Source organism: Pelodiscus sinensis, chromosome 17, assembly GCF_052426305.1.
Source record: "Pelodiscus sinensis isolate ZL-2025 chromosome 17, ASM5242630v1, whole genome shotgun sequence".
NCBI classification, from domain to species: domain Eukaryota; kingdom Metazoa; phylum Chordata; order Testudines; family Trionychidae; genus Pelodiscus; species Pelodiscus sinensis.
The window spans coordinates 15573379-15645467 of NC_143068.1; the positions used below are offsets into that span (position 1 = coordinate 15573379).

General features: G+C 43.4%; 2 protein-coding genes and 1 long non-coding RNA gene across 4 annotated transcripts; 2 read left to right on the forward strand and 1 right to left on the reverse strand.

Moving 5' to 3' along the window:
- Positions 1–1627: 1627 nt before the first annotated feature.
- CIMIP1 (ciliary microtubule inner protein 1) lies at positions 1628–20551 on the reverse strand. 2 transcript variants are annotated; one of them, XM_025185768.3, is made up of 4 exons: positions 10947–11111; positions 8238–8319; positions 6057–6155; positions 1628–1888 (listed from the first exon to the last, which is right to left on the reverse strand). In XM_025185768.3, the coding sequence occupies exons 1-4, from the start codon at positions 11006–11008 to the stop codon at positions 1733–1735; spliced, it is 399 nt and encodes a 132-aa protein (XP_025041553.1). In that variant the 5' UTR covers positions 11009–11111; the 3' UTR covers positions 1628–1732. The 2 variants fall into 2 exon arrangements, with proteins under 2 accessions (XP_025041553.1, XP_075757253.2); XM_075901138.2 differs by lacking the exons at positions 8238–8319; positions 10947–11111 and adding an exon at positions 20179–20551.
- LOC112546163 (uncharacterized) lies at positions 11188–14089 on the forward strand. The gene is made up of 4 exons (XR_003089793.3): positions 11188–11241; positions 11837–11913; positions 12713–12823; positions 13761–14089. It is a non-coding gene; the product is annotated as an uncharacterized LOC112546163 (long non-coding RNA).
- Positions 20552–30002: 9451 nt separating the features above from the next.
- On the forward strand, positions 30003–31728 carry LOC149523460 (uncharacterized). The gene is made up of 2 exons (XM_089769663.1): positions 30003–30868; positions 31064–31728. The coding sequence occupies exons 1-2, from the start codon at positions 30319–30321 to the stop codon at positions 31579–31581; spliced, it is 1068 nt and encodes a 355-aa protein (XP_089625789.1). The 5' UTR covers positions 30003–30318; the 3' UTR covers positions 31582–31728.
- The last annotated feature ends 40361 nt before the right edge of the window (positions 31729–72089 follow it).

The window sequence follows — 72089 nt, forward strand, 5'->3', positions numbered from 1 at the left end:
TCAGGGTTATTTATATCTTTAATTACTTGTTTTGCCCTCCTCTGGATTCTTTCCAATTGAGCCACATCTTTCCTAAAGTGTGGTATACAAAACTGGACACAGTACTCCAACTGAGGCCTCAACAGCGTGAGTAGAGCAGGACAAGTGTTTCTTACATTTGACACTGTTGTTAAGACACTGTTGTTAATACACTGTTATTAGAGTTATAATAGCCTTTTTTTTACACCACCACCACATTGTTGGTTTATATTTTATTTGTGACTCACTATTACCGCCATATCCTTTTCAGCAGTCCTACTGTCTAGCCAGTTATTCTTCATTTTATAATGGCCCTGTAATGAACATTCAGCTAGGTGACGTGTGTGGAAGTGTTCACCCAGTAAGAGAGGGCTGTACCCTGCTACAGCATGTTTTCCCTGGGATCACTAAACCATTATATCTGAACAGGGGAAATCATAAGGTTGAGCTACACTGCACCAGTTTAAAGTGTGAACTGCATTGGTGCATGGCTCAGATACAGTGTAGAATTAAGGTTTAGGTGGATCAGGCCCTCTCAGGCATCAAGTGGGACAAAGAAACCTCCTGCAGTTTGCATTCAGGCCTAATTTATGTGCAGTATCAAAGTGCTTTTAATTTTAAACTCATGCATGTTATATTATGCTCAGCTATGCAACTGTGAGACTAATGTGCTTGTTTGATAAATGGGGACACAGGGTGCGCGCTGTCTAAATGTCACATGACAAGCATTTTCAATCAAAGAGTGAGCAACTCTGTAACCCAATGGCTGTCCAGTGACCTATAGGCAAAGCTAATAGGTTTCTTTGATTTTCTTTTCAAACCCACAACATTTTTGAAAAAAATAGTGTGAGGATTTTTTGATTGGTTTTGGTTGAAACATGAGTCATTGTCTTTGCTTATGCAAAATGTACATGTTTTGCGCATTGCTGGATGGCTTTGGAGGTGTTTGAATGTTATACAAATATTTGTATTTAGCCAATTTTGTCTCTTTTGTCAGTTTATTCTACAAACTATTTCTGAATCTCTGACCAGCTCTAGAGGATGTAAATTATTGTAATATAATCACTGAAATTTAAATACTTGAGAATTCATTGTATTATTATATATGGTTAAATGCTCACCATCATACATACGATAACTTTCTGATCATTCATCTAAGTGGTTCTGATACTAAAATAACCTGCTTGCATGCAAATAAATAGTATTTCTATGGATGACTTATACTGATCAGGCAGCTCAACTGGGATCCACTAAATAACACAGATGTGTTCATTATATAAACTACCTGCAAAGCATATACGATGCAATATACAATGTATTTAGTAATGTATAGCTTAGTCACACATATGAATCACCAGCACATTCAGCTTGTCATAGATGAATTGTAATGGAGATTGTTTAAGCAGCACACTTCTAGCTATCTTCCTAGGTTTCTTTTACAGGAAAACTCATTGCAGAATATGAGGTGTTTAAATTGGAGCTGCCTTTGTGGAAAAAACATTCCAAAATGTAAGTATACTGTAGACTTCAGTAACAGATTAACAAGTAACATGCTGAATTTCTCACATACACAACTTATCTAATATATTGCTGAAATTATGCACAAATGTTTATGCTCTAATATCAATTTATGCAAATCTGACATTTGTTCTACTGAAGATTAACTTAGATTAAGAAAAAATGGCTCAATATGCCTATTCATTATTTCTTAATGTCAATCAGAGGGTTCATCGGGCCACTTCAGATCCTTGTGAAAGGCACCTTTGCAGCTTCTGATCTGATAATAACGTTCAAGTTCCAGCCCTGGCACAGATGATCTCCAGCCTATAAATCCTTGAGTTGTTTTAGGGATTGGAGGTGATGGGTAGACCTGAAATAGAAGTAAGTAAATAGAATCCAGTGATTAAGTGCATTTTCTTGTTCATTTCTATTGTATTGCCATGCAACATACTGTTTTGTATTTCAGTGTTGATGGAATAGACAATTTCTTTTCAAGTGGTATTTTAAATGAAAACTGATGAATACTAACAGTACTTCAAAGTTTAAATGAAGTCTCTCTTTAAACTAGTGCCAATTATATACTGCTCCATCTTACATGGTGCTTTCAACTTCTATTAAAATCAATGGAAATTGATGGAACTAAAGACCTCCAGGAGTTGACCAACACCTTACTGGATCTAGACCACAATACAGAAGTCATCATTAAAAATATCTAGAATAGCTGGGAGATTATTCTATAGCAAACTATGTGGGAACATTTTAAATAGCAATTAAAATATTAAGAAGTTCTGGTTAAGCAATTGTTTTTTTGACTAACAGGCCTAAAATTAGTGCAATGCCTACATCAGTGTGGACGGAAGAAAATAAGTTAGTTCAAAGGTAATAAACAAGAGGTAATCAGAAGTTAAAAGGAAAGCATTCCATTTACCAGCCAGTCTTCAATTTTTATCAACATGCATCTGATTTTTAAAGTTCTCTACTATTGAAAGAAAAAAAATTATGAAAAAAAATTAGCTTTAATGTAACTTGGCAGGAAGGGCTTAAGTGTTTAATAGATTTTAGATTATTGCTTCTCATCATTAACTTTGTTTAATGAATTACAGCTTTGTTTGGTTTTCACTGTTAGAAGCAACATTTAATACCACGCTTTAATTGTTTTCCAACTAAAAAATATTAAAATAATCTCTGGGTAGATGATAGTTCTAAATCGGGGAATCAGACATTTTGGTACCAAACTGGATAAAGCATACCAAACAGGCTTTTGCATAAAAAATGACTTCTTCTTTAAAGTCTGTTTCTAGCATAAAAGATAGTTATGTATCGAGTTAATCAATAAGAGGGAGAGAAAACACAAGCCAGAGTTCTCTATTCACTGGCAGCTCTGCTTACTTTGACTGAATCATCCCATTAAGGCACATTAGAAGTGCTCTCTGTTGTACCACTTTAACATCTGGGCACTTACTCAGTAGAGAAATATACAGTGAGAGAACAATGTTTCAGTTTATTCTTTTGTCAGAGTTGTTTTGCTTTATTCCTTGGCCAAGACTGGAAAATGTTTTTTGAAATTTAGGTGGAGCACTTCCTTTGAAGAGATGATTTTGTTTTGCCATAAATGCCACCCACTGAGCAAGATAATGCAGAAAACTATGCTCCACCTCTATTCTGCAGGAAGAAGAAAGGGACAAAAGGGCAAGAGGTTTATATGTCTAACTCAGCCAAAGGAACAGACATGGTATTACTGTGCATTGCCACAGGAGAGAGAAAATGTGATAATTTCAAATCACAGTTTAGAAAATCTTGATCTTGATCTTCATGTAAAAGGATCAAATGCAGCACAGATCCAAAACTAATTCCTGCTGTCCTTGATTGATTCATATGTCAAAGGTTAAGTCTTGGCCTCTGTTTCTGTGCACACAGCACTTGCTAAACAGGCAGATCTTGCAGCTGAGTGATCAGCTGCCAAATTTGACGAACTGCCCAAGATAGGAGCAGATGTAATTACTTATACTCACAAATTAAGGGTAGATCCAGACTGTAGCTAAGAAGTGTAATTCACAGCTCAGGCTATGTCTACACTACTCCGATCTATTGGAAAAAGTATTTCAGAAATTTGGTCCGTCTACACTGGGCCAAATTGCAGAAAAGCCTCCTCTTTCGGAAGAGCCCTTCTTTCTCATGGGAGGGGGAAGACAGGCCTTCCAAAAGAGCGCATCTGCTCTTCAGCAAAAAAAAAAGTGGAAGAGCAGGCATGTTCCCTGGACATGGCAGAGTTTTTCAGGGATACCAGAGGTATCCCAGAAAAACCCTGTAGTGTAGACATAGCCTCAGGTAGCTGCTCATGCTCACGCTCTGCTTGTGCTGGCATGCTAAAAGAAGCAGTGTGGTCCAAGTGGCCTGGCTGGCAGCTCAGGCTGTCTGCCTGCCCAGGTGTAACTGTGGTATGGACTCTGACAGTTCACCCAAGTTGCCATTCATGCTACTACAGCCACAGTTATTTTTAGTGCACTAATTGAAGCAGAGCCGATAAAAGTATGTCTACCTGAGCTGGGATTCACATTCCAGCTGCTGTGCAGACATACCCTAAAAGTGCAGATACCAGTAAGCTTGGCTCTGACTTAAATATTTGAACACTATTTAAGAACGTGAAGCACCAGAAATGGTGGCACTTTTAAAGTTATAATATTTTGCATTAACTTTTTCTCTAATTTTCAGTAATTTTGATTTTTCTAACAGCTTTTTTTTATTATTATTTTTGTAAATCCCTTATTTTTTTCACCACAAGGTGGAGTTTCTAATATTACTTTCTTCCATAAAGTGGTATACATCTTAATGGAGATGTTGTCTCATGGACTAATCTACTGTCTCATTGGCAATCACATAACCCCCAGTTCACCTCCTATTTGTGTGACTATATATCCTTCTCAGCAGCAATTAGCAGTTCCAGTAATTGCTTATTGGAAGAGAAATATTAAGAAATTGTATGTATTATTGGCTGTGTTTAATATGAGCCAGCAGCAGGAAACAAGAACAACCAACACCATATCACAATTCAGCTCTTAGCAGACCACCAGTAATTCATGAATATATTGCTAAAAGGAAAAGGTTACAAAACTAGGCAAAAGGAGGAAGAAGACTTTGCTTCCTACTTACAGGCAGATTCTGTAATAATACTGATAGAGACACAGGTATTCATAGCTATCTGAATATATAGCTATGGAACTGGAGTGCTCACCCAATAAAATGATTATATAAGACCCCGATTTAAAGAAATCTGCCCATGTAATCCATTATTCCAGCACAGATCTGATCAGTTCAGTGGGACAAACTAAGCGCCCTCCCCCCTCCCCACACACACACAGTGGGTCCAGCCTGGTGCATGATGGTCAGCAGAACTTCAGCTCTGCTGGAGCAGCTGCTGTCCATGGCGGGCCTGCCTCCCACGGAGCAGTATGCCACATGTGGGGTACTTCACTTAGCTGAGGTTAACCACGTAAGCATAATGTTTATTTTCAAACATCTGTTTCAGACATCTAAAAGATAATAAGGTGATAAGTAACAATTATTTCAAACCAACCTTCCACTCAGGAAGAAACAATCAGTTTCACGCATATAAAATGGGAAATGACTGCTTAGGAAAGAATACAGCAAAAGAGATCTAGGGGTCATATTTGACCACAAGCTAAATATGAGTCAGCATGGTAACACTATTGCAAAAAAAGCAAACATCATTCTGGGATGTATTAGTAGGATGCTTCTAAGTAGGACATGAGAAATAATTCTTTTGCTCTCCTCTGTGCTGATTAGGCTTCAACTAGAGTATTGTGCCTGTTTTGGGCACCATGCTTCAGGAAGATGTGAATACATTGGAAAAAGTCCAGAGAAGAATAAGAAAAATGATTAAGCCACCAAATGATTAAGACAATCAGCTGAGCCGGCACAGCGTGGCGGCCATTTTTATTTTAATGAAGCCGGGGATATTTAAATCCCCACTTCATTGACTATGTCGGGTAGCCTATTTTACATACCTCTGTTAGCAGAGGCATATAGTCTAGACATACCCTAAGAAGGATTATAATGAATAAAATCCAGAAAATATATTTATTTCAGAAAAGACAAAGGGTTCCTTTTTACAAAGTTGTTGAAGTTGAAAAATGGTGGTTAAAAATGGGTTATGATAAATCTTGAAATCATTGAGAGATGGGAGGCAAGGATGGGGTAGGAGCTTCCATAGTGCTACCGCCTCCCGCTTACCACCTGAGATGATTGATCTGATGCTATGTTACACAGGAGGTTAAAGAGGAGGTTATGCTCTATCATAACAGTTGATTGTTGTACAGTGAAATCTATACTAACAACCACATCCAATGAGCAATTCTCTGTCTTAAGTGAACACTTTAAAGTATCTCTGAGGTTTCCAATACAATTTACTTCGATCTTTAGTTGAAGACCTGTCTCTACTAGGTGATTGAGTTTAGTGCTTGGGTGACTGCTTAAGACAGATTTAACCTATATTGCAGTTTTTAAATCTATTGTCTAACCTTGATGTATTTTTCCACTGGTGTCACAGGTCGGATTTGTAAATGTTCTGGAAGTTCTATCTTCATCTTAGTAGGTTCTTTCTTTTCATCTTTTATCAACTAAAAATAGAATACCAACATTAATCAAAAATAACACTTGGGGCTAAGATATGTGTTGTCATAGCATTTTAAGATCTGATATCTATATTATCCCCCTCACTATGGCATCTGTGTACTGTGTTCTTGGCACCCATACAGTATTATTTTATTATATATCTTCGGAAGCTATTCTAATACACTTGTTAGTTTCAGAAAGGGCTTTTATTCTGAATTTAAGACAGGCTGAATCTTGCTGACCAGTGAGCACCCTCCATTCTCACTTCACTGAATCGAGGAGACTTCAAAAATTGTTTTTTTTTTGTTGCAACAAGCTAAAAATGCATAATAAAAGTGCCAAATACATTTGTAATATACAGTAAATACAGATTGAACCTCTCTAATCCTGCACTCTGGTCTGGCAACATCCGTGGTCTGGAATGATTTTAGTTAGCTGGATGTCCACTTACCATGAGTGTGGCCAAGTTTCCTGTGGTCCTATAAAGTGTTTACAGTGACCAGTCCTGGCTCTCAGTGTTCAGTGCTGTTATTTAGCTCTAATTTACCCGTAAGTGTCTTCTGAGAGCTCAGTAAGCAGTGAAAGTGTTGGTAATGCTGCTAGAAAATATTAACGTCCATGGTTTGGCAAATTCTCTGATTCAACACCAGTCAGGTTCTGAGGGCACCAGACTAGAGAGGTTCAACCTGTAGTAATATATAGCATTAGACATATTGGTTAAAGCTTGTATCATGATTTTCATTTGTAGCTCTGCAAGTGCTGTACAAAGGTGGACAAATATAATTTACCCTGTTTTTAAAGATGGGTTAATGAAGCCTTGAGGACCAGATTTTCAAAGATACGTAGACACCTAAAAAAGTGGATGAGCAATAGGACTTTGGCACCTATCTTTCTTAAGCACTTTTGAAAATCCCTTTAGACATCTATTTGAAAATCTGGCCCAGAGAGAATAAAAGTCTTGTCCAAAGTCACACAAGTCAGTGGTAGAGCCGGGAAAGGAGCCCACATGCCCAACTATCCAATCTGTGCTCTAGCCATTGGACCATAATAAATACACATACAAAGTTGCAGCCCCTTTCTGTTACTGGTCTTTGTATTGTTGCAATTTGTTTTAAGGGCACTTAATAATTCTTTCAGGACATTCAGTACAGGAAATATTATGCAGAAACTAGTCCCACACAGAAGATTGTGTCAGATAACCAATTAAGTGACTTACATTTTACTGAATTTAATCTGCATCCTGCAATGTTTAAATATACAGGCCATGAACCTGTTCCCATTTAAACCAGTGGGAGGTTTTCTGTTGAATTCAGTGGCACCATTAACCCTATTTAAGTAGAAATTATAAAAGCACACTGCAGATTTCCTCACTGAAAATTAAATTACTTAAATCCTTGCCCCCTTCAATTTTAAAAATATTTTATGGACCAACAAAAGGGAAATATTTTCCTGACATTACATCTAGTTTCTGTCACCACCACCACTAGGAGTTATGTGTGTTAAGAGGAACATTAGGATATGTACAACATATGAAGTACAACTTGTATTTTATTCTGAAAAAAATGGAAATATCATCTTAAAGGATCCCTGTTTGTTAGTACTCCTACAAATATGTCTCCAAGGCCACGTCTACACTACAGATAAGATTGAAGCAGCTGCAGTCTATCTTTTGGGGGTCGAATTAGAGGGGCTAGTGAAGACATGCTAATTTGAACTGAGAGGGCACTCCCATCGACGCGGTAGTCCTGCGTCTGTGACAAGAGTGTGCTCCCTTCAACTTCCTGCAGTGTGGATGGTGTCAAAATTCAAGTTAAGCTACTTCAATTTAAGCTACGTAATTAATATAGCTGAAGTTGCTTAATTTGAACATAGCTCCTAGTGTAGACCAGTGGCAAATTATTAGTGCTTATCTACACTGATTTGGTCCATTCATGTATTATGAAAATGAAGATCAAGATTCCTTGGAGAGGTATGTTTTGCATGGCTTTCAATAATAATGATTCTTAGCTGAAACTCATAACTTAATATTCTGGAGGTATACTATTTACGTATGTTTTATACACATGCTATATCAAATTTAGTTTTACCTCCTCAAAAGGTGTTGTTAAAAAACCCCATTTGATGGACCATTTCTTTGCAGCTTCAAGTTCAGATTCAACGTGACATTTCCTGAAGCAGACAGAAATTATACTTGAAAAGACTATCCAAAAGATCATTAATGTTACAGCAGTGGCTGTTAATCCATGAGAAAACAAGGGAAAGAATCTGTCAATGAGAACAGATCTGATTTCCTATTTCTTATGTGTCAATTAAGCAAGTATACCCATCTGAGAGAACAGCAGATAAAAGTTTAATAAACATACAACAACTGTGAATGTTGCTTAGAGTTTAAGCAAAATTGTGGGAAAACTGTTTTCCATTAAGAATTATTCGAGAATTTACAAATGTGTTCATTTATTCAAGTCTCAATGGGGTAGCCGTGTTAGTCTTTATCTGCAAAAACAACTAAGGAGTCCCGTGGCATCTTAAAGACTAACATTTATTTGGGAATAAGCTTTCATGGGTAAAAACCAATCCATGCATCTGAAAAAATAGTTTTTACCCACGAAAACTTATGCTCAAATAAATCTTAGTCCTTAAGGTGCTACAGACTCCTTGTTGTTTTTCATTTATTCAATTCACTGAGGCTACGTCTACACTGCCCTCTCTTGGGCAAAAAATATGCAAATGAGGAGAAGCGTGGAATATGGCCGTGCCTCATTTGCATAATTCACAAGGCTCTGTTTTTGCGCAAGATGCTTCTGCGCAAAAAGGAGCCATCTACATGGCTCCTTTTTACGCAAAAACTCCCTTTTGCACAAGAGCCGTTCTTCCACTTATTTTCAGGAAGAACAGCTCTTGCACAAGAGGAGATTTTTTGACCAAAAACAGAGCCTAATTAATTATGCAAATGAGGTGCAGGGATATTCCAAACTTGCTACATTTGCATATTTTTTTGTGCAGGAGAGGGCAGTGTAGATGTAACCTGAGTGATTGTTGAGGACCTTTAAAAATGACCAAACACCTTGAAGAAACAAAAAGGTCTTAATTAGAAAGGAATGAGTTATTGTATAACTCTGTTCATAATTACATGTACACTTGTTGTTCATTCATCTATTTTTCTGACCATAAGAAAGGACTTTGCTTGCTATCTTTCGTAAGCATGATTACTGCCTGCCACTCTCACCAATATACATCATACACAAACATAGGTATACATGAGAAAAATGAGTGTAGCAAAAATCATACCAAAGACTGCAGAATGCTGCAGGTATTGATGAATAAAACACATAAGCAGCTCACCTCCCATTCATGTCTCATCTGCTTAGCTTTTCTATCAGCTGCATACTTAGTAGGGTTTTTTAAAATTAAAATAGGTATTTAATTTCATAGAGATATCAAAGATTTTCAGGAATTTTACACAGTATAACACTTATCAGGCAAAATCTGTCATATATATCCAGAGATGAGGGCAAAAAGGGAGAGAGGGATGGGAATAGTAACAAAAGGCAGTGCTATATGTAATAGATAATATAGATACATCAGAAGTATTTATCAAGAAACCAGAGAGATGGGTGGAGGTCAGTGGAGCCAGTGATGGGAGGAAATGAGAAGTGGGCTAGGAAAGGTCACTGGAATAAGGTCCTGGGGATGGGCACAAGTGGGACAGGCTGTGTAATGTGCTTGAGGCGAGACATGGGCACCAGAACTATGCCTAAAGGATTGAGGTCAGGAGCCATGTGGGATGGGGTGAACCATGTGGTAGAACGGGGTGGGGAACCAAGGGCCCGGGGACTGGATGTGGTCCCCGGCTTGCCTGCATCTGGCCCCTGTGGCTCAGGGCTCTCTCCTAGCATTGGGAGCCCGCGCTGGCACTGCAGTCCCCTCCGTTGCCCCACTAGGCTCTGGTGTGTGAGGGGAATGTGTGGAGTGTCTTTCTCCTCAGTTGGGGGTATGGTTGCCAGATGGTTTCAACAAAAATACCGAAATGCTTGACATTACATCACAATCTACATTACATCTTATTTAGAAAATACCGGACATTTGTATTGTCTCACTTATATTTTCTCAATTTGTTTCCCGAACAGAAAGCTCAAATACTGGACTGTCTGGTTCAAAACCATACACCTGGCAACCCTCGTTGGGGGGCACGTCAGAGAGGGTTTGTTTGTTTTTTTTCTCACTTGTGTGCGGCCCCTGACTGATTTTTCTGTGGGTCAGCAGCCCCTGACCCCAAAAAAGGTTTCCCATCCCTGTGTTAGAGGGATGTGTGAGTTTTGGGAAGGGGTAATGTCTAGCATTTTGGGCAGGAATAGAGACCACAGAGTGAAAGGAGAAGTTTAGGGAATGAGGGTTTGGAGTTGAGTGGACGGGGAGGAGACCTCAGTGGAGGGAGTAGATTGGGGTAGAGACCTGGGCGGGGGGAGTCAGAGCAAGAGGCTGGGAGAGGAGATTCAGGTGGTGACCCTGGCTAGGAGGTGGAGCAAGGGGTTGGGAGAGAAAACTGAGGTTGGGAAGCCACAGTGAGAGGCAGGGGCGGATATAGGGCAGGGTGAGCGGGGCGGCCGCCCCGTGCCCCTCGCTTCAAGAAGCCCCGCACATGCGCCGTAGCAAAAGGGGGCCCCGCGAAATTGTGCTGCCCTGGGCCTCGTGAAATTGTCATCTGCCCCTGGTGAGAGGGATGGGGGCAGGGAGGAGATTCAGATGGCGACTGGGAGGGGGGGAGTCAGAGAGAGAGGAAGGGGAGGGGGGTTTACCAGATCTGATCCTGAGCCACAAAGTTAAATTGATGGGTGGGGTTGGTGCTTCTCTGTGCCATGATTTGGCACAGCCACCCATGCACTCTCCCCCCTCGCCTCCACTAGCCCCCTCCCCCAGCTGCTGGGCTAAGCCTTCTGGTGGCGCCGGTACAGCCTGATGCCTGGAACTGAGCCAGCCTGTCCCTGCCCTTTGCCACCTCAGGCGTTGCTAGGAGACAGTGGTGTGTTCAGGCTCCAGGGAGAAGTGAATAAGACCTGGCACCCAGCTCCCAGGCTCCCACTGCCCTTCCTTGTAATGAGCACCCTGCTGCTTGGATCACCCTATTCCCAACAGCCATAATCCACCATACATCTCAGCATCCTCCCTTCCCTGGGATGACCCAACTCTCTCACCCCCAGAATAGCTCCTCAGCACAGTGTCCCGCACCCAGCCACCGGGCAACTGCTCTCCAAGCCCAGAGGCTGCTGATTGAGAATGGGATTTCCAAAACCTCTGGCCCCAGACTACGAGCTGCCAAGAGCTATAAGCCCCACAAAAAGCCACAAGAAGGCACTATACCACTGTAACCCATAGCCCCAAAGCCAGAAAGCCTGCAGTCCCTGCAGAAAATCATCCTAAAACATCATTCCTATTCCAGAAAGCATCGAGAGCCACTCCCCCTTGTATGCCCCCAAAGCATTGGTAGGGTTCAGTGCCTTCCCAAAAGAAGCTTGAACCCCCCCCACACTACTAATCACTGTTAGTCCTAACCCCTCAAGATCCACGTAACCTCCCTAGCCCCCCACAAATCATTTTTAGCTTTTCCTTTTAATTCCCCCAGAATATTGTCTAGCCTGTATTTTAAAGGGAGCAAAAATATATGCACATTTTTATTTTTATTATTTAGATTGCAGTGGGATCTAGGCACCCCTGTCATGGACAAAATCCTGGTTGTGCTAGGCGCTGTGCAAACAGAAGCAAAAGGTGAGCCCTGTCCCAAAGAATTTACAATCCAGCTAATGCAATCTATTGTCCCGGTAGTACAGGAGTAGGAATAACACAGCAGCAGTTCACCAGGGTTACGCCCTGGCTGGCTGTCACTACTATATTTACCTGTACTCCTGCAGCTATGGGCAATTGCAGCTCCTTTTGGCCGTGAATTGCCATTCCTGGCTAATGGGAGCCTCAAGAAGCAGTGCGGACCAGGACATTGTTTCCTGCAACTCCCATTGGCAGGAATGGGGGTGCTGTAATCTCCTGTACCTTCAGAGGCACAGGTAAATATAGTGGCAACAGTCCACCAGGGGCTCACTCTGGCAAATTGGATCGGCCTGTGGGCCACTATTTGGCCACTGCTGCTGTAGTATATATAATTTTCCACTGGCAGGTATACTACTACTATGTACGTCCCCAAAACACGGTGACTTCTGATATAGCTCTGCAAAACAGTGTAATTAAGGAACTTTAGAATTATTACTACTTAATTGTGGTGCTTTCTGAGTGGCAATACAAACAGGTGTCCTTCAGGATCCAGATAGTTTTTAGAAAGCTTTTGGTTGTGTGCGCATCTTGCATGCAACTCTTAGATTTGCTAATTATTTTCATTTAATAAATGGAATTTGATGCACCAATACATTGTCAGGGTATAATCTGGGATGCTGCTCCAAATTTAATGGTCTGATTATTTATTCTGATGATCTTTCTTCTTGTTATTCTTCCCTCCCTCTGCTCCCTAACACTCTTATTGACAGACTTGTAATTTTAAGTGTTTGTTATTTTACAGATGGTGTTTTTCTTCTCAACCTACCCAAGCCCTAAAATGTGCTCGTCTGTAAAGAGTGGCAAAAACAAAAATGAGGGACAGAGCAAAAATAGCAGAAGAAGAATCTTAAAGGTGAGAGCAAATGAAGGGGGGACATAGGACTTTTTTGCTTCTTTCTGATGTGTGAAGAAGTCCAGTAAGAATTTTTTTGATTTTGAAACAATGATTAGAGAATTAGTAGGATTTTGACATCACAATAACAAATCATATGAGAGGGAAAGAGGTTTTATTCAGACAATTTACACCCCTGTTTTTCACTTATTTTGGTAATAACTATTTAATGAAAACACCTGAGACAAGAGCTCATTTCTTTTTAAAGGATTTATTAACATAGGTCCATGAAATAAAGACTAAAACACTTTCAGACCAATTACTCAGTCATCAATGAGTCCTTCACCAAAATCAGGGAAGACCATATTTGATGATAATTTTAAAGAAACTTTAAAAATTAAGTGGCTATGATCACCACCTTTTGGCTTCCTGTAGAAGAAGCAGAAAAAAGCATTTTTTTTCTTTGCAGTTCACCTTTAAAATGTTGGCATAGACTAGTAAGCTAAATTCCTTCGTGTATAAAAAGTTTACTACAGTCCTTCCTTCATGATTTGTTGTACAAAATAATAGACAGTTAAATAGCACCATGATTTTTTTGTGAGACTTGGTTAAAATCTCAACATGCAAATTTTGTATCACAGTTAAGAATTTTACAAGAATATTTTATTTTTTATTCAGTTTGTAATGGAAGTGAAAGACTTGTCACAGATGCTGTTTATTATCTTTGTAGGAATCAAATTGCTAATATATCCAAGGTCCAGAAAGCTAGGTCATCAATATCTGCAATGATGGATCTTGGGTCTTATTTCCTATAATTTTTAACTCACTATCCTCCATTACCTAGATCATTCTTTTTATTTATCTTACTTCTGGTATCTGTAATGGAAATATGTAGGCCTTTTGACAAACACAATGACTTTCCAAAATGTTGTTTTTATATTTGTTTTGTTTCTTGTAGATGTTATTTATCATAGATGGCAATTTTTACTGGAAGGTTTGAGAAAGAAAGGACTCAGCATACTTTATGGCTTATATGTGGGAACTCGAGAAAATATTTACAGCTTGAAAAAAGTTCACTATGTTCCAATATATTAATATTTTTGGCCTTCTATCAATTCCAGTACAGTTTTTCTTCTTGCAGTTGCTTTATAAAACATTTCAACAACAAATAAAGCCAACTGGCTCTTTCCACTTATGTGCTTAAATAGTTCCCCCACTTTTTGGCTGAAAACTCTTTTGTGCAATGAATTGTTAAAACCTAAAGTTGCTTTTTTATGTTATGCAAGATTTTATCCAGTCTGTAAAATGAATACAGGAAAGGTTTCAAACTAAATTTCCCAGTTTACAGGCAACATTTTTGACTGTTAAATTGCAAAGTTTTTTTTCCCTGGGGCAAGAAATCTAATGGCCTTGAATACCAAAAGACTATGAACACTTCCAGTTATCATTTTGGATTCACAAAATAACTTTTATTTGCTTAGCAGAAAAATAAGTACCACTCTGTACATGCAAAATAGCAATTGCTATTGCTGTCCGGGGGGGGGGGGGGGGGGGTCTCCAAAATCATTAAACTAACTAAAATACGGAAGTGTATCTCACTTGCACCAAGGTGCCTGATTCTATACTGTCTAATTATCAATTAGGTCAGCAATTAAATCCGTTGAGTCTCCAATCACACTCAGAAAAGGTTACTCGTTGTCCTATTTAATTAGCTCCTGCTGCTTATTCACATTAAACTCCTGGAACCCTCTTCATGTAGTCTATGCCACAGTATGGAAGAAAAATAATTGTTAATGAAAACAATCAAAATCATAACGTAAATTCTAATGCACAGTAAAGGAAATGCTTTAATAAGGAAACTTCATATTTGAACATTAATACTAAATTATTGCAATATTTTGCCACCATTAAATAATGAATCAAGCTTTTCAAATATGAGAAATCAGTAAAATATGAGTATAAACTTTAGAACTTTTATAATATCCAGATTTAAAAAAAATCCTCTCCTTTACATACATTTTACTGCTAAAGTATATGTGTATTTGTGAACATAATTCTAAAAATCTGGGACTGATTGTCTTCAAGATCTGAAATACATTCATAATTTTTATGCCTAAATTGCTGCAAACACACTGCATTTGATGTTTTGTATTATTATTCATTGGGGAAAAGAATCTGAACTCATACAGAGCAGCTTTCTATAAGATAATCAGTTCACTGAAGTTATATGCCATGGCTAGGGTTCATCTCATATGGATTCTATATAAGTAGTCCATAAGTACTCTTTATGAATGTTTTCACTCCCCTAAGTGAACTGAGATAGATGATTTTATTGTATGCCTTGTTCTGAAGTAGTACAGATATAGGCATAAAGTGTTCTTCCTTTTATTGGACTCTGAAGTATCTATTCTGTAATTTTCAGCTTCAGTTACAATACTGGGCTTCTTATTTATAGCTAAAATTGGGGTCCCAATGCCCGTATTATGCCGTATCATCAACTGAAGAGGTTTTACAACACTTGCTATTCTTGTCAAGAATGTTACTCTGAATGACTTTCATCAGAAGTTAGTAATGCAAAAGAAAAGTTGTTGTTAAAAAAGGAACTTTTGAGGGGCTTTATATTTGCTAGCTCTTAGTCCATCGGTACTTTGACTTATTCAGGGAAAAGTGAAGTAGCAATTATAAAGCTAGATGGTAGGCCCCTGTTAGAGTTGTGTGCTGTGCAAAAATTGCTTTAAAGGGGCAGCTAAGAATCCCTTTACATAGGGGAAGCCTCAAGTGTTTTTAAATTGACGTGGCTGTTTTACTCTCTCCACAAGTGTTGGTGGCATGTTGGGAGTAGAGAGGGGTCTATTGAGGGCAGATGAGTATGGGACCAGAGTTCATAGTTCTCTGGTGGATCTTTTGGCAGAATAGTTGCTATGAAACTGTCCCACCAAATGCAATTTAGAGGAGCTCTTAGGCCATAAGTTACACTGGGGATTGTTTCAGCTCTTGGCAGATCCAGGGTTGGAGCAGCATAAAGGTGGCTTATGGACATCCTCCTCTCTTCAGCATCCCCATTTTTCATGACAAAATTGTATGTGCTTCATAATTTACTGTGCAAACTCAAAAATATATTGTAAACAAAATTCTGAAAATATTTTTCATCTCTATAGCCTAGAACTTCTCAAGGTAGGAAGCATTTGTCACTAAGAAAAAGCTTTGAATTATATGTTTGTCTTTAACTGACTTTTTTTTTTGAAACACACAATAGTATTTCTAGAGCTCTGTTATGCTATAGGAGATAAGTTTCATACAAAGATAGGAATCATGTTTGATAGTTCTCTCTCTCTCTGACGCTATATATCATCAGTCCAAGAGTCAAACATTTAAAATTTTGTGAAGGCCTCCATTATATACTTCAGTGTATATGTGGGCACCTTTAAAGCAGCTTGACTTTTCCAGACCTTGAGCATTTCCAGCTCCCACTGAAGTGTGAGAGAGCCTTGGGTGTTCTGAAAACAGAACACTTATTCTGGTGCCTAACTGTATATTAAAGTGTCTACTTGTAGGCAGTCCTATTTCAGAGTTACCAGTTACCATTGGCAATTCCATGCCTGTGGCTGTGATATCGTTTGGGTTGCTAACAGTGTAGGAGCCTAAAAAAAGAAACTGTACACATAACTTAAGCCTGTGTTGCTAATGTTTTAACATTACAGTTTCAACAGAGGTAGCTTAAATGGTACAACAGTTCTTCGTTATGATTACCATGATTTCTTGGAAGTAGACAAACTCCTATTGACATTATAGACTAGTGGCTCCACCACGGTATAATCTGCTAAAACCTGTCATGTCATACATACATTAATTAAAGCATGGACTATCCATTTTAACAATGGTCCCAATGGTGCTGTTGGAACCATTCAAGTTTTTGGTAACATTTGGAGCTGTCATCATGTTAATGTGACTATAATGATTCCGTTATTTTGAATAATGTAGTCTCCACTTTCTCGGTTACTGACCGTTCTTTTTTTGTCTATAAAATGATAATGACCACAAAAGTCGTGTGCAGGCTATCCTGCTGCTGAAGCTGGAATAAATTGTTAATTGAATTTGTACATTTGTTAACTCAAATTCCATGGATACTTCAGCGAACCATATGAGATTTTGGCTTTTTACCTGCAGAAGGGTATATACATCTATAATCTGGTTGACCCAAAAGAAGATTATTTCTTCCAACAGCATAGGGGATTCTGCATATGTATATAAAAGCATGGCCTTGACTCTTTACCCTGATCCATGAACACATTTCCCAGATCCTGTTTCAAAATCTTTTACTGAGATTTAAAAGAAAACACAACATGGGCAGTCAACTTCCAGCTTGTACTTGGAGAGGATTTTTTTTCAGTGCCTACAGGCAACACTTATAAGAATATTGCTTGTAAGTGCTAGAGTACCTAAGCATAAGAGTATGAATTAAGGATGAAGTGATAAGATTCAACTTTGAATTTTTTTGATTATATGGTTTGAAATCGAACTCTTAATGTTATTTCAAAGTAAAATTTTGTGTCTCATACAGTGCAGGTTTCAAATCAGAAGAGAGTTACTTTTTTTTGAGTGTTAGTCAAGAAGTCTAAGACATTTTAATAGCTTTCATATTCCACTCTTCAAATATATTATTGCAGCACAATAGTTTCTTTGCATGAGAATTGCTTAAATGATTCAAAATGGATTGGAAAATATATTTCAGGTTTTAATTTTATGCACAGAACATTAATGAGCAGTGCCCCTTAGAGATTTGCTGTCAGTTTAACATATTCACAATAACCTCAACACAGATGTTATTCCATCTAAATCCTTTTAGAGGGAAGAAACTGGTAATTTTTCCTTGGAGAATGTCAGAAAATATATTATTGTTGAAATTACATCCTGATCCCAGAATGCTATGTAAGATATCATTGCTAAGAAGAATAAATAGCACGTTGTTTCTGAGTAATATGCATGTGAAACTTTTTTTGAGTCTCCTGTAAGTGTAAAAACAAGTGATCTTTATTATGTTAGTCTCACACAGTTTTGCTTCCTTTGTGGATGATCATAGGCAGTGATGGATTTCAGCATCTAATTGTCTTCTAATGTGAAGAAATGTTTGTTATTAACTTCAGATTTTCCTACATACAAATGACAACTGTAGCATGGTAGTATTATCATCAGCCCTGTCTGTCTAGATATATCTCACTAGGAATACTTTGAACAACTAAATTAGAAATATATGGTAAAAATGTAATACTCTACATTACTAATTTTTGTTGCAAGACATTATAATTTATTTCCTCTGGAACACATGAGCAAACACAATCCAGTCCTGTCCTGAGCTCTGGGATGTATCAGTGCTCACTTTCCACTCACAACATAAGAATGACCATATTCAGTCAGACCAATAGTCCATCCAGACTGATGTTCTGTCTTCTAACAGTGGCTAGGTGGCAGATGCTTCATAGGTAGTGAATAGAACAGGGCAATTCTGAGTCACCCATCACTTTTTATCCAGTCCAAATTTCTGGCAGACAGAGATTTAGGAACACTTGGAGCATGGGATTGCATCCTTGACCATCATGGCCAATAGCCATTGATGGTCTGTGAACTTACCTAATTCTTGTTTTTAATGCAGTCGTACATTTGGTCTTTCACCACTTCCCATGGCAACGAGTTCCACAGGCTGACTCTGTGTTGTGTGAAGAAATACTTCCTTTTGTTTGTTTTAAACCTGCTGTCTCATCATTATTCTCTTCAGGTGACCTCTAATACTTTTTATATGTGAAGGGGCAAATGGCACTTCCTTGTTCACTTTCTGTATTCCATTCATGATTTTATAGACCTCTGTTGTATACCCCCTTAGCAGGAGTGCTGACAGACTTGGTGGGTCCCTGGACAAAGCGGGTGGTGCAGTCCTGCTCTCCTGGAAGGAGTGGGGCTTTGAGTGGAAGGGGTGGGGCAGACAGCCTTCAGCGCTTCACGCAGCACACTGGGTTGTGCTCCTCCCCCTCCCCAGGCAGTCCTCAGAGCCCTTGGGAGTGCACCACAGTATTGGTGGTGGTAGGTAGAACCAAAAGACCCAATCCTATAATTTTGCACCCATCTTTTTATATGTTTTAGTCCATAGATCCTGGCCTGTCCCATTGCTCCAGAGCACTGGGGGTGCACTGCATCCAGAGCTCGAAATTAGCTATGCAATTTGAGCTATGAAAATTGCGTAGCTTATTTTGAGTTTATTTCAAAATAGCTTATTTCAAAATTTGGTGCTGTCTACACAGCACTTATTTCAAAATAAATTGCTATTCTGAAACGTCCCTTACACCTCGTCGAATGAGGTTTACACAGACATTGGAATAGCAAGCCCATTATATTTCAAAATAACAGGCGTGCTCAAAAGATGCAGAATGGCTATTTTGGGATACCTCCAGTATCCTGAAATAGCACTGCAGCTCAGACATAGCCTGTATGACCATGAGTCATCCATTAACAGCAGATACGACTTTGATCTTTTTCTTTCGTCTCTTTCTTGGGTGGGTTTTTTGCAGGGCTCACTTGCATTGTTCTTTGGCCATCAAGGTGCTGCTGGCTTCCAGACAGGCTGGTGTCAGGGACTAATCCCTTTACCCTCTCCTCCCCCCTTCATACTTTCAAATGAAAATACATACACTCACACCTAACTTTAAACAGCGTTTAGGCAGTACAAAGTTTAAAATGGGGTTTCAGTTACATTGTAACTGTCTTGACTCCATATTGTATTAGCAGTTTAAAATGGGGCTTTAGTTAGAAAAAGGGGCAATTTTAATTGTAGTGTATTAAAAAGGAGTTACAATAACAGATTCTTCAAAGGCAATTCTTAACAGGCTACTAACAAATTAATCCAAAGTGGTTAACACTGTTTCATTTATAAAATCCCATTCATAAAAATTGGGCCGCAATTCATCACACTGGTAGATATCATTCATTAAAAGGGCAATTTTATTCTTTAGCCCAACATTGCCCCCCTTTTGACCTTTCAACTTCCATAAGTGGAATGGATCACTTTAGTGTGTAACCACTTTAAGGTAATATATTGAGAGGTGACATCAACCTGAGGTTTTAGTTTGGAATACATTTTCTTTATCCAACAATACATGGTACACATCCACAATGCAGCATAATACCAATACAATTAGCAAAGGGTGGAACGTAATAGATAGTATACCCTTGGATGTGGGGGACCAAATACTGAAAATATTGTACCAATGATATGCAGTGATTTATTTTTCAGAGATAGCAATTCTTAACATGTCCCCATTTGCATGCAGTATTTGAATGACACGTTTCCATATAGCCTCTTTTAGCTGTTGTAAAAACGGACTCACCTTTGTTTCTTTAAGTAAGCGATCAGTCAAATCATGCCAGTTCAAACCCAGGTAAACAGGAAAGTTAACCAAATTGGTAGCTATAGTTCTCTGTATCTTTTTTACATTTGGTAAGTGGTAAATGTGGTTGCTAGTGTACAGCATGCTGGCATTGCATCTAAGTTTGTCCATTGGAGGCTGCCTTGTACTTCCGTCTTCCCATAATACATTTCCCCAGGAAGTAACACATACACATTGATACTGTCTATTTTACATAACTCATGTTATGTTTTCTATTTCATCCCATATATGTGTTTCCAGTGACATATCTATATTGCCTGGTTCTGTGGTGCCAAGCATACAAGGATAAGCGTGCCTACTTCTGAGGGTTCCCTTCAGTAAATCTTTGAGTATCTAATAGTCTCTTCTCTTTTCCAGCCTACTGTCTTATAATCCAAGGTAGCCAAAAAGAGCCCATGGTCAATAATGGGAGTGGACTTACCTTCCATAGCTCTGCCTCCACAGACTGTTGCGGTATGTCTAGACTACATGGCTCCGTCAATGGAGCCATGTAAACTAGTTTACCCGACATAGTCAATGAAGCGGGGATTTAAATAATCTCCTCATTAAAATAAAAATGAGGCATTAGGGAGCGGTTGACAAAGGCTTCCCTTGCTGACTGATCCACGTCTAGACTGCCACGCTCTGCCGGATAAGCTGATTGTCGGCACAGCACGGTGGCCATTTTTATTTTAATGAAGCAGGGATTATTTAAATCCTCGCTTCATTGACTATGTCAGGTAAACTAGTTTACATGGCTCCGCTGACGGGGCCACGTAGTCTAGATAGACATACCCTTGGTGAGCAATTTAAACAACAGTTTCATCTAATAACAAATCAGGCTTAATTATGCTAGAAATGTATTGAATCCATTGTTGACTGTGGAGCCCATAGTGTTTCACCATCTCTAAAATTGCCTTGAAGTAAGGGAGAGGTTAAATCTGTCTTGGACTCTATGGTGGGTTTTGGGCAGGAGCTAAAATAAAAAGGCATGGGGATGAGAGGACAAATTTTACCCTTCTTTGCTAAAAACAGAAGGAGAGCCCCACATATCATCCTTGGCTGTGTGGTGGGAATTCCCTCCTCTGTTTCAAACTACCTACTAGCTTTTTGGAAAGATGAGCAGTTCCTCACAACCCACACTCTCTGTACAGTTGAGAGCAATCAAGATTTCAAATATTGTTGAGCTGTGTCATCTACTTCATCTATGATATACAATCAAGGTCAGCAATACCTTGTGGACAACTGTGTTAAAAGCTTCAGATAGCTCACAAAATATGAGCATTAAGCTGAGGCCTCTATCCATTTCCATAGGAGGTCATCCATTAGTGCTACAAAGGCTGTCTCCATGATGCATCCCAGCCTGAAGCCTGACAGTAAAGCTTCCAGATGTCAGTGGATGTCACACATTGTTGGAACTTGGCTGTCACTACTTTTTGAATGTTCTGAATTATTTTGCCCAGAAATTGGAGGTTGGAGAGGATTTCTGTACAAGATTTTGACCTTCTGAGGACAGGACAGACTATTATGCTTTCCAAGGATATTGGCAGATTCACTTGGAAGGAAATTTTCCATTAGCAATGGGCAAGTTTTCTTTGCTGGCTTTCTCCAGCCAGCAGGGCCTGCTGAGATGTGCCATATGTAGTGGTTACAGTGTTTCTCAGGACTTGTTGTATTTTCATCATGTGTGGACAGAGACAAACTCAATACAAAACAGTAGGGCGATTAACGTCAGTGGGTCAAGTTTTGAGTATGTTGCCTTGAGGAGTTCATCTTGTTGATCTTTTCTGTAAAGTAGGATGAATGTTCTTCACAGTAGTCAAAGCTGGAGTTTTATTATGCAATCTGGAATTATTAGTTGCTCACTAAGTGTATGGCTACACTACATGCTTATTTCGAAATAAGCTATTTTGGAATTAAAACTCCCAAAATAGCTATTTCGAAATCACGCGCTCACACTTCAGATGCCCATCGAAAAAGCACTGAGTTATTTTGAAATAGAGTTTCCGCACTGATGAATCACATTTAAGGCCTCTCCCCCCGAAGCACTTTGGGTAGGGCGTCAATCACTTCCTGAAGCTGCTGCCTGAGGCCAACTGAGGCTTGCGCTTAAAGGGGCCCGCCTGTACAGTTGTGTCTCAGGCTCTCCACCTTTGCCTACCTCCTTGAAGGACAGCAACTCATTTCACTGTGTACTCTGGTTGCCCTTGTAGACTCCACAGCACTCTCAACCATGGAGCTGGACCTGCTGGAAAGCAGTTGCCAGCTCTTAGACTTGCTGCTACACCTCCTTGTGCAGTTACTGCAGGCTGCCCTCATGGTTCTGCAGGAAAAGGACCTGCCACTCCTGGTACCTCCTCTTTTCTTGCCACATGCTCCTCAAGCAGCACAGCCCCTCCCACCCTCTCCATGCACTATTGCTTCTGGCCATGGGACACCAGTTCTGACTGGTGGGACCACATCATCATGGAGTGGTGGGATGACCAGCAGTGGCTCCAGAACTTCTGCATGCACCTGGTGCTGTGTGCTGCAAGCACCTTCCTGGTGCTCTGTGAGTGGTTCACCCCTGCCCTCCGGTGATGGAACACCCACATGAGACTGGCCATCCACTTCCAGAAGCAACTTGCTAGCCCTATCCCTCAGACTCTCCTCATAGATCATGTGCTCCAGTCCCCTAGTCATTTTGGTTGCCCTCCTCTGGACCCTCTCCAGTGCATCCACATACTTTCTATAATGGGGGCCCCAGAACTGGACACAATACTCCAGATGTGGCCTCACCAGAGCTGAATAAAGGGGAATAATCACTTCTCTAAAACTGCTGGCAATGCTCCTTCTAATGCACCCTAATATGCCATTAGCTTTCTTGGCTACAAGAGCACACTGTTGACTCATATCCAGCTTCTCATCCACTGTAATCCCCACGTCCTTTTCTGCAGAACTGCTACTTAGCCATTCAGTCCCCTGCCTGTAACAATGCTTGAGATTCTTCTGTCCCAATTGCAGGACTCTACACTTGTCCTTGTTGAACCTCATAGGATTTCATTTGGCCCAATCCTCTAATCTGTCTAGGTCACTCTGAACCCTTGCTCAGGGTGCAATCCATCCCTTCATCCAGGTCATTAATAAGGTCCCTTCCAGTCCTCTCGAATTCCCTTCCAGTCCTAGTATTCTATGATTCTATGTTGAACAAAACCAGCCCTAGAATCGATCCTTGGGGTACTCCGCTAGAAGCAGACTGATAAACTGACATCAAACCATTAATCACTACCAATTGGGCCCGACAGTCTAGCCAGCTTTCTATCCATCTTACAGTCCGTTTACCCAATCCATACTTTCTTAACTTGCTGGCAAGAATATTGTGGGAGACTGTATCAAAAGCTTTCCTAAAGTCAACGTATATCACATCCATTGACTTTCCCATATCCACAGAGCCAGTTACCTCATCATAGCAACTAATCAGATTGGTTAGGCATGATTTGCCCTTGGTGAATCCATGCTGACTATTCCTGATCACTTTCCCCTCTTCCAGATGCTTCAAAATGGATTCCTTGAGGGTCCCCTCCATGATTTTTCCGGGGACTGAGGTAAGGCTGATTGGTCTGTAGTTCCCTGGATTGTCCTTCTTCCCTTTTTTAAAGATAGGCACTACATTTACCTTTTTTCAATCATCCTGGATCTCTCTCGATCTCCACGAGTTTTCAAAGATAATGGCCAAAGGCTCTGCAATGACATTTGCCAACTCCCTCAGTATCCTTGGATGCGTTAAACCCGGACCCATGGATTTGTGTATGCCTAGCTTTTCTAAATAGTTCCTAACCTGTTCTTTCTCCACCAAGGGCTGCCCGCTTCCTTCCCATACTGCGTTGCCTAGTGCAGTAGTCTGGAAGTTGACCTTGTCTGTGAAGACAGAGGCAAAGAAAGCGTTAAGTACTTCAGCTTTTCCCACATCATGTGTCACTACGTTGCCTCCTTCATTCAGTAAGGGCCCAGCACCTTCTCTGATCACCCTCTTATTGCTAACATGCCTGTAGAGTCCTTTCTTGTTACCCTTCACATCCCTTGCTAGCTGCAACTCCAATTGCGCTTTCGCCTTCCTGATAACTTCCCTGCATTCTTGAGCAATATATTTATACTCCTCCCTAGTCATCTGTCCAAGTTTCCGCTTCTTGTAAGCTTCCTTTTTGTGTTTAAGCTCACCAAGGATTTCCCCAGTAAGCCAATCTGGTCGCCTACCATATTTGCTTTCCTTACAGTGTATCAGGATGTTTTCTTCCTGTGCCTTTAATAAGTCTTCTTTAAAATACTGCTAGCTCTCCTGGACTCCTTTCCCTTCATGTTAGCATCCTCCTTTGGGCCCCCAACCACTAGGCATTGGATTATATCAACCGTCAGGAGTACTCTTCCACTGAAGCCAGTTCACCAACATCAACGTCAGGTGGTCGGGAAATGTGCATGATGCCCACATATTCCGCAACTCCAGTCTCTAGCAGAAGATGCATGCTGGCACTTTTTTCCTGACCGCACCATCAGGATCGTGGACGTGGACATGCTTATGTGCATCACAGAGAACGCAGCCTACCCTCTGTTCCCCTGCCTTATGAAGCCCTATACTAGACACCTTGACCAAAGCAAGGAACATTTCAACAGCAGGGCCTGCATTGTTGTGGAGGATGCCTTCGGCCATCTCAAAAGGAAGTTCTGCTGTCTCCTCACCTGGCTGGACCTCGGCGAGCAGAACGTCCACCAAGTGGTGGTGGCCTGCTGTGTCCTTCACAATATTTGTGAAAATAAGGTCCTGCTGTGAGGACAGGGGACTGGACTCGATGACCTCTCGAGGTCCCTTCCAGTTCTAGTGTTCTATGATTCTATTAGACATTCCTGCAAGGGTGGGGGGGGGGGGCTCACAAGGGCTTTTCAGTAGCTGTGCACAGCTGCCATCTGCAGGCTCATCAGAGGGCTGTGTGCATCCGAGAGGCTCTGAGGGAGAGTTTCTCACAAGGATACTATTGACACTCTCACTTGGGCTTTCCCACTAGGGGCCTGTGCATCGTCCCTCCCTGCCTTTCCTCCCACACTCCTCCCTTCCCCTCTTGTCCCTCTCCCCTGTAGAGACAATAAAACAGACTCTCCCCTGGGCCTCCTCCCCCCACAAGGGGCCTCTGCAGTGCCCCAGTGTGCCTTTCCTACCCCACTCATCCCTTCCCACTTGCCTCCTCCCTTGCTGACAAAATAAACAAGACCTTTTTCTGTTAAAAGAATGAACTGTCTGGTTTTTATTTGGGCAATCTAGAACTGGGGAGGGACTGGGGAAAGAACCTGGGGGTATGTCTACACTACCCCCCTAATTCGAACTAGGGGGGTAATGTATGCATACCGAACTTGCTAATGAAGCCCGGGATTTGAATTTCCCGGGCTTCATTAGCATAAAGCCGGCGCCTCGTTCCACGAGGCATACAGATAGTTCGGAATAGCTTGCTAGTCCGAACTATCTAGCCCGTGCCGCGTGTAGCCGCGCGGCACGGGGTTCGCACTAGCCGGCTTTATGCTAATGAAGCCCGGGAAATTCAAATCCCGGGCTTCATTAGCAAGTTCGGTATGCATACATTACCCCCCTAGTTCGAACTAGGGGGGTAATGTAGACATACCCTGGGAGGGGAGAGGAGGTGGAGGAAGGGGGAGGCTCGGGGATCAGGCTGGGACTGGCACCTGCCTTGGGTGGTCATACTGTCTTATGTACGGGGCCCTCGGCAGCCACTGGGGAGGGGGTTGGGGGAGAAGCCAGAGAGGTGGCGGCAGGAGTGGGTGCAGGGGGACTTGGGAAGAAGTGGGAAGGAGCAGGTGTGTGTGTGGGGGGCTGCTGCACTGCTCAATCATGGCGACCAGTTGGTTGATGGCAGTGCGGTGTGCCATGCATGTGCTACTGCCTATGGGCCTCCTGGGACAGCTCCTGACAGGTAGTGCAGCACAGCACCCAATCAGCAAAGTGCTCCTCCAGGTCCACATCCAACCTAAGGTCCTGCTGCTGCAGAGACCACTGTAGGGAACAGAGGCAGACTCTGTGTTCCCACTCAAGGTCCTTGTGGGGTCCGAGGTACCTGTGGGACTCGCAGGGTGAGGAGGCTGGCAGGGGAGATGTGGCTTGCAGCCCACTCACAGCTGGTCCAGCTGTGAAGAACAAAGAGAAGGTCAGTCATCCCAGGAGACACGGTGGCTGAAGTCTAGCCCTCATCTCTGAGCTGACACCAAAAGGTTTCAGGTCAGACGAAACCTCATTACCCTAGGTAGGGAAGAAGGCATGGGAAGGTGCTGGCCAGGCCAGGAGCCTGTGGGTGGAAGGGGGTGACAGGCCTGGCACTGATGGCATCCAACAAGGAGAAGACGTCCATCTCCGTCTGCTGGAGGAGAAGGGCGGAGGGTGTTGGGGGAGGTATATTTGAGCAGCAGAGCCGCTTGCTTGGGAGGGTGCTACTGGGGTCCCTGCCACATCCTCGCTTCCCAGAAGACTCCCCTAGCAGGGGCTTGGTGTCCTCCACCTCACCATGCTTGCCCAGGAGCAGCTGCTGCCCCAAGAGTGTGGGCATGAGCCTGTGCTGTGGGTGGCACTGCTGTGTGTGTGTCCTTGACCCCAGCCTCCATAGTGGTGGTTTGTGATGGGAAGGTGTCCCACCATGGGGTCAGAGTAAGGCAGGCCTGTGCAGGAACCCTGTGAGCAGGAGCGCAAGGTTCCTGTGTGGCAGCCTCACTGCAGATTTGTGCTCCGGACTGGTGCTCCATATGCACCCAAATGCACAGGCTGCGGTGCGATGCCAAGGCCGAGCAAAGAGCAGGCAACCCCTTGCCGCCCACTGCCTCCCCTGTGTGTGTCTAGGGAAAGTAATGGAGCTCACCTGATGGGCCTTTCCCGGCTTCATCCAATCCGTGGGTGATATCCTGGGTGACATCCTGGGAGGAGGATACCGGCTCTAGGGCCAGGATGAGCTTCTGGCTGGTGGGCATCATGTCCAGGCTGGTCTCCTTGTCTTCCTCCTCCTCGTTTGCCTCTTTGTCCACAGCCACACCATCTGGGAAGCTGATGACAGGTGTCTCCAGTCCAGAGTCCACAGCAAGATGGGGGAACGGGACTGAGCTCCCCTCCCAGGATGCGGTGGAGCTTGTCAAAATAGTGGCAGGAGCGGGGTGCCCTCCCTGAGCGCGAGCTGTACTCCCTGGCCTTGGTGTATGCCTGCTTCAGCTCCTTGACTTTCATGCACACCTGCTCTTGGGTGCACGTGTCACTTCTGGCCCAGACTGCTGGCCATCCAGCAGTAGATGTCAGCATTCCTGCACCTGGTGCAGAGATCCTGGAGGTTTGCCTCCTCTCCCCAGTCCTCAATGAGATCCAGGATCTCTGCACCAGGCCAGGATGGTGCCCTCCTCTTTTGCTCCTGGGCAGGATTTTGGGAGCTGGTTGCACCTATGCTGTGCTGGCAGCCATGGGGGACTCAGATGGTGACAGGGTGCTAGCAGGGCTCGTGTCATGCCACAAACTGTTTACCCTATGTCTGCACCTTTAAGGGCAACAGGGGAAGGGAAACTATAGAGTGTGTACAGAGTGGCCACCAGGGCAGCTGTGAGAAGCCTTGGAGGCCACTTATTTTGAAATAACCACTGCTGCGCTATCTACACACACCCTATTTCGAAATAACTATTTGGAAATAGGCATTATTCATCGTGAAATGAGGGTTACAGATTTCGGAATAAGAAGCCCATTATTTCAAAATTATTTTGAAATAACGGGCTTGCTGTGTAGATGCTACCCTGTTATTTCGAAATTAAGTTAGTGATTTCAAAACAACGCTGCAATGTAGGCATGCCCATTGAGGAATTTATTGCTCCCTGCTAACTGATTGTTGCAGGTGTAATGGTGGAAGAGGAAAAGGCTTTATTTTGCTTCCTTCGCTGTCATGGTTCACTGCTAGCAAAGGGTCTTTGTTGGCGGTGAGTAGATTCAAAATGCATTTTGCTCCATTGCATTCTATGATTTTGTCTGTGTACTTTATTTTATGTAGATCTTTTTTTAATAAATTACTGTGACTTTCATGGTTAGAGCAAGAGAAAAAGATTACTTGCATCTAAATCATTGAATTTACAGAGGCAGATATTTTCAAGAGAAATGGCTGTTCTTTGCTGTTGAGAATGCTAAAAGTAAATTGCTGTTAACGCTTGGATATAAGAATGAAATAGGTGAAAAAAGTGTAAGTACATGCCCAAAGGTGGCTGACATGAAATTGTCCAAATATGAATGTCAGTGTAAATAGAATACATTTTATTTAATACTAACATGGGGTCAGAATCCCACTCAAATGTAAAGATAACTTGTATAATCCTACCACTAAATTTTTTAAGCCTGTGGTAAATTTTTTATGAGTTGAACTTGTAAATGTAATATTTTGACATGTATTTAAATATTTAAAGAAATTTGTTCTAGATACTCAAATATAAAATATTCTTATGCATTTTTAAAGAGCAAAGAGTACAATAATTTTCTGCTGTCATCTGAGGTTGTTTTAAGTGTGCATTAATGACCTCTAGGATATACATCACAAGCTTCATGCTTACTAAATTATAGAGCTTGGGAGCTTTGCCACTATAAGGAAGGCTCTGTCATTTTTTTTGTTTATATGAATTTTTAAGCATGTCATTGGCAAGATTTGTAGATCTGAAAATCAAACAGGAATGACAGATATACTTGCAGTTCATGGAGGCATAGTAAGTATTTCTAATCACATCTGAAAGCACTTGTTTCAGATAAAGACTATCAAAATGTGGTGTTTTTTAGTTGCTTTTCAAAATTATTTGAATTAACTTGGGTAAAATGAAGTATTTTAGATCTCAGACAAACTTCTGATGAAATCGTTAAGTTACAGGCTCCCAAATATCATAACTGAATTGGATGTTTTGGGTTTTTATTAAAACACAGAGATGATAATTTCCAAAGGGGTTGATTGGCTTAATTTTTGGTATCTTTAATTAGGTTTGTGTTTGAGTACATTTTACAGTCTATTGTAAGTCCCTTTCAATGGATATGTTTTTACATTTTTGGTATCCTTAAAGGTCCCCAACAAAGAGAACAGGATACATAATATTCAGAGTCTCTCTGTGTATATTTGCTAATGAACACTGGGAAAGATAAGCAAGGAGTGAAACTATCGCACATTTCCTGCCATTGTGAGCGCTCTTGACTACCAAACAAACAAGCAAACAACCAACCTCCCTCCCAATATTCTTAGAAACAAGTTCCCTAATTAAGTGCTTCCTTACTTAAGGAAAGAGAGAAAGTGGCTTCACTTGGTTGCAAAGCAAAGAAAGCCAAAGTAAAGTAAAATAAAAAATGCAGAGAAGGCGCAAAACTGCACATCAATTAGAATCCTGGTTGCGCCGGGACACGTTAGTTAGTTAGGGATTTGGTTAGAACTAACACGTCCCAGCATGCATTTTCACTTTCAGAACAGCTATTGAGCAGAGTAACATGCGGGCGAGATTATGCTAATGAAGCGCAGGATATGTAAATCCCTGCTTCATTAGCAATTTCGGTCACCTACATTTGCATCCCTAGTTCGAAGTGGGGTGCAAGTGTAGACGTACCCTGAGAAACTAAGTTCAAAACTATCAGCAAAACATGATTCATCTGCACCCTATAGGAATATAGCGAATAGGGAACAAACTGTATAGGGGTATGTCTACACTAGAAAGTTAGTTCGAACTAACGGACGTTAGTTCGAACTAACTTTCCTATGCGCTACACTAGCGCTCCGTTAGTTCGAACTTAATTCGAACTAACGGAGCGCTTAGTTCGAACTAGGTAAACCTCATTTCACGAGGACTAACGCCTAGTTCGAACTAGCTAGTTCGAACTAAGGGCTGTGTAGCCCTTTAGTTCGAACTAGTGGGAGGCTAAGGCTTCCCAGGTTTCCCTGGTGGCCACTCTGGCCAACACCAGGGAAACTCTATTGCCCCCCTCCCGGCCCCGGAGCCCTTAAAGGGCCACGGGCTGGCTACTCACTTTGTGCCAGTTGCAAGGCTGCAAGCACCCGTGCCTGCACAGCCTGCACCTGCCACACTATGAGCCAGCCATCCGAGGGCTCCCAGCCCTCCACTGCTCCCCACGACCAGCCTGGCGGCTCCCGGGAGCCTGCCCGGGGGCGCAAAAGGCGGGCGCCCGCCTGGTCAAGTGCGGAGATCGTGGACCTCATCGAGGTTTGGGGGGAAGCCTCAAATGTCCACGATCTCCGCACTAGCCACCGGAACGCGGCCGTCTATGGACGCATGGCTGCCAGCCTGGCCGCCAGGGGCCACCAGCGCAGCCGGGAGCAGGTGCGCTGCAAGATTAAAGACTTGCGGCAGTCCTACTCCCGGGCCTGCCTGCCAGGGGCTGACCCGGAGGCCTGCCCCCACTTCCATGCCCTGGACCGCATCCTGGGGCCTCATGCCGTCCCTGCCCCCCGGGACGTGATTGACCCCGGGGCAGAGGGACCGCTCCTGGACACCGAGGAGGAGGAAGAGGGCTCTGAGAGCCAGGAGCCTGCCGCCAGCCTTCCCAGGACCCGGGACCCCCGAGGCACCCCACAGAGCCGCTCGCCTGCATCATCAGAGGCCGGGGAGGCGTCCACCTGTGAGTACCCTCGTGTTCCCCTTATGTGTACGGGGGGCTGGGGCGAGAGGGAGCCCCGGGACCGTGCGCCTGGGCCTTGCCCACTACGGAGCAGCAGCTGGGGATCCTGCAGGGGCCCTGGCCTTGCAGAGGGGAGCTGGGTTTCACACACCTGGGCCCCTGGGGTAATTGACCGCTGGTCTTCTTGCACCACAGCTGCAGCACCGGGGACTGCAGGGCGCACCACCCCGCCTGCAGCAGCCGCCCGCGCCCGGGCAAGCAGGACAGCCAGGAACCAGGAGGACTACCAGAGGCGGCATCTCCGGTTCCTGGACCGACAGCTCCGTCTCCAGGACCACTGGGTCCAGGAGGACCTCAGGCTGCGCCAGAGGAGTCTGGAGGCCCTGGAGGAGCAGGGCCGTGCCCTGCGAGGCCACCTCCAGAGCCTGCTAGACCGCTTCCCATTTCCTCCTCCCCCTGCTCCCCCTCTTGCTCCCCCTCTTGCTCCCCCTCTTGCTCCCCCTGCTCCCCCTGCTCCCCCTCTTGCTCCCCCTCTTGCTCCCCCTCTTGCTCCCCCTCTTGCTCCCCCTGCTCCTCCTGCTCCTCCTGCTTCCGCTCCTGCTTCCTCCACACCCCCTGTCCTCTCTGCCCCCCCCTCCACAACCATTCCCCACCGACGCCCCCGGACCCGCAGTGTGGCGAGACGGGAGAGGCACCCAGACTCCCACCCCTGAGCTTTCCTTTCCCTTCCTCCCTTCCCTCCCCTCCCCTTCCAGCTCCCTCGTCCCAGGTTTCCCCCTCCCTTCTCCCACCTTCATTCCTCCCTCCCCCACCCCAGTTCTGTGAAATAAACAGACGTTTTTGTTGGAAAAACAGGTGTCTTTATTTGACAGTAGGTAGGGAGGGGAAAGGGGAAGGGGGGGGTAGGGTGGAAGAAGGCCCCGGTGGGGCATGCAGGGAGAGGTCAGTCCTCCTCCTCCTCCACCTGGAAGCTCTCCCGCAGGGCTTCCCGGATCCGGATGGCCCCCCGCTGGGCTTCCCGGACGGCGGCGGTGCGGGGCTGACCGTAGTGTCCAGCCATGCGGTCAGCCTCAGCCATCCAGGCTGGCAAGAAAGCCTCCCCCTTCCGCTCACACAAATTGTGGAGCACACAACATGCCGCCACCACGGGAGGGATGTTGTGCTCGGCCAGGTCCAGACGGGTGAGGAGGCATCGAAAGCGGGCTTTCAGTCGCCCGAAGGCCCCCTCCACCACGATGCGGGCCCTGCTCAGCCTGTTATTGAAGGCCTGGCGGGAGGGATTGAGGTGTCCCGTGTAGGGCTTCATGAGCCAGGGCTGCAGTGGGTAGGCGGCATCCCCCACCAGGCAGACGGGCATGTCCACGTCCCCGACCCTGATGTGGCGGTCGGGGAAGAAGGTCCCGTCCTGCAGCCGCTGGCACACGGAGGAGTTCCGGTACACCCGGGCGTCGTGTGCTTTGCCGGACCAGCCCACATTTATGTCCGTCAACTGTCCCCGGTGGTCACATACGGCCTGCAGGATGACGGAGAAGTACCCCTTGCGGTTCACGTACCGGGACGCCTGGTGTTCCGGGGCACGGATGGGGATGTGCGTCCCGTCGATGGCCCCCCCGCAGTTGGGGAAGCCGAGGGCGCCGAATCCCCGGATGACGGCATCCGGGTTGGCGAGGCGGACCACCCTGCGGAGCAGCACCCGGTTGATGGCCTTGACCACCTGCGGAGAGAGACACAGCAAAGCGTCAATCAGTGGGGCGCCCGGGTGGCTGGGAGCGTGCGTGCCCTGGCAGTGCCCCGCGCCCCACTCCCGGAAGCAACCCCCCTGGCGGCGTGTAGTACGGCCGGGACAGCCCGACCCCTCCGGTGCGGGGCGCCTTCGCCTCCTCCCGCCCCCCCCTTTGTCCCTGGGGCGGCCCATCCCCTCCTCGCAGCCCCCCTCCCCCCCGGCTCGGTGGCCGACGAGCGCCGTACCTGCATGAGCACTGCTCCGACAGTGGATCTCCCCACGCCGAACTGGTTCCCGACGGATCGGTAGCTGTCCGGCGTGGAGAGCTTCCAGAGGGCGATGGCCACCCGCTTCTGGAGGGGGATGGCGGGCCTCATGCGAGTGTCCCTTCTTTGCAGGGCAGGGGCGAGCCACTCGCAGAGCTCCAGGAAGGTGTCCCTCCTCATCCTAAAGTTCTGGGTCCACTGTCGGTCGTCCCAGTGCTCCAGGACGATGCGGTCCCACCAGTCGCTGCTGGTGTCCAGACGCCAGATGCGGCGGGGCACGCCGGTGCCGGGGCGCTGCCGCGGCTCCTCCACGGCCCCCAGGGCGGCCAGGCGGAGAGGCAGGGGGCTGACGTTCCCCAGGTGGTGCCAGGCAGCCTCGAGCCATTGCTGGCAGGCTTGCAGCAGCAAGTCCAGAACGTGCACCAGAAGGTGCAGGGCGAGCCGTGGCTCCATGTTGCCACCTGCGGCGGCCCCCCCGAAGGGAAGCACCGACACAGACGGGCACAGAGACCGACGCTTTGCTGTCCCTCGGCGAGGTTGGCAAGCAAGCAGGAAAAGCTGAGAACCGGCTGTCCAGGGGGGGTCCCTTTAAGCACGAGCCTCAGATAGCCTCAGACAGCAGCCACACAAAGCAACTGCTGACCTGATGCCCTGCCAGAACCGGTTTCAGCTGCCCTTAAATGCCCCCCTGCGTCCAATCAGTGTGGACGCGCTAGTTCGAACTAGCAAAACGCTAGTTCGAACTAGTTTTTAGTTCTAGATGCGCTAGTTCGAACTAGCTTAGTTCGAATTAACTAATTCGAACTAAGTTAGTTCGAACTAGCGCTGTAGTGTAGACGTACCCAAGGAGAGGAAAGTGAGCCCATTAATAACTGGAAGTGTAAATATTCGTATAGAAGATCAAACAGAAAAGGGCTAAAGGATTCACTAATGTTGACAGTAAGGTTGCTCCATGCTCCTCTTATACATTCCCCTAGTGTATAGATAAAAACTGATACATTGCAACAGGAGGGAATGCTTTGTTGTTTCTGGGATCATTGTGAACAGCATTTTTTATTAATGCTTACAAAAGACTATTGGCCACATTTTTCTCTGCTTATCCCACTGTAAAGTTGAAGTAACTGTAATGATTTCAACAGTTACACAGGGGTCGCTGAGAATAGAATTTTTCCTTAATAACTCAGTGGGATAACCTCCCATGTGTTGAGCTCAGTGGAATTAAATCTAGACTAAGGTAGCTACATGTACATCTCTGCATCTAAGTCAGGACAAAGAAACCCCTTTGCTGTGTTGTTAGCCACTGGTATTCATGAAAATGTTAGGGGCCTGGGATATGAACAGATTTGTGAAACTACTGGGGTTTAATAGTGGAGCTGACCTCTTATAACATAATGAGCGCCTATATCCATACCCTATGCGTTATTGTAATAATCCTGGTACAAAATATATTTTGTGAACTTTCACTTGAAAACCCGTGCCACACACATTATTGTCCTAATAAAATGTGTGTGGCAAGATTGTATGTGAAGTGATAAGTTTCTACTGTACGGTGTTATTAACACATGTTCCAAACTGAGGTTGGCAAATAGGTCTGTCCCAAACAATGGAATGTGGGCTCTGCTTAATTTGTGTTTAAACAGTACACAGAGGCATGATGCAGGAAGGGAAACAAAAGAAGCTCCAACAGGTGAGAGAAAAGCAGCAAAGAAAATCCTCTTTGTCTCTTGAATGACCACTGGAAATGTTTTCCAAAAGAGGGCCTAATCCTACAAAAAGGAGGGACTTACACTCCATGTATCCCCTTCTCTCTCTGTTTCCCTATCAATTCACTGATCCAAAAGAGACAAAGAAAGCAGCCATTGAAGCTCTGAAGTTTAGTCAATGAGACTACTAAAAGCATGGGGTGAGGAGATAACTTTGCTTTGAGTTTAACATAGTTAAGTTAGGGTATGTCTACACTAGCCCCCAAGTTCGATCTAGGGAGGCTAATGAGGGCGACCGAAATTGCAAATGAAGCACGGGATTTAAATCTCCCACGCTTCATTAGCATGTTCCCGGCCGGTCGCCATTTTAGAAATTGACTAGCCCGAAGTAACTGCCCGCGTCTACACGCGGCAGTGAAACAGGATTCCAAATTAAAGCTCTAAATCGAATTAGCTGTTATTCCTCCTGCAATGAGGTTTATCAACTAATTCGATTTAGGGCTTTAATTTGGAATCCCGTTTCACTGCCGCGTGTAGACGCGGGCAGTTACTTTGGGGTAGTCAATTTCTAAAATGGCGACCAGCTAGGAACATGCTAATGAAGCGTGGGAAATTTAAATCCCACGCTTCATTTGTAATTTCAGTTGCCCTCATTAGCCTCCCTAGATCGAACTAGGGGGCTAGTATAGACATACCCTCAGACACTAGCTGTTTTATCTTTATTCTTTTTATAACCATTTTTTATTTTATGCCTTATTACTTGTATTCATTTAAAACCTTTCCCTTTGTACTTAATATAATTGTTTTTATCTAATCCAGCGTGTTTAAACAGAAGTGTTTGGGAAACTCCATTTTGTGTGGCAAATTATGTTATTTTATTAAAGCAATGACAAACTACATGGAAGGACTGGGCTGAACAGGACATATATTTCTGGGGGGAGGGAAAAATCTAAAAGTTTGTTGGGGTTGCCCTTTAGTATAACAAATCTGGTAAGAGGCAAGGTGTAACTAGCTAGCCATAGAACATACACAGACACAACTGAGAATGAATGCATGCTGGAGAGTGTTTGTGAACACTCTAACCTCGAGTTTACACTAGCAAAGTAGTAAAGGACACAGGAGGCTAGAAGGCAAAGGTGACACAATCTGGATTGTACATCTAATTCATCACAAACTGCTGTATTCACAAGTAGTGGGGTCATATTCTCCCTTCTGTTACAAGTGTGCAACCTAAATTACTTGAACAGGATTTCATGGGTGCAATTAACTTAATGTCTCCAATTGTAGGCATTTTGCATCTCTAACACCAGACAACAGTACACACATGATCACATAAATAATATTTTTATCGTCTTGCAGAAGTGAGAATGTCAATCCTTTTAAACAACTATTTGCCATTTTGATGGCTCTGATGGTTTATCTCAATGAATTTCTTGGAAAAATTTCCACTCTCAGCTACCATACTGTGTGTGTGTATTGAAATCACTAGAATTACTCCAGTGTGGCAGTGGAGTGGCTGAGATGAGAATGTGGTAATTTTTTTCCAGATTGCATATTAGTTTAAACTTTCCAGGTACTGTGGAATATTGAAATGCGCGATAGCTGGTAACACAAAACACAGAGTAACTATTTAAGTAACTCTACAAGGGTGAAATTTGTTCTATTTAAGTTTCCTCTAAATCATTCAGATCACTACACGGTGTAAAGCTGCAAGATTTCAAGCTCCTGGCTTTCTTTCTAAAGAACGAGAAGAGGTTTTGGCGCTAAATACAGTAAAATTAAAAAAATTCCAGAATTTATTTTAGATAGGCACAGAATAGAGCTTCATGGCCCAACTCCCACAGATACTCCATATTTAAATCTCCATCCTCCTGTATTTAAAAACAGTCCTCAGGAGCTATTTCAGAACTGCTCTCTTCCTCCTCCAATATAGGCTATCTCTTTCTCCTTCCACTTTCCAAGATTTTTGCCTTAGAAAAAAGTGGAGGTTGGTGATATTTGAAAGTATGCAGGAAAAAATGACTTATGAACACGGAACAACCCTGAAGAAAAAAAAAAAGGGGACAGGAAAGGAAAAGCCTCCTTATAGTATTTTCCACAGCAGAAGAAGTTGGAGAAAATAGGTTTTTTCAACCTACTAGGTCCTGTCTGCGAGATCTCAATGGAGACTTTCATCCTAGCCTTCCAACTGTCAGAGTATGTTTACACTACAGCACTAATTCGATCTAACTTAATTCGAATTAGTTAATTCGAACTAAGCTAATTCGAATTAGCGCATCTAGACCTAAAAACTACTTCGAATTAGCATTTTGCTAATTTGAACTAGCATGTCCACATTGAGTGGACCCTGAACCAAGGTTAAGGATGGCCGGAACCAGTGCCGGCAGGGCATCAGGTTAGGACTTAGAGCGTGGAGCTGCTGCCTCAGGCTAGCCGAGGGCTGTGCTTAAAGGGACCCGACCCCCACCACGGACAGACAGTTCTCAGGGGTTCCCCGCTTGCAAAACAGTCCTGGCTTGGAGTGCCCTGAGTGCCCACACTCGGCACATCACAGCACTCGGCCATCAGCTCGGCTGCACTTGCCACAGGCTGCCATCCGGAGGGGGGAGGAGTCAATCAAGGGGCTTCAGGAGAGCTTCCACCCTGAGAAGCCCGCAGAGCCACCCCAGTCCTCCCCATCAGGGGCTCGTACCCCATTCCTCCTTCACCTCCTTCCACTTACCCCTCCCTAACCCCCCTTCCTGATGTACAAAATAAAGGACACGTGTGTTCAAAAATAGAAACTCTCTTTATTGAACAAAACTCAGGGAAACTGGGAAAAGGAGGTGGGAGAGGGGAAGAGAGAGGGTGGGAGAGGGGAGGGCAACTAAAATGATCAGGGGTTTGGAACAGGTCCCATATGAAGAGAGGCTAAAGAGACTGGGACTTTTCAGCTTAGAAAAGAGGAGACTGGGGGGGATATGATAGAGGTCTATAAAAGCATGAGTGGTGTGGAGAGGGTGCATAAAGAAAAGTTCTTCATTAGTTCCCATAATAGAAGGACTAGAGGACACCAAATGAAATGAATGGGTAGCAGGCTTCAAACTAATAACAGAAAGTTCTTCTTCACAAAGCAAATAATCAACCCATGGAACTCCTTGCTGCAGGAGGCCGTGAAGGCTAGAACTATAACAGAGTTTAAAGAGAAGTGAGATAAAGTCATGGAGGTTTGGTCCATGGAGTGGTATTAGCCAGGGGGTAGAAATGGTGTCCCTGGCCTCTGTTTGTGGAAGGCTGGAGATGGATGGCATGAGACAAATGGCTTGGTCATTGTTTCGGTCCATCCCCTCCAGGGTCCCTTGTGTTGGCCGCTGTCGGCAGACAGGCTACTGGGCTAGATGGGCCTTTGGTCTGACCCAGTATGGACAGTCTAAGCTCAGGGCTCAGGGTTGGGGGTCTCAGTGGACAACCTTGATTTTCATGCAAACCTGCTCCCGGGTGGCCAGGTTGGCAGCTATCCTGCCCTAGACGGCCACTTTCCTGTGCCTAGTGCGGAGGTCATGGATGAGGTCCACGATCTCTGCACTAAACCAGGCGGGTGCCCGCCTATTGTGGACCTGGGAAGGCTCCCGGGAGCCGCCAGCCTGGTCCCAGGAAGAGGCGGAGGGCTGGGTGGCAGCGGGTAGCTGGTTCGTGCCATGCCATGTGCAGGGTCTGCTGGCTGGGTGCTGGCAGGGTTGCACCTGGCACGGGCACCGTAGCCAGCCCGTGCCCCTTTAAGGGCTCCGGGGCCGGGAGGGGGGCAGACGAGTTTCCCTGTTGGTGCCCAGAGTGGCCACCAGGGAAAGCTTGGGAGGGCTAGCCTCCCACTAGTTCGAATTAAGTGGCTACACAGCCCTTAATTCGAACTAGCTAATTCGAACTAGGCGTTAGTCCTCATAAAATGAGGTTTACCTAGTTCGAATTAAGCGCTCCGCTAGTTCGAATTAAGTTCGAACTAGCGGAGCGCTAGTGTAGCGCCTATGAAAGTTAATTCGAACTAACGTCTGTTAGTTCGAATTAACTTTGTCGTGTAGACATACCCTCTGATAGTAAAAATGACTGGCATTGCAAAGCAATATCCTAAAATTAAAATTTTAGTTTCTTGGGGGTAATGCATACTGTGGGTTTATCTTGTATGCAAAATGTCTTGAGTACATGACATTTATCCTAAAACAGAAAGCCAAAACGTGGGCCTATGCATCACACAAACCTCACACTCACCTTACATTGTGGGAATACTCATTCTTGGGCAGAGATTCAGCCCAGGCCTATGCATATTTGATTCCTAGTCTGAAGACTTAAGTGGCACTTAGCAGTGTTGGCCTTGGGTTAATCCTATGCACAGAGGGGAATGCCAAATTTAAGAGGATTAAGCAGAATTTAGTGTGTCCTATGAGCATGGGCTCTCTACAATGGGAGGAATGGAATTTCATGTAATTAAAGTGTGATGAAATACTGGCCAAACTTAAATGTACTCTCAACTGGGCCTCAGAAATCAGGTGGCTAGAGGAGTGGGGTGATAGAATAGGATTACTGTAAAATTTCTAATATAATGCGCACGTTTTTTCTGAGGTTTTTTTGGTCAAAGTCGGGGTGTGCGTTATATATATGAATTATTGTTGAAAGTTTTATTTTGGCAGTTCTGTGTCAGAAGATGACGAACCTCCGCTATGCCGATGCCACACTAAAACGGCAGTAAACATGAAATCAACATCAAGTGAAATGGCAGAGATTCCTAGAAAGCTTTAAAATATTTTAAAACAATAAATAATATGAAATGTATGTCTTACTTGTCGTATGAAATAGTTTATAGTTAATTAATTGCTGACATTTCTGAAAATAAGTTATAAACATGGACACTGGATGTGAAGTTAAATTTTATTCCCATAGACTAGCAATCATAGGTTATGTCTAAACTACATGGCTCCGTCGATGGAGCCATGTAGATTTGTTTGTTTGGCAAAGGGAAATGAAGCTGCGATTTAAATAATTGCAGCTTCATTTAAATTTAATGGCTGCTGCGCTGAGCCGACAAACAGCTGATCAGCTGTTTGTTGGCTCAGCGCAGCAGCCATTAAATTTAAATGAAGCCGCAATTATTTAAATCGCAGCTTCATTTCCCTTTGCCAAACAAACAAATCTACATGGCTCCGTCGACGGAGCCATGTAGTTTAGACATACCCATATAGACTTTCAAAAAAGTAAGTTAATCAATAGTCGGGGTACACATTATATATAGGCGTATAGATTTTTTCATTATGATAAAATTCAAAAGTCAGGGTGCGCATTATACATCGGTGTGCATTATATTCGAGATTTTACGGTACTCAATTTGTGTGTTCATGCACAAATATGAGTCTTTGAAATCTGAGTGGGTACTTGCACTCTGTGCTATTCAGAGATGCCTTCCACCTACGTCATGTGCAGATTCCAAACTTTAGTTTAGTTTAGGTTTTGAGAACAGGGCTTCCAGGCTTCCCTTTTCATTTGTTTCAATTCATAGTAAGCACCTATCCTTTGCTATGGGGGACTGTAACCATTTTACAGGAATACAATGCAAAACCAAAACACACAATCTACATGATATAAACAATACGAAGGATTGTCCAAATTAAATCCCCAATAATTATCACTCCACATGAAATAGACAGAAAAATAGATACCTTCCCAAATTCTCCTTTTGATTTGTGAGATTTAAGTTCTGGCAGCAGAGGTACAATTTGTAGTAGGAAAATAAGCACAAGAATTATTGGCAATATTATCATGGAAAAAATAAGCAGCATAACACACTTGGTTTACCACTATTTGCTCTTGGCGGACATCTTTTTATTATCCTTTCTTCTTTATGCACAGTAAGAAGTTGTGAATATGAAAATCTAGAAGTAGCATCAGCTCGGGAAAAGAGGTGTTAGCTCAGGTTGCCTAATGACTATTTTATATGGCATTGGGCAGGAGAATAGAAAGGTCATTTCTGAATGCACAAAAATGCTATGCAATAAATACAGCTTTGTGATTGCATCCTGCCAAGGGGCTGAGTGAGCTCACCTGCCAGAACTTGAATGCTGTTGAAAAGCATAGACCAGTCTGTGACATCCTGCACTATGACGTACTATAAAAGATGGTTGTCATTGCGACAGTAATCTTGATATTACTGCCTTGTGGGCCCTTAAAATGGGTCCGTGCCCAGAGAATGAAATTCACTTCCTCAGTACACTATAAAGAGGAAGAAAATGCATTCCCTTGCAATGTGGCTTTTTCTGTAGTTGTGGAGGGTATTCGGACTTAAAATATATCAAAAGGCAAAAGTATGAAATCCAATGACCCTACACATGTCAGTATTTAAATGTATGTTCCATATGTGGAATTACTATAGCAAAGAATAAATTTAATAGGCTATCATTGCATGATGCCTGCATAAATAATTTTACTAGCAATTTCTGGCAAATGTTAGCCCTTGTTATTGGATTTAGACTATCATTTTGCTTTTGTTTTTGCTATCCTGTGTTTAAGTAATGGATAAATTTAAGTAGCTCTTCATAAAAGGAGCAATTCCAAATGTAGCATAGGTTGACTGGCATATATTATTGCCTCCAATATTACCTACCTTTCATATTTTAATCTGATTTGCTGTTCCTTATGTAAATTGCCCCTTTAAACATAATCTGAGCTAGTCCATTTTCTTCTGAGGATAGTTTGAGTCCCTCTCATACTATGTTCTGTATAAAGATATATGTTTGAAAAAGGCCAGTGATGGAGCGTTGTAATGTAGCTGTATGTTTTGGTATAATAGATCTTATTACTATTAAATAGCTGTTAGCCCATCTGAGTTATATAACATGTAATCTACTATATATATATAATTTAATGAACGCCTCCATCACTTGTCAGTAGCATGTTAAATGTTACCCATTCAGGCAGGTTTTTACATTAAAGAAATTGGAAATAAAGCTTATAAGAACAGAGAGAAAGTTTACTCTTCCTTTTTATAGTGAAAACAAATGTGTTTTTCTCCAGACTCTGCCAAGACTGTGTTTTAATGATTTAACAGATGGAGTTGGCACATGTGAACCTGGAAGATGCATCTGTCTGAATTTTCCAGTCTGAGGATTTTTTAACTGCATTAATAGCACAGACGATGGTAAAATATCACCTCCCCAGGCTGCTTTGCTCTCCTAACACATAATGTCTTTTAAGAAAAAAGTGATAGAAGACTGGGGTGAGGAAAAGGCCAGGGAAATGAGGGTTTGAAAAGTTTAATATTTTCTGTCTTCACTGCACCAGGCTTTTAAAACTCTTGCTTTGATGGATTCTGTGCATGCGAGTGTGTGCGTGTGTGTGCTGAAGCTGAAATTTTACCCAGGAAGCCTTAACTGTGATCTTACAGTTCCATTAATTACTTGCTCTAAATAAATAAACACAATTTTAAATAAGGAGACCAAGAAGAACCAGCCTTTCAGCTTCTCAGTTTTAAGTGAGTGTGGTTTGGAATGTTGAATATACAGTCTGATTGCTCTTCTATTTTTAGGAAAGACATGCGTAACATTAGATATGTGAGTTGTACCATTATCTTCTATGACATTACTCACTATGCAGCCATGTAAAGCACCAGTATAAACATTTGCAGACTGAATTCAGGGTCCTTTTTCTGAATGTGATTTTCTCAGTCCTTATTCAAACTTCCAAGGGAAGACAATTTGGATGACTGCCTCGGGGCTTCTCTGCACTTAAAATGCTACCGCAGCACAGTTGCACCACCATGGTGCTTGGGTGTAGACACTTAGTGGGAGCGATTCTCTGGATGGGGTAGGTAATCTACCTTCTGATCAACATCGTTTAAACTGACCTAATTTTCTAGTGCAGACCAGACCCGAGTAAAAACTGCAGAAATTGACAGTTGATTCTTCCTGCTGCCATTTTCTATCAGTTCTACTAGGTATGGGACAATGGCATGGTAGTTCAAAGCCTGTGAATTATATAATATATATAATTATATATAAGTATGGGTTTAAATAATTTCAACATTTTGCATGTCTGCTAAAACACTATCCTATGGTAATAATGATGATGATTAGTGTTCCAGTAATGCAGGTGTGGAAAACATTTTTTGGGTTGGGAGCTGCTGACCCACAGAAAAATCAGTCAGGGGTCACACACAAGTGAGAAGCAAAAACAAAAAAAACCAACCAAACAAAAAGCCCCACACTGAGGCGGCCCCCAACTGAGGAGAAAGACACTCCCCACATTCCCCTCCCATACCAGAGCATGGGGGGCCCAGGCTAGTAGATTTTGCATGCTCCAGCCCTGCAGAGGGATGGCAGAGAAGCTGGAATACCAACACGGGCTCCCCAAGACTGGGAGGGATCCCGAAGCCTCAGGGGCTGGATTCAGACAAGCTGGGGGCCACATCCAGCCTTAGGTTTCCCACCTCTGCAGTAATGCCTAGAAGACCCTGTTGATTGGGCCCATTATTCTAGGTGCTGTAAAACTCTTAATAAGAGTGAGTCCCCATTCTAAAGAGTTTACAGTTCAATAGGCAGATTGTAAAGCCCTTAGCTGCATTAGTTAGCATGCAAGCAGTCCATTTGGTTTCAGTTAGTCTCATGAGTAAATGCTTGCTGGGGTGAGCAAGAGATCTATAATCTCTTTGTAAATAAAAGTGTTAGTGAAATTATATGCTATGCATCTTCCTGTGCTTGCTTTAATAACACCAGGTCTTCTAAATAATTAAGTTTTTACTGTAGTAGTTTTGGAAAAGGAAAAAATTAAAAATGGAGGAGTGCTCACTGCTTGTCGATTCCTTAGTTTTCTAGGGTGAAGTAAAAATAGAGAAACTCAGGAGCAAAACCAGTCTGCACCAAGCAGGGGACAGGACAATAATAATACTGATGGTATGTTAAAACTGCAACGAAGAAGAGCTTGTTTCCCCATGAACAGTTCTCTCTCTCTCATTTTCTGCAAAGCAAAACAAAATGTATTAAGCTGACCCCTTGCACTTGCTCCACAAATGCCATGATGCATGTTTAACTCTGCACATGTTACTCCTTGCATAATGATAGCACTCAAAAACCACTGCATGGTGAAACATATTTTTTCATATCAGTGTTTAAAATAGATTGTTTATGCTTTCAGCCATGCCTGGATCATTGATCAATGTGCAGCAGTGCTAACTCTCCCACTCTGCTTCTTAACAGCAAATCAAACTGGGTCCCACACAATGACCACCTTCTCTTCACCTTCCAGGTTGGAAGCCGTTGGCTTTCTTCTATTAAGACCAAAATCTGAGGCCTTTATTCAGCCACAGAGGAGCCGATAGCCTCCGTGGGTCCCGGGGCAAGATGGGGGCAGTGGCTCCGTACCCATGGAAGGGATGGGGACTTGGGGCTGGGAGGGCAGTCAGCCCAAAGCATAACATGCCAGCCTCCAGGCAGCTTTCAAAGCCTCTGGGATTACACCCCTCCATGCGCTCTGGAAAGAGCTTTAAAGGGCCTAGAGGCTCGGAGCTTGTCCAAGGAATCATGGAGTTGACCTGGGGCCTCATTCAAAGCCCCATGAACTCAATGGAGGGCTTGCATCAGGCCTCCTTTTAAACCACTCAGTCTTTATTAGCCAATCAGCCGATACAAATTTAACATTTCTCATAAGGGGGTGCCTACCAACACACAAACATCATGTATGAGAAGCAAGAGTGTGCTCTTAGAACCTAAGGGTATGTCTAGACTACATGCCTCTGGTGACAGAGGCATGTAGATTAGGCTACCCGGCATAGGAAAATGAAGCGGTGATTTATATTATCGCCACTTCATTTAAATTTAAATGGCTGCCGCGCTGAACGATCAGCTGTTTGTTGGCTCAGCGCGGTAGTCTGGATGCTCCGTGGTCGACATCAAAGGCATTTGTCGACCTCCCAGGTAAACATCCCAAGAGGCATACCTGGGAGGTCGATAAATGCCTTTGATGTCGATCGCGGAGCGTCCAGACTACCACGCTGAGCCGACAAACAGCTGATCGGCTCAGCGCGGCAGCCATTTAAATTTAAATGAAGTGGCACTACATTTTCCTATGCTGGGTAGCCTAATCTACATGCCTCTGTCGCCAGAGGCATGTAGTCTAGACGTACCCTTAGTTATGTAGATTCCTCAGGCACACACGTTTCCCATGAATGGCAGTAGGAGTTCGATATTTGCAGGAAATATAAGACTAAGCTAAAAGTTATTAAAAATATTTGAGCTTAATAGTCCTGTTCAAATCCCAATATGACCATCAAACAGATGTTATGAATGTTCAGATTAAAGGTTGAGACTCAGATTGCTGACAGCTGTAGAAAAAGTGCCCAGTTTAGTTTTATTGTAAACTCTTCATGGCAGGGATTGTAGTTTTTTTTTAAAAAAATGACTATGAAGAGCCATGCACTTATTTTTGTCTTATAGACTAAAACTAAAATATTTTGTATGGATTACAGAATGAATTGTTGTTGTATTCGTTAGCCCCATGGTGTCCACACAGTTCAGACCGCTATAATGGCTACTGCTATAGCGAACTAACCACACACAGCCGGTCTAATAGCCACATGGGACTCGTGTCTAGTGTGTTAGACACCACAGCTTTAGCCTATGAAACTATATTAAATATTTCCTTCTGAATCAATGGGGAAAGTTCAGCAGGCTTTAAACAGTGATATATATTAAATCAATGAAGACCTTGAATATTAGTGGATATTGAAGTAGGTTATATGTTAAACAAAATAAAGCCAGCACAATTTTTTAAAAGTCTCATTCCCACAAGGGGAAATTGCAATTATCTGATTTAGAATTGTAATGATTCTATTGTTACGCAGACTCTGTGGTGTTTATTTATATTATTCTACATAGCTAAATAAACTACTTGGTCAATGGTAGGAACTGAACAATGAACCTTCTGCTCCTAGAACACAAGCCTTTACTATATGAGCTGAAGGAAAATGTCTAGTGTTAGCGCTACTATGGGTTAGACATTCTCTAAGGAAATTATTAGGGAAACAACATAATTATACACATTGAGGATAGGTCTACTCTGCAACTGAATATGTGGTTGCAGCTTGTATACACATAACTTTTGCTAGCTTTAATCTAGCTAGTATAGCTAAAAATAGTAGTGAAGATATGGCAGCAGGGGTTTCAGTACAGGCTGTAAATGTAAGACTGGAACTCTGTGTACATATGTGCATTGCTAGCTGGAATGGAAACCCTAATCAAATCAGACATTCCATGCAGGGTAGTAGTACGTATATTACACTAAATGGAATGTTGTATGATTGTAAAAAATATTACAAATCCACCATCTTATTTAATACTTTAATTGTGGACAGTATTTAGCATTATGTAGCAAAATAATAGGATATTTAGCAAAGTCTCTTTGTTTGAAGCATGCTTTTTCTGTAATATTTATAGTAATGAAACATTTCTGTTTGCTATTAATGAGATAATCATTTATTAATAAAATAAGAAACTATGTGCTGCAGATGTAAAGAAGATAACATCACTTGAGCTATAGCATCATATTTCTTTGGAATGTAGTATTCAAAATAATTCATTTTCCTAGTCTTGATTATACATTAATTTTGACATCTTATGTCATGGCTGCAGTAGAGAAAAAGAAGCTATAGTTAGTGGCAGTCTAGTGACATGCATGGTATTAAATTAAAGGATACAGTTTAGGTAAAATGGATTTATATGAATTGAATCAAATGTGATCTTTGGAAAGAAAAAAATGACTTTTGACACAAATCTTTGTATATAATTGAACAGTCTTAAATAACCTGACTCTGTTCTCATTAAGACAATGACAAGTGACCCTGAATTCACTGATAAAAGTTTGACTTCTGTATATGTAAGCTGAAAAAGGAGAAATAATGGTGCTGAACAAAACTGAAAAGCAATTATTAAGAAATCTGCCTTCTTCCTTTAATAACAAAGAACTTTAATGATAATGAACTTTAACTGTTCTCTTTAGATTAACAGTCTGGCAGAGTTATGACAATTGAAACTTTTTAATTTCTGTTTATAGTTCCTTTGGTCTCTCATTGCAATTGGTAAAATAGGTTTATCTGCACATGCTGTTATTGAAACTTCTGTCAGCTGCAGTTACAGTCTGAGTTACCAATAGTAAAATGTAGCAAGCAATTCATAAATAAAGTTTCTCTGTGCTTAGAATTCCACTGTCATCTTAAAACAAAGTGATGAAAATGACAAATCAGAATAAAGAAATTCAGACCCAGCTAATTAAAAACATATGTACAAATACTTTATTTCTACCCTAAGAACAATTTGCCTGTGTGGTGGTTGTTTTTTGAAATTCAGAATCAATCTCTTTTCTATAGTCACCTTTTGAATAGTTCAGTTGGATGGTTTGTTAACTTTCTCTAGAGTAGTGTCGCAGCGCATCTGTATATCAAACAAACTACTTTTCAAATCCGCCCTTCCTTTTTTCATAAGAGACTGGAAAGTGATTAAGACTCTCTCTCTGTCTCCTGGATTGAGCTTATCTTTGCTTGTTGAAATGTGATGCTCATGAATGGCAGCATGCCTATTTTTTATGCAAACACAGTAAAACGAAATGAACAAAGATGATTTCTAGTACATTTAAATGTGCAATTGTAGCCATTTTAGGAGGCACTGACAGTGAAATGGAGCCGTTACCTTTTATATTTTGTTAGGTCCATATGTTTTCATCTCTCCGAACATGGATCTTTTGCTGAAATCATGAAACTGCAGATGCTCAGCACTATTAAAAGTTGTCACCTATTCACATGCCTAAATATTGTGCCTATATTAGGTTTGTCTAAATTTGGGCATCTGATTTTAGTCTAAGTGACTTACCTGCAGAGAGAATAACTTGGTGACAGATAGACTCCAGAGTCCTTGTTTCCAGGTCTCGGAGGGTATGTCTACACTAGCTCGTTAGTGCGAGCTAGGTAGGGTAATTAGGGAAAGCGGAATTGCAAATAAAGCCTCGGATTTAAATATCCTGAGCTTCATTTGCATGTTCCCGGGTGCCACCATTTTTAAATCCCCCTTAGTCCGAACTTCATGCCCATGGCTACACGCAGCACGGAGTAGGTAGTTCGAATTAAAGATCCTAATTCGAACTACCGCTACTCCTCATTCCACAAGGAGTAATGGTAGTTCGAATCAGGATCATTAATTCAAACTACCTACTCCGTGCCGCGAGTAGCTGTGGGCATGGAGTTCAGACTAAGGGGGATTTAAAAATGGTGGCGCCCGGGAACATGCAAATGAAGCCTGGGATATTTAAATCCCGGGCTTCATTTGCAACTCCGCTTTCCCTAATTACCCTATCTAGCTCGAACTAATGAGCTAGCGTAGACATACTGAGTCTACGTCTACACTGCAACCTTTTGTCGGCAGAGACAATGCAAATGAAGTGCTCATTAGCATTTGTCGCGCTGTCATTTGCATATCTCTGGTGATGCTTTTGTGGAAGAGGTTTTTGCACAAAAATAAGCAGTGTAGACGGGGCCGTTTTGCGCAAACCCCCCTTTTGCGCAAGATCCATTATGCCTCAAAAAAGGAGGTATACAGGATCTTGCGCAAAAGGTTTTTTTTTGCATAAAACGGCCCTGTCTACACTGCTTGTTTTTGCACAAAAACCTCTTCCGCAAAAAGCATTGGCAGATATATGCAAATGACAGCGTGACAAATGCTAATGAGTGTTTCATTTGCATTGTCTCTGCCGACAAAAGGCTGCAGTATAGACGTCGCCTGAGCTACAAGGTCATAATCTTCTCTAAGCAAGACCTCATTGCCTTTAGGGAGGGATTCAAGATAACAGGCTGAGCTGAGCAAGGGCCTGGCATTTGTATTTTCTGCTTCCTTCTAGCCCACAGATGTGGCATTCAAATCTTTGTTCCTTCAGTACAGTTACTCTTCGTGGTGCACTTGACAAGGGGCTTTCTTGGATACCACTTACTACCCAAGGAGCATGAATGGCACAATCTCTCCTGAATCTCATTCTCCTACAACATGACATATTCTTCTCAATTATTTTGATCCCAATAAGATACGTTCAATTGATACTTGTCTTTAATATATTATATAACCATTCTTGTGTATTTAAAACACATAGTTCATATTTGGGGGAGATTAGGGCCAAATTGTCCAAGTTGAGCTGAACCCATGAAATTTCTGTAAGCATCTGTTGGACCTGTGGTCTTTTCATTTCTTTTGTATAGAGCATCACCAGTATGTACGGTACCTTATAGACATAAAAGATGGTAAATTCCCTGCCCTAAAATGCTTGCAACCTTAACAGGTAAAATGCAGAAAAGGGAAGCAAGAGAGGTTCATTCAAGTCAATGGGAATCTTTCTGCTGACTTCAATAGGATTTGAATCAGGCCCAAGCTGAGCAAAATAAAAGCAAAGTGCTGAGCAGATGTATTTGGCTGTAACTTGCTGGTTCCTCATGAGGTGTTCTGACAGATTCATTTTCAACATACATTAGGGATTTTAAAATATTGTAATGTAGCTCACTGTAAAGATTATAAAGTGAGGCATGAGAAAAGGGATGGATGGTGATTACTGGAACGCTAGCCATTACCACATCAGGTAATTGTCACAGTGGACTAGTACAAAGGTAGTCACTCATGCAGTGGGCTGTCAGTGTTGTTTGTGCAGCTGCTTCACAGACTTATCCTATGAACAGCAGACATTGTTTTAAATTGTTTGTGCTATAATGTCCATGGGAAATCCATCATTGTAATGCTGTTGGTGCAGCAGATTCATCTTCTTCCCGAACCACAAGAGAAATGTGCGGTATAAATTTCTATAATAATTCTATACATAATAAATCACTGTTTGCTGTATTGCAGTAGGTGCAACCAGTAGAATATACTTGGATCAGGTACTAATATTTGCTTTAAAGATTCCCAGGCTATAGTTTCAACTAGTTTGCTTGGAACTGAACCTAAGGTTACAGCCTGTAATTAACAGGATCTCCTTTTGGAGCTTTTAAAAAAAAATCAGCATCACATTAGCTACCCGCCAGTCATCTGGTCCACAAGCTGATGGTACCTCTTGCTGCCAATGCTAAGGTTCTTTGATATTACTCCAATGGGAATCATATAAGTACTTACTTAGACAGTTTTCTTTCTGAAGCATGAAGGCTAATTGCTTTTATTGTAGCAGGTATGAATGTAGATTGGTACTAAAATGGTCTAATCCATTTAAAAATCCAGTTGCAGTATTTAACTCTACAGTGCTGCCTATATGTTGTGAACAAGCATGCCACCTTTATTTGTTCTTGATTTACCAACCATTAATTTCCTAGGGACTGTCCCCCAGGTACACTCAGATAAATAAAAACTGTACCCATCATTCCAGAAATCTGTATTTAACCTGAAGGCAGAATGTTATAAATTGTTCCTATTTGCTTGTGACTTCCAGTCATTGGGTGTTTTCCAACCCTTTTGCCATTATGCTGATACCTGAGCCTTTATTCACACACAGCAGTGAGGCTGCTACAATGACACTTGTTCTTTCAGAAGAGTCCATGGAATGCTGTCCATTTATCTATGGTACTCCAGAGCAATCAATGCAAGGTCACATTGTACCCTATGCTTTTCCTGGTGCAAGGCACAGGTGGAAATTGTTCTCTCACCCCTTGCTTAATGTTAAGATTTTGTAACTTGGCTTTGTGCTGTAATTTCACATTGTATGCCTTCATAATAACGATCAGTTCTCTAACCCATGGACTTTTTTCTCTGCTGTCTGTTATTGTATGCTAAAGTAAAAAGTTTTGAATGATGCAGTCATGTGATCATAATTGTGACTAGGAAGTTGAAGTCATGTTGAAACTAGCCATCAATTTGTTGTTTCAAGAGCAAACTAGTGTTTGGAGCCAGTAGATCTTTGCAGTTAGATATTCAATATCTATTACATACCTATGCCCATTGTTTCACCTCTTGATGACTCAAATGCTCCTTTCGGGACACTGATAAGATTAGTGTGGTAAGCCTTCATGCTTGTTTTTGCCTGCAAAGCTTCACCAGTCCTGCTAGACTTCCCCATTCAAGTGTTAATTTTCCAAGCAAGGAAGAGCAAAGAAAGAAACCACTACCACCACCAAACAAACAACAACCCACCCAGTCGTTTAGCTCATTGTTCCATGCTGAGCAAGTATCACACCAGATTGAGCAGCTACATCTCCCAAATCATTCTGGAAAATAGCCCCTTGCTTTTTCATTGAATGCAAATGCCAGCTCAAGATGAATGTTGCTGGCTTCCAATTTCCTTCCTTGGTTCTGGGCCCTATTGAACTGTTTTCTTTCCACTCCTGCTTGCTAATACAGGCCTTGAGTTGGTGGGTGAATGAATGCCGGGGCTGTAATGCTGAGCAGACCACGTGATATATGGCAGAGGGCTGCCTTTTGCTAGCTTTGGTGGTGGTATCACTCACCCCTCTATGGTTACGTCTAGACTTCAGGCTTCTTTCCGAATCAGCTTTTCCAGAAGAGATCTTCCAAAAAAACTTCTTATGAAAGAATGCGTCCACACTGCCAAAGTGCATCGAAAAAGCAATCTGCTTTTTCACAAGATAGTGTCCAGACTGAATGGATGCTATCTCGCAAGTAAGCTGTGATTACTATGGGCGGAATGGCCACCAGAGCACCTGTGCTTTTTCCTCTTTCCTCTTCTTGCGAAAGAACTCCCTCTTCCCCATCCACATACGCCTTTTTCTGAAAGAACGGTTTTGGAAAAAGGCTTCTTCCTCGTAGAAAGAGTATTACCAATGCAAGAAAATCCTCTCTCTTCTTTCGATTTTCTTTTGAAAGAACGTGATTGCAGTGTGGATGTAAACGAAGTTTTTTCATAAAAATGGCCATTTTTCCAAACCCTCCTCCCACAAGCCCTCTGTAGTGTAGACATACCTTTTGAGTCTGGTGTGGAGACTGTGTTTTCGATTCTAGAAGTAGATGAGTGGATTTTCTATGTGACTCGGTTCACTTTCAGCAAATAAAATCGTATCTATCTATAAACTATAGGACACTTCAGCCCTCCTGAAGTGTTGAGGCTAGGTAAGGTAGGGGGTGCCAGTAAACCACATAAATTGAAAATATTACTGCATTATCCACCAGAACTGATTGGTTTTTATATGTTCTTTGGTATTTTAATCAATGGTTGTGCTATGTTTATTACAATTTTTAAAACCTAAAAGCCTTGATTGTTTCATTATGTTCTTTCTTGCAACAAATTTGTATTACAGGTTGGACCTCCCCAGTCTGGCACCCTGGGGAACCTGACCGGTCCCAAACAAGGGGATTTGCTGGACCAAGGGAGTTTTCTCTCCTCATGACCTGTGCTAAACCACTGCCCCACAGCTAGGGCTGCAGTCTGGTCCTGCTACTGCCTGGTCATCTGTGGCTCCTGGGTATGGAGCTGCATGACTGGGGCCAGGGTCAGAACTCTGGGGCCAGAGCCAGAGTTCCCTGGCTGTTGCTGGGGCCAGAGCTTCATGGCCTGGGCCAGCCCCCCACTACTGCCCGGTTGCTGGGACCAGAACTCTTTGCTATGCCGCCCACCTCTTCCCCCCATCATGACATGGGTCTCCCAGCTGCCCTCCTGCCATGCTTCTGCCCTGCAGACAGACTTCCCTATATCTGGGCCCTGTGGTCCAGGAACATCAGTTGTCCTGCCAGACCAGAGATGTTGCCAGACCAGAGAGTTCCAGTTAAGAGAGGTACAACCTGTAGTGACATCTTTTGATTTGGATGAAATATCAGGTTCTAGCTGAAATAGGGGATTTTCTTTAATCTAGTACAACAAAAATACTGCATGGAATTCTGCTTTCCATTAATATTACCCCAGCCAAATATCTTTTAGCCATGAAATGAGGAAGAGTGGTGTGGTTTTGCTGTTGTTGCCCAGGGTGATATAATCCCATTTTAGTGAGATTTTCATAAATACTCTTTGAGGAGCAGCCAGAAGATTACAGATAATGATAGGAAAGGTAACATCCGTATTGCCAAGGACTTTAACACTGAGGGTCAGGACAGTAATCAGGAAGGGATGGATGAAAATTGTGGAAAATATCAAAATATCTTGAACTTATACAATTTATCTTCCCTCTCTTTCCTTCTTTATTTTCCTTTCTTTCTCTTCCCTTTGCTCATTTGTTTGATTTTTCTTTTTCTTTTCTAGAAGATATTTTTTCTTTTAAACAAAGAGGTATGTGCTTTAATGCCAATGGCAAGGGGCGTCTTTAAAAATCCCAATATGAGGTAAGATCTGTACACGGGGGAAAAAAAGACAGCTTTGATATGTAGTGATGGAAATACCCACTCTTCATGATTCAGGGCCAGCTAATGAGCTAGAGAATTCCAAACCTCTCAGATGTGCTTTACCCAAAAGAAAAAGAAAATCCACTATTACTGTCTGTTTTAAGCAAAATAGCTCTCCTAAAGTACTGAATCCTGTAATGAATGGGCACTGCTCTTCAATTAGTATTAAAATGATTATTCATTCTTTTGGGTGCTCATTGGAGCAATATTAATTATGGTGAATACGTCTGGGAGTCATTTGGAGGAATATGATAATTTTACAGCTTTAAAGAAATTCTAAATATAAATGTGTTACAAATTCAGGGCTAGATTAAGCCACCATTTTTTGCTCTGGTCAAATATAGGAGCTTCGGTTGTATTTATTTATTGAAAAGACAGAGAAAAAAGAAAAATTATGGCTTTGCTTAAAAATAATGCTAATTCAAAAACCATGTTAAAAAAAACCACTCAAAGAGCAGTTATAGCTGTTTTGCCAGCTACTGAATATTCATTATATTTTTGTGGGCATTTCTGATCTCTTTTTGACATTAACGCTGTTACATTAAAAGGGGCAAATAAGTAAGCAGTCCATCTAAAGAATAGGTGGAGAGTCTTTATTGCAGTGTATACTACATTGGAAGGGCAGGTATCTCAGAAATTGTGAATTCATGTGGATGACCACATGAATATTTTAATTTAAAATGCCCCTTTTTGTCAATAAAAGTTTAGAATTTGAAATATTGTGGCCAGCTCTGCTGATCAGTAGTGATCATATTAAAATTGTATAAAGAATCATGTTTTAGGTGTAAATCATGGGAACTTGTATTTCAACTCTAACACATTCATATTTTTTGAGTACTCAACTTACATCTTTCCTTTGAGGTCTTCTACTCATATATTGAATTGATCACATAGATAATATGCCCCCACACACAAAAAGTCTGATTTTCATGAATTTGTATGTGGCCAAATATGTTTTTGGATCTTGCTTATTAGATGGCAACTATGAATCTACATGTACATCTCATGATCCAGAAAGCAAGATCTCATTTTAGTTTGCAATTTCCCCCTTTGAAAAATCTACCCAGGCCTTTCCCAAGATTTTCATGGGGATTTTGTCTGATTTTAGTGAACTTTACATATTTTTTGACCAGAATTAGATGCGATCTATATAATGTATCCGTATAAGGCTTGATGAGATCTATATTAACATGTACAGAATGAACTTATTGAAGTAAGGACACTTTCCATCTCCAATGGAGTTAATGGGATTTTTTCCATGGTTAGATCCCTAAGGCCAAGTCTATACTAGACCTGGAAGGTTGGTTTAAGGTATGTAACTCCAGCTACATAAATAACATAGCTGGAGTCAATGAACTTAAGCTGAGCTTGGTGCTGTTTCACAGTGAGAGGTCTATGCTTCTGTCAACTTCCCTTAGGCTATGTCTGGACTGCAGGCTTCTTTTGGAATAATTTTTTTCCGGAAGAGATCTTCCGAAAAAACTTCTTCCGAAAGAGAGCATCCACACTGCCTAAGTCCATCGAAAAAGCAATCTGCTTTTTTGAAAGATAGTGTCCATTCAGTCTGGATGCTATCTTGCAAGTAAGCTGTGATTACTCTGAGCAGAATGGCCACCAGGGCACCTGTGCTTTTTCCTCTTTCCTCTACTTGTGTAAGAACTCCCTCTTCCCCATCCACACACACCTTTTTCCGAAAGAGCTCTTTTAGAAAAAGGCTTTTTCCTCGAAGAAAGAAATTTACCAATGTCGGAAAAACCCCTCTGTTCTTTTGATTTTCTTTCAAAAGAACGTGATTGCAGTGTGGACATAATTGAAGTTTTTTTGGAAAAATGGCTGTTTTTTCAAAAAAACCTCTGTCATGAAGACATACCCTTACTCTTTGAGAATCGAGGAATACCAGCATCGACTGGGAGATTGATCACTGGCGTGGCAAGTGGAGATGTGGCCTAATGAGACTCCTAGTTAGTCCTTTTCATATCTAGTTGCTAGGAGTATCCACTGTCCACAGACTGCAGCAAAATATGGGAATTGGCATCTCCCAAGCACCTGGATTACATCTTTATTCTGTTTCACTCGTATAGTGTCTCCAGTGATAGAGATGTGGCAAGTTGGGGTCTAAAGTCATCTATCACCACGAGTGGATGAGTGACTAGACAAAACAAAAGTGGTGCACCAAGCCTATTCTTTTTTTAAAGAATGTTTTTCCAATATGAGCTTTTCAAAAATAAATGTTTTTCCCAGAAAATATCTCCTTTCAAAGGTCAGCATTTGACTAGAAAGACTGTTTAGAGCACAGAGATACTCACTGAAAAAGGTAGGTGAGGTAATTCTCTTTTTTCAGCCAACTTCTATTGGTAAGAGAGACAAGCTTTTGAGCTACAGAGTAGGCTTGTCTCTTCCTAAGTAGGCTCAAAAGCTTGTCTCTCACTGACAGAAGTTGTTCCAATAAAAGATATTACCTCCCCCACCTTGTCTCTTTGGGTATGTCTACACAGCAAAGTTATTTTAAAATAACAGCTGTTATTTTGAATTAACTTTACCAGCATCTACACAGCCAAACCGCTATTATGAAATAAATTTGAAATAGCGGAGCACTTATTTCGAATTTGGTAAACCTCATTCCATGAGGAATAACATCAAATTTGAAATAGCTAAATCGAAATAAGTGCTGTGTAGATGCTTATTTCAAAATAGGAGGCCTCCAGCCCTTTCCAGGGTGCCCTGGTGGCCACTCTGGGCCAAACCAGGAAAACTCTTCTGCTCCCCCCAGCCCCAGAGCCCTTAAAGGGGTAGAGTCTGGCCACAGTGCCTGTGCCAGCTGCAAACCTGCCAGCAGAGAGCCAGCAGTCGCTGCCCCTAGCCCAGCATAAGCCAGCAACCCACTGGCACACAGCCCTCCACTGCTCCCCAGGAGTAGGCTGGCAGCTCCCAGGAGTCTGCCAGGGGCTGCAAAAGGCGGGTGCCTTCCCGGTCCAGTGCGGAGATATTAGATCTGATTGAGGTTTAGGGGGAGGCCTCCAATGTCCATGATCTCTGCATTAGATGCAGGAACGTGACTGTCTACAGGTGGATGGCTGACAGCCTGGCCACCAAAGGCCACATGTGCACCCAGGAGCAAGTGTGCATGAAGATAAAGGAGCTGCGGCAGGCCTGTGTCGGGGCCACAGGAGGCAGCTCCCAAACAGGGACTGGCCCAGACCCCTGCCCCTATTATGATGCCCTGGACCGCATCCTGGAGGGAGGGGGGGACAGACGGTCCATACCCCCCAGGTGGTCATTGACCCTGGGGCAGAGGGCCCTGACCAGGGCATGAAAGAGGAGGAGGAGGAGGAGGAGGATGGCCAGGAGTTGCAGGAGCCTGGAGGGAGTGTGGCACTCACTCAGGACCCCTGAAGTGTCACAGCAGCCATGTCACTGGTATCGTCTGAGGCTGGGGAGGCCTCGACATGTGAGTGCCATCACTGTCCCCTTATGCGGGGTGGGGAGGGAGAGGGAGACCAGGGACCGCACGTGTGGGCCTTGCTGACCACGGAGCACACAGCAACCTGTTCATGTGCCATGCCACCCTGGGCATGTGGCCCCGGTTGGCTGCCACACAGGGGCCCTGGCCTGTTACCCACATGTGTGTAGGCATGAAGCACATGACATGCTCCTGACCCCAGGGAGGGACACTGCACGATGCCCTCCCTCCACAAGCCCCTGGCACACGGAGGAGTTGTGGTACACCCGCGCTTCGCGTGCTTTGCTGGATCAGCCCACATTAATGTCCAGGAAGTGACCCCGGTGCTCAGACACAGCCTGCAGGATGACCGAGAAGTATCCCTTCCGGTTTATGTACAGGGAGGCCTGGTGTTCTGGGGCACGGATGGGGATGTGCGTCCTGTCGATCACCCCTCCGCAGTTGGGGAAGCCCAGGGCGCCAAACCCCTCGATGACCGAATCCACATCAGTGAGGCGGATGACTCTGCGGAGCAGCACTGTATTGATGACCTTGACCACCTGCAGAGGGACACACAAAACCTAGAGTCACTGGGGTGCCAGGGTGGCTGAGAGTGCTCCTTCCCTGCCACTGTCCCGTGTCTCCTCCCCGGGAGCAACCCCCCTGCAATCCTAGCCACCACGGGCAGTCCGTAGTGTGGCTGAACAAACTCTCCTGTGGAGGGGACTTGCACCACCTCCCTCCCTTTTCCCTGGGGTAGCCCATCTCCTCCTTCCCCCCGCCCATCCCAGGCACAGTGGCTGGAGACTGCCATACCTGCATGAGCACTGCTCCGACGGTGGATTCCTCCACACCGAACTGGTTCCGCATAGATGAGTAGCTGTCCGGCATGGAGAGCTTACAGAGGGCGATGACCTCATGCTTGTGGAGGGGAATGGCGGGCCTCATGCGCGTGTCCTGTCACTGCAGAGCAGGGGCGAGCCACTCACAAAGCTTGAGGAAGATGTCCTCCTTCGTTCTGAAGTTCTGGGTCCATTGTTGGTCTCCCCAGCACTCCAGGATGATGTGGTCCCACCAGTCGGTACTGGTGTCCAGACGCCAGATGCGGTGGGGCACGTTGGCATCCAGGTGCTGCTGCTGCTCCTCCTCGTCCCCCAGGAGGGTCCAGAAGAGGGCCTGGGGGTCAGGCTGCAGCATATGCTGCAAGGCAGACTCCAGCAATTGCTGCCAGGCTTGCAGCAACACATCCAAAATGAGCACCAGAGTGCCTGGGGCAGCTCTGGCTCCATGGTGCCGAGTGCTGTTGTGTCCCGAGTCAGGGCAACCAAAGCAGACAGAGACAAAAATGCTTTGCTGTCCCTCAGCGAGGTAGGCAAGTGTACAAGGGGGACCCTGCCGGCCCCGTTTCGGGGTCCTCTGACCACGTCCCGTGTGGGCTTGGTTCCCACTCAGTGGTTAGTCTTCCTGCTTTCAAGGAGGTGGATTCGGGCTGCCGGTCGTGCCTTATGTAGCCGCACGGCCGGTCCCTAGCTCATACGTTTCTCCCCCTTAGGGAGGGGGAGGGAAAGGGGGGCCCGGGCCCGCCCTCACTCACGGGCCCCAGCCCAGAGCCCTAAGGACACGGATCTATTTAGCTCCGGTCCGGCTGACGGGGCTCCATGCCGAAACGCGTCAGCCCGCCAGCTCCAATGAGCTCTGCCCTGGGCTGCTTCCTTTCCCTCCTCAGGTGCCCTTCTTCCCCCTCCTCGGGGCGGTCACCTTTGGCTCGTCCGTCAGGCTGGCGGTCAGGCGTCCGTGTGCCCGCACCTTGCTCTGGGCTGGCTCCACAGCCCAGAGGACTGTCGTGGCCGGGCTCAAAGGGAGGTGGTTTCTCCCGACCTCCGCCTCTTTGGCAACAAGCCCGCTCGCGGCTGCTGCCCGACTCCCCTCTCTCCCCCCGTGAGCGGAAGGGGGTCCATTTTAAATTCCCCGCCGGGCGCCCGCCTCCGCCTACGTCACCGGGCGGGCGTTTCCCCTATTGCCTGTCCGGTCTCCCCATTGGCCAGCTCCCCTGTCCCTCAAGGCGGGGAAGTGCCGCCCCCGCCATCTCCGCGCCGTCCGCCACGGCGCTACCGCTTCGGGGGGGGGGCGGTCGGCTTTCCCTGCCCCGGCGCGGCGTGCGTGCACGCCGCGCAGCCCCGGCAGGGCCCCCACCTTTCCCCCAGGAATGCCTACTCGGCGGCGCCCCAGGGACGGGCGGGGGACGCCCCGTCACAGCAAGCAAGCAAGGAAAGCTGAGAACCGGCTGACCAGGAGGGTCCCTTTAAGCACAAGCTTCAGATAGCCTCAGGCCGCAGCGTGGACGTAAAATGCTATTTCGAAATGCATTTTGTGTGTAGGCACTTTATTTTGAAATATCTTATTTCGAATGAACTATTTAGAAATTAGATATTTTGAAATAATGCTGTAGTGTAGACATACCCTTTGGGATTTACATGGCTCCAGTAACAATGAATGCAATAGATGTTTGCTAACAGTTGCTGTCCTCAGTCTTCAGATATCTAAGGGAATACATTTATCGATGCGTATTGCATTTAATAGGCAAAAATTATGTAAGACTCAACAGTTGCAACAGCAAATTATGTGGAACTCAGGCTCAATTTCTAACCTCCAACTAAATTGTCAAGATCAGCTCTTATGTATGTGGCATGTGGAAGAATGCAAGTTCTCATGGTTGTAAAAACCATAATGAGTACTTGTGTTAGAAAATGAGGTGGAAAATTAATATTGGATATATTATAAAGCCAGAAAAATCCAGATGACATTTTATACCAGCCATATTTGTTAGCGCTGTGGCTTAGTTGGCCAGCTTATCTCTACTGTATTCATTCCATTCCATTATATTCTGCTTTATTATATTCAGCTTTATTATATTCAGCCAGAATGCAAGAAACCTACAACCGTGTACTGTGTAAGACACTGCCTTCTACAGTTAGCAGGAGGCTTGAGGCCTTCACATTTTGGCATAGATAAACTTAGGTAACCCATAAGTTTTGGGGAGCTGGAAGGAGAATATTAGGGGGAATTTTGTCCATAATGGCATCAGCCAACTACAGAACATGAACTGACACCCATTTCTGGAAGGTTTTAGATGGAACATCCAACCACAAAGAAGCCATGGCAATGAACTGATGTGTATGATAATGGGGTGAAATCATAAAAAGACTCACTTATAAAAGAAGGACCTCTTAACACTGTTAAGGGAAGGAAATACAAATAAGGAAGAGGGAAGAAACCCCTATTGAATATGTACTAGACGTGGTAACGTCCGGGTAACATAGGAAGGAGAAATGTTGCCCTTGGGAGGTGCAGAATGTTGGACGCTGGTGAAGATGAGGAAGATAATTTCATGGAGGTTAGGTCCATAAAAGGCTATTAGCTAGGGGATAGAAATGGTGCCCTGGCCTCTGTTTGTCAGAGGCTGGAGGATGGCAGGAGACAAATGGCTTGATCATTGTCTTTGGTCCACCCTCTCTGGGGCATCTGGTGCTGGCCACTGTCGGCAGACAGGCTACTGGGCTAGATGGACCTTTGTTCTGACCAAGTACGGCCATTCTTATGTTCTTATGATGGTGATGAGGAAGATAATGACTAACATTTCAGGTTGTTCTGCAAGAGATGGTAGGAATATTGATATTCAGATGTACTTTCTGCATAACCGCTATCTACCTTACTGACAGGCCTGCTGACGGGGGAGGGAGGAAGGGGTAGTTACCCTGGTACCTGGTGTTCAAAAGGGTCCAGGGCTCCTGACTGTCACCAGATCTTCCCCTCTCCCCTCCATGGGAGTGTGGAGTTGGGCTCCCTCACCTTGTCCAGTAAGTCTGTTAGCCTCCCCAGTTACTTAGTTAATGAGTGTTTGATGTTGCTAAATGATTTAATAAATGATATATTTGTAAATATAAAAGAGTTCCCATTGTGTGAGTGTTGGGCTTCAAAGTAATGACTGGGAATTCTTATTCATAATCTTTAGATGAGGTAACATGCTACTTTAACTTCTCCATTGTACATATTTTTTCTCCACAGGTCTATGTGATAAGGTTGTAACAGAATTTCTGAAATACCGCACCAGAACTGTGTGTTTGTGTGTAGGGAGGGGGTTGTTGTTAGGAGACCATTTGTGAATAAACATGGATTTAAAAAATGGATTTAAAAATCTGTTTGTTAAAAAATGTCCAATGAATAGAACAGGTTGTTCAGCAGAAGTAACAGAAAAGCTTATGCTGGTAGCACATGCACAACTATATTATCAGCCAATGAGATATTGAATTATTCAGCTTCCATGATTTTATAAACCTCGATTATTTACCTAACAGATTAGGGTGATGACTTGGCAAAAGCTGGTCATTAATCAAGCAAATTTATATTCACAGACACCCCTAATTTTTGCATTGACAGGGAAGGGCAACAATTTTTGCAGGGGGGGCCACTCCACGAATTTTGTAAGTTGTCATGGGCTGTGCTTTTCTACTATATTAATAGAAGGGGTGAGGGGTCTGGGATGGGATTTGGGTATAGGGGGAACTCTGGGCTGGGGCAGAGTGTTGGGACACAGGAGAGGGTGAGGGAGTTAGATGCAGGACTGGGCTCCAGGCTGGAGCAGGGGATCGAGGTGCAAGGTCTGGGAGGGAGTCCGGGTGCAGGAAGGGTCTCTGACCTGGGGCAACGGGTTGGGTGTAGGAGGGGGGTGCAGTGTTGAGGAATTTGGATGCAGGAAGGGGTTCTGACTTTGGGAGAAGGGGGTTGAAGTGTGGAAGGGGATGTGAGGTTCAGAGTCTGGCCAGGTGTCTCCCAGCTGGCAGCACAGCAGAGCTCAGGTGGGGTGCCTGCCTGCCTACCATGGCCCCACACCACTCCTGGTAGCATCTGTATGCTGGTGGCATGTCTCTGTGTACTCTTGGGTGGGTGTAAATTTACCACAAGGTAGTTATGCTTTCTGGAGAGCCTGAACCAGATGCTGATCTTAGTAATGCTGGTGCAAATCTGGAGTAATTCCACTGAAGTCAGTGGAGTCACTTGGATTTACACGGTGTAACTGAGATCAGAATCTGTCTCTTTCTTCACTGGTCTATTGATGACTATGTATATTATGTGCTAAACGCACACATTTCTTCAAGGCAGCAATAAGGAAGCAACCTCTGTCATGTAATGGTATAGAGTGTACTCTTTAGCATAGGGACACAAATAGTTTTGACTGGTAGTCAATGCTGTATCCATTTCCTATGCTTCCAAAAATTGGGACTTAGTTTGTTAATTTCACTACACGTGGGCAAGCAATTGACCACGGTGCCCATGAGAGCTCCCATATCACATTAGGGAAAATTAAATTAGATAAATACATAAACAAAATAAAACAAAGATGGGGGCAAATTCTGATGTGATGTAATTCCGTTTCCAGTGGAAATGAACCTTTTCCATCTCGTCTAAATTTGGTCCTCATGCTGTGATGATTATTATTAGTAGCATGATCATAATTATTAAGTCCTATTATTGAACTTTGAAGTGTTCACTATGGCAGGACAATATGAGTGAAAGCTGTACAGGACTGAAACTGCAATACCAGGGGAAGCCAGAGCATACACAGTGAATGGCATTTGGAAAAATAGGGGCTTATGAATTTATTCAAATATATGCAAATTAGCATTAGAAAGAATGAAGGACTCCCAAACCAGCAGAGCAATCTTCCAGCCAAATGATGGATGCGAATTAATAGCTCTGTCTGGAGCATCTCACTTCTACCTGTCACCCCAACCTCTGGCAGCAGAGAAAGGAGACAGCTTTGTACTGACTATGGGTATGTCTACACTACCCCGCTAGTTCGAACTAGCGGGGTAATGTATGCATACCGCACTTGCTAATGAAGCCCGGGATTTGAATTTCCCGGGCTTCATTAGCATAAGCGGGGAGCCGCCATTTTTAAATCCCCGCTGCTTCGAACCCCGTGCAGCGCGGCTACACGGGGCTCGAACTAGGTAGTTCGGACTAGGGTGCCTATTCCGAACTACCGGTACACCTCATTTCACGAGGAGTACCGGTAGTTCGGAATAGGCACCTAGTCCGAACTACCTAGTTCGAGCCCCGTGTAGCCGCGCTGCACGGGGTTCGAAGCAGCGGGGATTTAAAAATGGCGGCTCCCCGCTTATGCTAATGAAGCCCGGGAAATTCAAATCCCGGGCTTCATTAGCAAGTGCGGTATGCATACATTACCCCACTAGTTCGAACTAGCGGGGTAGTGTAGACATACCCTATATCATCCCCCTCTTTTTCCCAAACCCACATCCTGGTTGGGCAATCAGCTGTCATTCACCTGGGATCCTCCCCTCTCAGACATATGTTTGGGCAGGAAGGCATTGGAGTGGGACTCGGGAGATCTGAGATCAGTTCTGGACTCTGCCACAGATACTCTGGGTGACCATGGGGAAACACTTAAATCTCTCTGGGCCTCCGTTCCTCACCTGTAAAGTGGAGGTGATAACGTGTGTTTCCTCTCCTCCCTGGAGTCTCTTTTCTGTTTAGATGATTAGCTATTCATGGCAGAGACTGCTATTGTGTGATTGGACAGCATCCAGGGCAATGGCTGCTTCAAAGTACTTAAAGGACGGAGAAAAATTATTCTCATTAACCTCTGAGGACAGGAGAAGAAGCAATGGGCTTAAATTGCAGCAAGGGAGGTTTAGGCTGGACATTAGGAAAAACTTCCTACCTATCAGGGTGGTTAAACACTGGAATAAATTGCCCAGGGGGCATTATGGAATCTCCATCACTGAAGACATTTAGGAGCAATGCCTATCAGGGATGATTTAGATGTGCTTGGTCCTGCCATGAGGGGAAGGGACTGGACTTGATGATCCCTCGAGGTTCCTCCAGTTCTAGTATTCTATGATTTTATGAAATAAGCTAATGCTGGGCAATCATCCTGCACCAGCAGACCCAAACTGATCACTGGGGCGTTATGAGGAAGCAGCAAGGCCACAGTAATGAAGAATAGAATGGAGAATAAGGCTTTCCTGATCTGTGAAGGGTCGGGGGAGGAAGCTGTGAAAAATGTGAGAGAGATTTTATTAATCTATATTAGATCAACGGGCTAATGAAAGAAGTAGCCAGCAAGTAGTACTGCTACTTCCTTTTTAAAAGCTTCAGAGGGGTAGCCGAGTTAGTCTGTAACAGGAAAAATGTAAAAATACCAACAAATAGACTAGTAGCACCTTAAAGACTAACAAAACATGTAGATAGTATTATGAGCTTTCGTGGGTGCAACCCACTTCTTCAGGATATTCTGGTCATCTGAAGAAGTGGGCTGTGCCCATGAAAGCTCATGATACCATCTACATGTTTTGTTAGTCTTTAAGGGTATGGCTAAACTGTGGTGGGGTTTTTTTTGGATATCGGAGGTATCCGGTAAAAACTCAGCCATTTCCAGGGAATGTGTTTGCTCTTCCGCTTTTTTTGCAGAATTGCAAACGCATTCTTTTGGAAGCCCCTGTATTCCTCATTCCACGAGGAAGAAGGGGCTTTTGAAATAGGTTTTTTTCCCGAAATTTGGCCCAATCTAGACAGGTCAAATTTCGGAAAAGACTTTTCCAACAAAAATATTGGAAGAAGATACACAAAATGCATTCTGCATTTTGCGTATCTTTTCCCGATAGACCCTTGCTGTCTTGCCGTGCCCTAAGGTGCTACTAGACTATTTGTTATTTTTAAAGTTTTTCCTCATGTAAGACATTCCTGCATTTCCCATAAAGATGCACATCTGTGTAATTCAATTATTGTGGATTCATTGCTTATTGCATTAAATTATTTCTGATATAAAAATATCCCTTTACACCTCCTTAAGAGATGTTGCTTTATCTTTTATTAAGGTGCTAAGCAGAATCCTAAACTGCAACCCTCTCCCACTGAACAGCTGCATTTTCCTGAACTCAGCTTGGTAATAAGGCCAGGCTGCAAAATTACACCTTGATTGCACATAAGGTTTCCTTGATGTATGCATCGCCACTACAAATGAGTAGTTTGTTACTCATTTACACTTGAAATGTCTTTGCCTAAACTAAGTTGAATAACAAATGTGTTTCTTCATTGCCTGCCGTGTAAATGCTGCTCAGTAGAGGCCACTATTAGACTGTGCTGGTAACTTTAAAAGGAAAAGTAGGCGCAGTATTTAAAGAAAATATAGGTTGTACTTTTTTCAAATGTAGTAGTCAAAGCCTCAAAGAAACAGGCAACACCTTCTCATCTGCTCTTGATTTTTAGATGCATTCTGGTTATGCATCAATACTTATACTTTTAGTGTTCTCTGTTTCTTTATGTTGACTAGGTAAGTCCTTTATCTGTACAAGAAAATAGGAGCTAGTGTAGTCATAAAACATCATTGGCAATGTAGATATCGTGGATGCAGAATGGCTAGGATGAATAAAGACCAGTCTTTAGCTGATATAAATCAGTGTAGCTACATTGACTTCATACTGATTTATACCATCTGAGTATCTCTTTTCTCCCAACATATCAATTGATCAGTATTGGTAACTATAGCAACTGGATGGTTAGATTTGGATTTTTAAAAAATGTATTTTTTGTGTGTGTATAACACTGAATAGAAACTGGAGAGAGAGAGAGAGTGTTCAAATTTAGCCTTGATGCAAATGGGTACAATCTGTACTAACTTCAGCGAAGTTAGCTTACAACACAGCTAAAAGCAGTGCAGAGAAATGAAAGATGCTTTTTTGCACTCTTTTGATCTCATTTTTTCCCCTAAAGGGAATATCTTTTTTTCTTCACAATTAAAAAAATTGGCGAGTGCTCCTCTAATGCCATTAAACCTCTCTCATTTCATACCCCAAGAATGTTGTACATTTCACACTAGTCACGGATAATTCAGGCAGTGATCTCTTTTGTATAAATCCATGACAGGCAAATCAGATGCAATAGAGGTTGAGCAGACTGTTGTTACTGGGGTATGTCATGAAATGATGGAGATGTGTCCAAGTTAGACAGTGAAATCTGTCAATTTTGCTTTTTTTCCCCATTTGAAAAGTGCAGAGAATATAAACCAGAATGACAAAGATTTGTGCCCACTCTTTGCAGAAAGACTCTTGTGTTGAAAGGAATTTTCTGGTTAGTATTCGGTACAGTGATATGGTAGTTATTATTATTAATAATATTAATATTTTATTTTATTATTTGTATCATGGTAGATGTCCCAGAGAAGACTGGCACCTCATTATGCTCGGTGGAGAGTAAGCACATGAGAGACAGGCCATGATCCAACAAGTTCACAGTCTAAATTGAGAAGACAAAGGGTGGTAAGAAAGGAAGTAATGTGATATCCCATTTTACAAATTGAAATCTGGGGCAAAGACAATTGAAGAATCTTGCATACTACTATATATACAATGTGATGGGGGCTAATTTAGCTACAACTAATCAGGAAAGAGATCTTGGAGTTATCATGGATAGTTCTCTGAAAACATCCTCGCAGTGTGCAGTGGCAGTCAAAAAAGCAAATGGTATGCTAGGAATTATTAAAAAAGGGAAGGAAAATAAGATGAAGAATATCTTACTGCTCCTATATAAAACTATAGTACACCCACATCTTGAATACTGTACACAGATGTGGTCTCCTCACCTCAAAAAAGATATTTTGGCATTAGAAAAGGTTCAGGAAAGGGAAACTAAAATGATTAGGGGTTTAGAATGGGTCCCATATGAGGAGAGGCAAAAGAGACTGGGACTTTTCAGTTTAGAAAAGAGGAGACTGTGGAGGGATATGATAGAGTTATATAAAATCATGAGTGGGGTGGAAAGGGTGAATAAAGAAAAGTTATTTACTTGTTCCCATAATATAAGAACTAGAGGACACCAAGAGAAATTAATGGGTTGCAGGTTTAAAACGAATAAAAGAAAGTTCTTCTTCACACAGCACACAGTCAACCTGTGGAACTCCTTGCCAGAGGAGGCTGTGAAGGCTAGGACTATAACTGAGTTTAAAAAAGAGCTAGATAAATTCATGGAGGTTAGGTCCATAAAAGGCCATTAGCCAGGGGGTAAGGAATGGTGCCTCTGGCCTCTGTTTGTCAAAGGCTGGAGATGGATGGCAGGAGACAAATTGTTTGATCATTGTCTTCGGTCCACCCCTTCTGGGACATCTGGCACTGGCCACTGCCGGCAGACAGGATACTGGACTAGATGGACCTTTGGTCTGACCCAGTATGGCCATTCTTATGTTATGTTCTTGCTTACAGTCTGTTGGGAAATCAGAGCAGGGACTTGAACTTAGATCTATTGAATCTCAGACCAGTGGAGCCTTCTTTTGCTTTTGGATAATCTGTAGTTCCTCTCTTTCCTTGGTGGCAGTCACAAAATAGAAAAGGGCCTTCCTGTGAAACCTTTGGAAATGGCCTTCCAGCTTCCAGCATGGGGCACAGGAGAGCTGGTTTGGGATATTCATGCCTTTCAATGGCAGTCAAAAATGTTCTGTTGGTGTGGAGAACGTTCCATCAAAGCCACTGATATAAAATATCCATGAATCACCTTCTTGTGTGCAGTATCTAGTAACCTTATGATGACTACATCCAAGGGGAGCATTCCCAGTTATCACAGTCTTTACAAAAATAAGGCCAGGCATGTGTTTTTGAAACAAGAAACAGGATGGTTTAAGGAGGGAAGCAAGTCCTACTTTTCCAGGAACACGGGATTTTGAAAATATTCTTACATTTGCGACTTATTCTTCCATTTCTTCACTATTTCCTCTTATAATCCTCAGCAGTCTCAGTATGTTTTTACACATTACTTTCTTCCTCTGCTGTTCATTTCCTACTCATATCTGCCTTCTTTAGTCCTGTGATTGCTTTTTCTTTTCTTTTTTTTTCTCACGCCAATCCTTCCATCTGGAGTAATGTTTAAACCCCCCCGAACCTACAAACAGACAACTGACATTGGAACCTGGCCATTTTAGTCCTTTCTCAGCCCTGGACTATTGCTTTGAAATGCAAAGCCTCTCAATATTTGGGAAGGGAAGTCAGCATTTCACAAGAAATTTTTCCACACTGTGGCAACTGGCAACCCTGTTCCTCAGAGAAACCAAATTTCCAATGCCTAGACAAATAAGGGAGGATAGCCTCAGCTATTTCACAAACACTGGTATTTTCCCTTCCATTCCAGAAATAATCCCTGCAAGTTGGTGTTGATGCATACTGGGAAAGGAATGAGATGACAGTGTCCGACTTGTACTCATTCTGTGAGTAAACAGCAGAACTGAGTCTCTACGTCTGCTAGTCTTGCATCTTCCTGAAAATTCATTTAACTTAGGATTTGCTTAAACATTGTCTAGATAATGGATAAGGGGATATCTTTAATTGGGCCATCTTTTGTCGGTGAAACAGACACAGAGCCACGCAGAGCTCTTCTCTTGAAAGCTTGTGTCTCTCACCAAAAGAAATTGGTCCAATAACAGATGTTACCTCAGTCACCAACCTCATTTCTCTAATATCCTGGAACCGAACTACATTGTATACAAATAGTCTGGATAATGGAGTTAGCATCCTTAGGTCACTTCAGCTCAGAAACTTTATGGTCAGATTTGGCAGAGTTAATCAGGAAAACTTGCTGTGGTCAAAGGCATTGTGTTGCTGAATCACAGAGAGCTGGATACTGTCCTGATTACAAAAGAATGAGACTTTATTTGAATCAAAGGGTGAACTAAATAAGGCAGAAAGCTGTCTGTTGGGATATTGTGGAGAAATCACCACTGCAAGAGGAACTAAAGTTAGTCAGCAGTGTTGTGGAGACCCAATAAAAAGGGAGACACTCACCATGTAGGTTCTCCAAAGCAGGTTAGATAAGATCTGAAGAGGGACACAGGCTATGGCTTGTGGGCCAGAGCTGGTCCGTTGGACCCTTCAGTCTGGCCCCTGAACCCTCACCAAGGAATGTGATCAGGACAGCCTTGCCAGGAGGAGCCAGCCCAAATCCTGGGCAGTGTGGTGAGCAGAGGCAGCCAGCTTCTGACCCCTCCCTCCCTTGTAGCCTCCCCCCAGCACCTGGGAGGTGTGGCTGCAGTGCTACCAGCCCCAGTGTTCTGGGTGGTGCATTTAGGGGAGTTGGATATGGGAAGGGATGTCCTATGAGATGGTCAGGGGGTAGGGAGCAAAGTGGGTTGGTTGGGGCAAGAGTCTTGGGGGTTGGTCTGGTGGTGGGGAGCAAAGGGGGTTGGATGGGGGTGAGGACTGGGCCATGCCTGGTTGTTTGGGGAGGCGCAGCCTCCCTTACCTGTTCCTCCATATAATTTCTGTACCTGATGTGATCCTTGGGCCAAAAGGTTTGCCCATCCCTGCATTAGTGGGATGTAAGGCTGACTTAGTTATTCATCAATAAAAGTCTGATCAGTAATTTGAGTGAACTTTTCCTTTTCCCTGTTACTGACAAACAAAACAAGAAGAGAATGAGCCAACAGTAGCCTCTGTAACAAAGGATAATCAGGGAAAGATAAATGAACAACTCTTTCAGTGTGACAATGTTGGCTGCCTTCTATATGGAATTAAGCATACTGAGAAGACAAATGTTCTTGGCAGCACAAAGTGCGATTAAATGCCTTAAAGGAATGGAAAGCACTAAATGACCTTTCATCACTTCAATCACTAGATTAGTTAGGGACATTTTTAATGAAGGACATTAGACTTGGAAAATATCATAGGTGACAGTGTGAACAGCCATCTTTATAGTTATATGTTCTTTCTGATGAAGTCAGTTTCTACCCGCTTTACAGTAGGAATAGTAGGATAGGAATGGACGTGAAGATGTGAGATGAGCATGAGTGGCATATATTTTTCATAACACCATGTAATCCTGTAGCACCTTAGAGACTAACAATACTATATAAAGTATCATGAGCTTTCGTGGGCACAACCCACTTCCTCAGATGAGCAGAGTGGAGAGAAAAGGAGGGACTCACAATTTATAACAGAAAAAGAAGGGAGAGAGAGAAAATACCTGTCAATTGTAGTACTGGTGCTAATGAGGCTAGTGGAGTGGGCTGGAAGTGTCCCAAACTTAGCTTTTGATGTCAGTTGGATGTTGAATGTAAGGAAAGCTGGTTTTATAATGGGCCATCCAGTTCAGGTTTTTGTTAAAGCCACGAGAAACAGTGTCAAATTTGCATATGAAGGCCAATTACACTCTCTGTCTCTGTAGCTGACTTGTGAAATTCCTTTGTAGAAGAATGGCTACTTTAAAATCCATCAATGAGTGCCCAGGTAGGTTAAAATGTTCCTCTACAGGTTTCTGTGTATTGCCATTTCTGATATCTGATTTGTGTCCATTTATCCGTTGTTGGAGAGACTGCCCAGTTTGGCCAATATACCTAGCAGAGGGGCATTGCTGGCATTTGATGGCATAGATCACATTAGAGGATGTGCAGTTGTGTGAGCCCATGACATTGTGGCTTATGTGGTTAGGTCCTGTGATAGTGTCGCTTGTATAGATGTCTGGACAGAGCTGACAGTGGGGTTTATTGAAGGAGTAGTTCCTCAGTGGGATCAGAAGAAAGAGGCCTTTAGATTGAGGCATTGGTGAGTTGTCTGGCAGCCTGTTGCTTTTCAAGTCACAGACTAACATGGCTTCCCCTCAGAGATTTTTTTTCATGCTGTCTATAGAGAATGAGACAATTTTAATCCCTTTGACTCCATTCCAGCAGTGCAAGAGAGGTCACTGGCAGAATTGCTAGTGCAGTGGTTCTCAGTGTTTTGTATTGTTGAGCCCTTTCACACAGCACTGAATGGGGGACCCCCACAAGAGACTCTAGGGCAATGTTTCTTAAACTTTTTAAGACTGAGGAACACCAAATAATATTTTTTTTATGAGGATTTTTTGTTGATCCAAAGATCAAGGGGGAAAAATGTTGGGAGAAAGTTAAAAGTTAATGAGCAAAAACAAACAAAAAAAAAGGTCACCTGTCCCTTTAAGGGTGGCCATTTTAAATTCTGTTGTTCTCTGCGGCACACCTCCAACTGCCTCACAGCACATTAGTGTGCCGCGGAACACAATTTAAGAAACACTGCTCAAGGGGCAAGGGAAAGAACTCAGTTTCTCTGTGACTATCAGATGGGTGACCTGCAGATTGGAATGCTCTAGGAAGCAACCTAGGAAAGAGATAGGAGCAGAGAGGCTCACTTGAGTCCCAGGGAGATGGCTTGTGCTGTGTGAACCAGGAGGGAGTAGATAGGGACTTCTGCAGGAGCCCAAGTCAGGGGGAAATGTAGACATAACAGATACTTGTGTTATTGTTTCCTTTTTAAAAAGGACATCCTGTGTATGACGGCTGTTCTAGGTGCATGGGCCAGAAAGAGCCCACCGGCTTCCATGCAGACATTTGTAACATTTAAAAATTGTGGCCAGACTCCCTGCATGCTCCGAGTTAAGCATGTACTTAAATGTTTTGCTGGACTTGGAAGCCTTTGTACCAAATTCTGGACCCATAGAGGTCAATAGCAAAAGGAAACAATTGGTCCCATTGTACTCCTCCCTCAGTTTTACTGCAGCCTAGAGAACTGTTCTCCACCAGCAAGAATACTAGCAACAGGGGATGAATCAGAGGTCTGATTTTCAAAAGTAACAACGTTAGAGATACAGGTGCTCTTTTAGGATGATAACTCAGAGGACCAGATTCACATTTACATTGTGGTGCCCTTACACTGCTCTGGTCACACTTATCTCAAGACACCCTATGTGCCTTATCTTTATACAGGGCTAAGTTGGTCTTTCCTAATGACTGCAACAAGAACCAGTCTGCAGAGGCATAAACATTAAACATCTAAAAGACAGTTTTCCAAGCAGAGTGTGCATCTGATGAGCCATGTGAGACAGCCGCAGGAAATGGAGTCATGCCCGCATTAAAAAATAAAGACAGAACTCTTCACCACCTTGTTTGAATAGACATGATCATTTGCATCCTTGGTAATTTGAATGTTGGCAAAATAACTTTGTTTGTCAGCCCTCCAGTTTAAAACATTGTCATTAGCTTAGAAAAAAGAAAAGAGGAGAGAAAGCAAAGTATATTTATTATTTCTTTACAGTTTCAGCAGGGAGCCAAGTGATTTGTTTTTCAGACATATCACATTGTTATGTTACATGATGCAATACCATGAAAGGAGAGGTCTTGAAAGATGAAAATGTGTCTCTCTGGGACAATTGCTCTCAGAAATGTTCATCTATCAGTTTGCATAGTCTCTTTTCATGCCAAACCACAAAAGCAGAAACCCCAGTATCTGTGATGCTGGCTCTTCCTTTTTACGAATCAAATGCAAACATAAACAGTAGGAGGCCCGGTCCTAAAATGAAAGCTATAAGCTTTGCAATGGTGCTATTAATATTCTGTGTTTCTCAGTGCATTCTGACTAAGTTGTGTAACACCTGGGACTACTACTTCATAGGAGCTTCTGCAAACCTTTCCTTCAGGCCAGGCCTATACTATAGGGGAAGGTCAAATTAAAACATGCAACTCCAGCTACATTAATTACATAGCTGGAGTCGACATACCTTAATTTGAGTTTCCCCACTATCCCCATAGTGGGAGGCTTCCCTTACTTCTCACAGGAGTGGAAGTACTGGCCACCAATGGGGATACTCTCTGAGTTCAATTTAGCAGGTCTTTACTAGGCCCATTATATCGAACTCCAGAAGATCAATTGTGGCATCATTGCTCTTCC

Coding starts and splice junctions, on each gene's coding strand:
- LOC149523460 (XM_089769663.1), top strand. CDS start 30,319: ATGAGCCAGCCATCCGAGGGCTCCCAGCCCTCCACTGCTCCCCACGAC. Junction 30,869..31,063: donor GGCCGGGGAGGCGTCCACCT/GTGAGTACCCTC, acceptor CTTGCACCACAG/CTGCAGCACCGGGGACTGCA.
- CIMIP1 (XM_075901138.2), bottom strand. CDS start 20,349: ATGGACAAACTTAGATGCAATGCCAGCATGCTGTACACTAGCAACCAC. Junction 6,156..20,178: donor GCTTACTTAAAGAAACAAAG/GTGAGTCCGTTT, acceptor TTCTATTTTTAG/TTGATAAAAGATGAAAAGAA. Junction 1,889..6,056: donor CAGTGGAAAAATACATCAAG/GTTAGACAATAG, acceptor CTTCTATTTCAG/GTCTACCCATCACCTCCAAT.